Raw genomic sequence first — 53,963 nt, 5'->3', positions numbered from 1 at the left:
ATCATCTTTGTCTTTTTTAGATCCAAGGACTCCAGGCCCCATAAAATCAGGAGAGGCATCAGGGGGCAAAACAAAAGGCGGCTCGCATCACAACAAGAACACTCGTTACTCTACCACTCAAGGGGAACGGAGGCAATTGCCACAGAGATCAGCACGGCAGGACAATTACAGACCACGTTAGTATATAATATATCTAAGTCTATACTTACTGTCCAACAAATGTCTGTTTTGCAAAAGGGACTGTCATTTTGCCCCACTTTCTTATGTGATACTTTCAATCTTGATATTGATTTGCACAGGTTTTTTCGTAACTTAAGGTTGAAGAGCTATTTTTCTAAGATGCCTGTTACAATACAACCAGGAACACAGAGCAATATGGGGCTAGACCATTCCCAATTATCCTTAAAACCAACAGGATTGCGTAATAAAAGTACTTTCGTTCCCCCAGCCACGGATAATGTGGTTGAAGCTTATGTGAAGTTGGTCACTAATGACATTGAAAAACTTAAACGTACATTTTTACGCAATCCTTTGTTGGGACATAAATCTAATTTGAATCACCAGGAAAGAGCATGTATAGTAGATTTGGTGCAGAATAAAAACATCATCATTAAGCCAGCTGACAAGGGAGGGGCGCTGGTGGTTATGGACAAACAATACTACATTGATGAGATTTACTCCCAGTTGTCACAGGTTGATGTATATAAAAAGGTTGATGTGAACCCCTTAACTTCCATCCAGCAGTGTGTAATGGCCAGAGTATTTAAAGCCTTTGATGATGGTGTTATTGATGGTGATCTCAGGGATTTCTTAATCAAAGGTGATCCAGTTACCCCTGTGTTGTATACTTTGCCGAAGATACACAAGAATTTACAAAATCCCCCAGGACGACCTATAGTGGCAGGTACTGATTCAGTGTTAAGTCCACTAGCCATTTATCTTGATACTTTGTTGCAGCCATTGGTGCAGCACACTAAATCATATGTGAAAGATACAACATATCTCCTCAATATACTAGACAACATTGTTCTCCCTGATCATGATATACTCCTTGTAAGCTTTGATGTGGCTAGTTTGTATACATCTATCTCACACGAGTCAGGCCTTGATGCCACTCGCTATTTTTTGGACACCACAGAGTATACTATGCCACAGAAAACCTTTTTGCTAGATTTGTTAGAGGTTGTGCTGCATCAGAATTACTTTTTATTTGAGGATACTTTTTATATGCAACAAAGGGGGACCGCGATGGGCAGCAATGTCGCTCCGACTTATGCGAATTTATATATGGCACATCTTGAGGAGACTGTAATATATGCGCATACATTGTTTCAACAGCATTGCAAGCTTTTTTTGCGCTATATAGATGATCTTTTGATCATCTGGGATGGCGCACAAGAGAGCTTGGATGAGTTTCATAAGTTCCTTAATTCCATTGAGTCAACATTGAAGTTTACCTGTGTGTCAGATAAAACGACTCTGAGTTTTTTAGATGTCCAAATAATTCGTAAAGGTGTTAACCTTGAGACAAATCTTTTTAGAAAAGAAACAGACAGGAACAATCTCCTACATTACAGTAGTTTCCATCCGGATTCACTTAAAACCTCATTACCACTGTCGCAATTTACGAGATTGAAGCGTATTGTCAGTAATGAAGTTGAGTATCAAAGTACAGCAGGGGAGATGAGGGAGAGATTCAGGCAGAGGGGTTACCCGGAAGGGGTTATTGAAATGAACATGGATAAGACGCAAAATAAAAATAGGAGTGAGCTACTAGCCCCAGCCAGGAGAGATACTAGGAAGGGTGAGAGATTGGCCTTTGTGACTACTTACACCACAGCGAGTAGGCGAGTGGGCAACATCATTCGTAAGCATTGGCATTTATTAAGATCGTGCCATCCAGATGTGGCAGCGTTTCGTGAGGCACCCCTTTTGGCATACAAGCGAGGAAGAAGTTTGAAGGATCAGTTGGTAAAGGCAGATGTTGGAAGTAAAAAAGGCCCAAGGCAAAAATTTTTGCAAAATCCGAAATTTGGAACCTTCCCTTGTTTGAATTGCACACAATGCAATTCAGTTACTAAGGGTTGTTGTTTCTTTCATCCGCATTCGGGCAAAAAGTACATGATAAATAACTATTACACCTGTGAGTCTACATTTGTGGTTTATGTGTTGAAATGCCCATGCGGTTTGTTGTATGTGGGAGAGACCACTCAAAAGATTCGGGATCGGATATCCAAACATAAATCTACTATACGAAGAGGCCTAACGGCATTGCCAGTCCCGTCACACTTCCATACAGCCAGACACTCTATAAGTCAGTTGAAGTTTCAAGTAATTGATTCAGTGGAAGAACCAAGAAGGGGTGGTAGTAGATTACTTAGACTCAAGAAACTTGAGATGATGTGGATTCACAAGTTGGATACCATTTGGCCTCGGGGCCTTAACAGAGAATACACACCTGCCATGTTTATTTCTTAGGTAGAGATATATGTCCTGTATTTAATATGAGACTGTCATTGTATACTAGTAAAATGTTTCCCCCTTCTTTTCAAAGGTTACTGATAGCAGATACCCTGAGTGCCGACATCATTTCCAGGCATATCATTATGTATCTCGGGTGTGTACTGAGTGCGGTATGCGGAATGGATATGGAGTGTGCCTCAGGTGACAAAGATTATACTGCTCGAATGTATTATGTATTTTGGGGTGTATTTCGCGAAATGGGATGTTATTCATTTATATATGTGCCTTTTATGCAAAGCAACAACTTTTCTCTTTTTATCAAATTTTGTAATGTTCACTATTAGAATTTATCACAATTGGTCCTCTTTATGTCTTTTTTAATTCTTATACACAAATTTTAAACACAACTTTTTATCACTACAATTTTATGTGTGTGCAACACTAGGTGGAAGATGGACATTTTATGGAGTTCACTGAAATGGACTAGAGTCTTTTTATAAAAAAATTTTTTAAAAATTTTTTTGATCATCATGGGTTAAGTAATTAACACTGATTTTGTATGATGTCACAGGAAGAGGGAGTGGCCTTCTTTACCACACCCCCTCCTCATGCTTTAAATATGGATGTGGGAATTGTAACACTAGGCTTTATAAAGGGCCCGGGCGGCCCGAAACGTTGCCCTGTTTGAAATGATTTGATGCAATAAAATTCACGTTTATTCATATCCACGGTGTGCTGCTGATATCTGCTCTGATTGGATAATTTGGCCCTGTAACAGGCGTGGGTCCTTCAGTACAGCACCTGGTACCGCAAAGGTATGTGTTCGAGGTTTTAAGCTCTCTACCTTGGTTTCTGCTTTTTCAAAAGTAGGGTGATGTCTGCAAAAACTAACAATCTAGCCGAACTTTGGAGCAAGAGTCAGAGTACCCATTTATCTGGAAATTCCTCTTACTAGCACAAAGAACGTTGCGTGTAATACCAAAACCAAATCTACCACCTAGAGATGTAAAGAAATTTCACTATTTTCAGACCAAAGAGGCCATTCTGAAGTATCCCAAACAACCCAGGTGAAACTAGGTGGGATTTTTCCAAAAGTATATGCCGACCTAAACGGGAAAAAAAAACTTCCATGTAGATGGGGCTTCCCCCTCAAGTAGACAGAATCGTAGTCAGATAAGGCCGGGTCGGGGCAGGCAGAGAACGAACAAAGTCAGGCAGGCAAGGGTCAAAACCAGGAGATCAATCAGAGGGATTAAGCTGAAGAAGTAGTCGGATTTCAGGCAAGGGTCAGGATACAAGAGTTCAGAATCGTCAATAGCCAGGCAGGGTCACAACAAGGAATCAGGATCAGAATCAGAATACAAGCTCAAAGCACCACAGGATAAACCTATAATGGGCAAGGTCCCACAGCCCTAATGTGCCTTAAATAGTGTTCAAATTTCACGCCAGCGCACCTGCACCTTTAAATTGTGAAGAGGCACGCCACACGCGCCCTAAGGAACCGGCGCTGAAGTAGCAGGATGGCGCGGCCTAACATAGCAATGTGGCAGGCATCCCCGCCGAGGGGGCAGCAGGCGTCCCTGCCGTCCCCCCACTAGACCACCAGGTAAGATTGTTACAGTCAGTAGAAGTACAAGACCAAGCAGCTTAAATTGACAATAGAAACTACAGACGGAGACCCCAAGGACCCTGAGAACATAAGATAAAGGACAATACAACCAACCAAACAAAGAAGATGATCGACAGGCTGTCACTTGGACAATTTGATACCAAGATGCAACTCATTCGACATTAAGCTGCATGATGACTGCCAGACAATATTTGCAATTCAAAAGATCCAAAAGAGTTATTGTAGGAGGGGACTTTAACACAACACTGAACAACATTATAGACAGATCACATGTCATACTAGATCAACAAATAGACCTCCACCAAAGTGACCGGCACACCAAACACCTTATCAAATATCTGACAGTGGGGGTGCTAGTAGATATATAGAGAGAAAAACATCCCACAGACACAGGGCCGCTCCTGCCATGAGGCAAGGTGAGTGGCCAGTTACAAGGGGCACAAAAAGCCACCTCTTGTAACTTTTAGAGATGAATTTTTGGGTTTTAACCCAGAAATTGGGCTCTGCTAGTACAGCCTGCCCTTGCACTGCGTGCTGCTCGTTTGTAGTCATGTGATCTTCACTTGTCTAATCAGCCTCACTCCTCGCGATATCTCAGTCTTCAGCTTTTTGAAGAAGGAGCTGGAGGACTCGTGCACTTGGTGTGGAGAAAGGAATTCCTATGTCACATGATGTGGCGCAATGCGCTATGACATTACACGCGCATGAAGCATTAAGGGCAGAAGCACTTAGATGCACAAAAAGCATTTGATAGGTTGGACTGGAACTATATGTTCATGGTCCTGGAAATACCGCTACCAATTTTTGGGGACTCCAATTATATACTGTACCCTCAGCAATGTTGCTTAATATGGGACTCCAATACAAATGCATAGAGATAAAGGGAGGGACGTGCCAGGGATGCCCCCCATCAACGTTAATTTTTGCTTTATTTTTAGAACCCCTGGCCCACACAATCAGGCACAGCCCTGACATTAAAGGCCTTTTAGGGGGAGATAATGAACATAAAAGTAATCTTTTCGCAGATGATATTCTCCTCACACTTATGTCCCCTCAAACTACTCTACCAATCTACTCCAGAACCTAGAGCGGTTCCAACTAGTTTCCAGGTATAAAATCAATCCTACAAAGTCACACGCACTTCCACTGAAAATGTCCAATCCAGAACTGAAGTTACTTCAGCTCAACTTTGACTATAAATGATAAAAAGAAGCCCTAAAATATCTTGGAATTTACCTAACCCCATCCTATGACACCCTGTATAAAGCAAATTACCCAAAATGTATTAACAAACTCAAAAAAGATTTAGCCACCTGGCACACATATAATCTTTCCTGGACAGGCAGAATAGCAGCTGTCAAGATGACGCTATTACCAAGACTTTTATACTATATCTATTCAGGACACTTCCAATACATTTCTCTGAAAAAACAGCCTTCTCTCTACAAAATGCCATAATGAACTTTATTTGGGGGGGAAAGAGACCTAGAATCAAAGTGTCAGTCATGACCAAGACAAAACCACTGGGAGAAATGGGGGTCCCACACATCTACAGATATTACGTGGCAAGCAGATTTGAGGCGATGGTCCATATGCCTCCATATGCCCCCATCTCAGCAAGCCCTGGAACTATGGGATTCAATAGCTGTCAAGATGAAACTAAGCACAACCAACAATAAGTATAAAATGATCTTCTACAACAAGGGCTTTCCACCAGGTAGCAACAAAATACACTTTAAACCATGGATAGATGCAAACATGCTAACCCTTACAGCCTTTGCCCAGACCAGACCACTATATCATTCCAACAAGGAGAAACATGACATCCCACAAACACAATTTTTTTGATACCTACAAATTAGACATTACATGGAAGCTGAGACTAAAACACAAACGACTCAGACTCTGACTTTTTTTGAAACCATTTGTTTCAAACGCTCTAACCCGACATATTTGAACTTGCTGCTATTTAGCCGCCTGACATCAGATAACACTGACATGCATCAGCCCTATATGGCAAAATTGGAAGACAATATATCCGAAAAGTCCTGGACATACGTGTGGAAGATGGCCAAAAAATCCTTGGTGTTTGCAGTTTCCAGCGAATGAGCATATAAAATCATATTTCAATGGTACTACACTCCTACACGTATAAGCAGGCTTAGCCGTAACCCAGACCACTCCAACTGCTTTAGAGGGTGTGGGGAATGAGGGACCTGCACAGTAGCTCTGGAATTCTGGAAGATGGTAGCGACTCTGCTCTCTGAGGTTCTCTGATGTACTATTCAGGCAGCCCCCCCCACACACACATTTCTTTTAGGCAATCTAAATCAGAACCATAGGCTCTAATCAATCACAAAAATTAGCCACACACATCCTAACAGCAGCAAGATCTCTACTAACAGCAAACTGGAAACAATCACAAATTCCAGGATGACAGGTATCCAAGGTGAACTGGATCAGGCCGATGGAATCAATCCGAAACAAACTCCTGGACAGGAGCTATGAGGGGGTGCTGAAGTGGTATCCATGGGCCCAATACCTGGAAGGCCATCAACCTGTGACTAATACCAACACAAGTGGTACTATATAGGAAGCGAGGCATACGCTGATCACAGAAGTACAGTAGAAGGAAACACATTTTTTTTTTCGTAATTCCCCTTCTTCTTCCTCCTCTTCCCCCCCTTGGCTATTTTTTCCACCCCATCCAAGCACAAAGATACATAGAGTTACCTATCAATGACACTCAAGCCACTCATGTTATGTAACATTGTACTTTATTAAAACTTTAATTGTTACAATGAAAATCAATAAAATAATAAATAATAAAAACTTTTTTTGTGCCAAGAGTAAATGTGGTTGTTGAAAGATATACATTTTGCCAATGTGGACAGTGTAATGGCGGCGCCACAGAACAAATAGTAGCAGCTTTGTGAGAGCTGATTGTTACCTGGGAATCTAACAGATGATATGCTAAGAGACTAAGGAGTTTATCAAATGTCAAATTTTAGAGTAATGTGATTTTTTTTAAAACTCTAATAAATTTGATTTTATTCACAATTCTAATGGTATGTTATTTATGAAAAACTTCAACATCTAAAATTTGATCGAATAGTCTAGAAAACTAGAATCGAATTTTGAATAGAATAGAATTTTCCTCTGACAAATAACTTGACTTTTGCAAATCAAATTTTTTTTTGACATGCATTTTTGATGCGCGTCCAATTTTTTTGATGCGCAACATTTCTTTCTCCCTTTGGAGTCTATGGGCGTTACAAAAGTTATTACAATTGCTAACCAAATTGAAACAGTAGTGGCAGAGGCTAAAACAGTAGTAAGGGAACTGCTGGGAATGTACAGACTATATGAATCCAGCACCAGAGTGTAATAAAACCCATTCACATGCAAAGTACAATGCTAAGAAAAAGCACTGAAAAGAGAAGGAACTTTATTTTGGAATCAAACAACTGAATAAGGACTTATGACATCATGATGGCGCCAAAATTCACTGTAGGGGGAGGGTATTTGAACTGTTGCACATTCAGAACACACCATCCTCGATAAAGGTCCCCAGGTGGGACTGAAACGTTGGACAATGCTGTGTTACAAATAAAAACCCTTGATTCAATTTTACAAGAGTGTGCTAATCCCTTCATCATTTATATATATATATATATATATATATATATATATATATATATATATATATATATATATATATATATATATATATATATATATATATATATATATATATATATATATATATAAATGATGCAAACTGTCATTCCATTGTTCCACTATCGGGTCACATTATAATCAGATACTGTATAAACTCTTCCTATGGAACAAAAAGTACAGGTCAGTTTCTGTTGTTGTTAACTTAAAAGAGCTTCAGCTTAGAAAACAATTTAATTGCAGTTGCCCGTTAAGTCCCCTGGGCATGTATCGAAAAAGCTTCTTCTATATATATAATTTTTTATTTTTTACTATTTAACAGTGAATGTAATGCTGGATAGAAGACTACTCACAAAGGTCATCCAGGCAGAAGTGTATGTCAATATAACTTGTTTATGTTGCCTCGGTGTGATCTCCTGTCACCCGAACTCAGAGGAAACTGTTTAATTATGCAAATTTAATTAGTCTTATTTTTGTGGAAGGATTGGAATCCTTGGTAGTTCCCTCAGGTATTCTTAACATCTCTTTGATGAATTTTGTTGCGTCATGCTTGATTGTGTATATGACATACTCATGCAATTGGACACAGCCCAACAAATATGCCCGAAGTGTCTTAGTAAAGCCATTTATTACTATTGTCTATTTTGTAGCAATGACAAGTAGTTGCTACTAGTAGTTCTGTATGTCTTCACCCTAAAGGTGTGGCCTATCATTCTTTGTTCTATTGTTACTGTATGTCTTCTATTGTATTTAAAGAGTAATCATGCCTCCTGGGAAGGACAGGCCTGAACTGAAAACAATGTGTCTGATAAGTTCTTTGCAGTTACAGCTTTTCCCTCTGCACTTATAGTTTTGTATGTAATGAATTGTATGTAGTAAATTGCAATTGTTTTAGACAATTTTCAGAAATGTCACGAAAACAGCTACATTTAAGAACACTTTGCAGTTTGGTATCTTGGCGTTGTAAGATATACTTACCCATTCATCAGAATGTGTACTTTCCAAAAATATTTGTTTTTTTGTTGTCAGTGTACTCTTATTTTGCATCTTTACTCCTCATAATACAGCGTTGGGGCTCATTTATTAACACTGGGCAAATTTGCCTGTGGGCAGTAACCCATAGCAACCAATCAGTGCTTTGCTTTTTCAAAGCAGCTGCAAGTAGAACAATGAATGCAACAATTTGGTTGGTTGCCATGGGTAACAGCCCACGGGCAAATTTGCCCAGTGTTAATAAATGACCCCCAAATGACCCCCAATGTGTTTCTGAATTAGTTGAATTGTAAGACATGAAATTAGTATGCACATCATATTTTTGAGTTCTCCACATGCCTCGTACAAAGATAAACTTATACACAACTGGCATCAATTTTCAACAGACCCCTGGCATTTGGATTTTCAAGAAGTTTCATCAAATTTTCCACTATTAGGAAAGCTTTGCTGTTTAGTATGTCAGAGTAGAATAAAGCTACCTGGACCTGAAGGATTAAAGACTGACATGACTACGAAGGCAGGGAGGAAGACGAGTTCAGACAAGGGTCGTAGTTAGAAAGGGTGGGGGAGTAGGCTTCTCCTGGTGGGTTTTTTTCAGGTTAGAGGTTACATAGTTACATAGTTAAATTGGGTTGAAAAAAGACAAAGTCCATCAAGTTCAACCCCTCCAAATGAAAACCCAGCATCCATACACACACCCCTCCCTACTTTTAATTAAATTCTATATACCCATACCTATACTAACTATAGAGCTTAGTATCACAATAGCCTTTGATATTATGTCTGTCCAAAAAATCATCCAAGCTATTCTTAAAGGCATTAACTGAATCAGCCATCACAACATCACCCGGCAGTGCATTCCACAACCTCACTGTCCTGACTGTGAAGAACCCCCTAGGGGGGCATGCATGCAGGGGAATGCATGCCAGAGTGGCAAGGGAATAGTTGACTCCTTCCTTAGTTAATGGTCCCGGGATGTAGGGGTTTGGATGAAGGTTGCCACCTTTTCAATTCAGCGAAAACCGGCTGGGGGGCGAGGCAGATAATGTTGGGGGGTGGAAGATGTTGGGGATAGGCCAGTGACAGGGGTGAGGCTGATGATATTTGAGGCGGGGCTGATGATCAGAAAATCAGCAATTGGCTAATGACCATGTCATAAACTTCAATGTCCTGTCCGGATTTCCTAATTTTTCACCCAGACAGCCCTTCCAAAAACTGGGCTGTCTGGGTGAAATCCAGACAGGTGGCAACCCTAGTTCTGATTAAGGCCTACCTATACCTTCACTTGCTCAATACAGCTGGGTGGCAGATGACCTGTTCACTCCGGTGGAGTAACCAAGCATTCCTGGGAAGTATTCATCATTTAGAGCATTGTCTCATTAAATAGTTTGTAAGCTACCAATTTGATTACTGTGTGAAAGCTGTGGCCTTCAACACCCATCCTGGATTTCCATGTATGCTTCCTTGGGACAACAGGGAATTGATAAGTGGCAGCTGTACTCTAGGAGCTCTAATTACCAAGTGCCTTGATGCTGCCCTGATCAAGACATTTTAACCCATTCTGTGTCTGCATGTTTTGAGGCACACAGTGGATACTAACCTAATACTGACCTATAGGATTGGTGTTTATTTAATCATTTAAAGAATAAAGAGAGGATAAAGTCATATTATTTCTAAGTATGCATTTCGGAGCTGAAATCCATAACATGCGTCTGCATGTGAGCAGACTCGGTGCCTCTGGATGCATTCACAGGATTAGTCTGCTTCAAGTGTTCTTGGCCTTCGTCTATACACAGACTGAGAATCAACCTGTTGTGGCATTAGTCATATAATATCATTAATACATACCAAATAATAACGTACATTTTAAATGGCAACTACAATGCAACTAGCTTTCTGAGGAAGGCTAAAAAATGCTGTTACACTAGACTAGTCAAGACTATAAATTATGTCAGACTTACCCATATATTTAATGACTGTTTAGTACTTTGCTGACGCTTTGGAGTGGGGAACTATTGTACATATATGACAACACCTGCTCTTACCTGTTGTCTTTGTGTGCATAAAACCCCTAGTCAACAATCCGGTCATCAATAATGTCATAGGCTCAGCAAAAAGTGCTGACAGGACAGCAGGACAGGAAATACAACAAGATTTATAAAGGAACACACCAGTATATTAAGCATGCAGTGCACGCAGATTAGGCATACAGGGATAGCTTACTTGGATGGGAATATGATACAATATAAATGGGTCCACACAAGAGATAAGTGAATCCACACAGGAGATAAGTCCACACAGAGTTCTGTTCCACACAGCAGATAAGTGAATCCAAACAGAAAATAAGTCCATACAGGAAATATGACCACACACAAGACAAAAGTCCACACAAGAGTTAAGCCCACAAAGAGTTCTGTTCCACACAGGATGCAGTCCACACAGTTTACAGCCCCAGGCAGTGTCAGTAATAGGCAGACACAAGTCCCTCCATATTGGCCAAGGGATGAGGTTATATATTCCCACAGCTGAATGGAACCAAAGCTCTAGTCCAGTACATGGAAGATTCGGAAACCTTTGTTCCCCCAGGCAGTGTTTTTTTTTTATAATTTCCCTCCAGCAGAATGGTTGGTGGGAAAGGAGCAAAGTCTGCTCTGATTGGCTGAGTTTCATGAAACCTTGTCTTCTCTCATGTGCACAGAGGAGCTAAGGTGTGAGCCTTTTGTTCAGCTCAGGTACATGGCTCTCCTTTGGAGGGAATTTCAGGAACAAAGGGCCAGAGCTGCAATATAAACTGGGAGGGAACACGGGGCCTGCCCTGGGCAATACTTTTGATACAGGTAAGGAGTTCTGTATTGCAACACATAATAACAGTGTGGTCACTTAAATGACAGTTAAGGATGTGTTCTCAACAGGCTTTTCCACTTTTGTACCCGTCCCTGGACATTTAGTATAGTTGTAGATCCCTCCTAGAAATCTGTCTGGAGAAAGGTGACAAATTAAACATTCTGATCTGTTTCCAGAATCATGACTCTACACTTAACATCTCTGCTGCTCTCAGCCATCTTACTGGGTAAGTCATTCTCACATAAACACCTCACCAGTCATACTAGCTTTTTATTAGTATGTATTCACTCTACAATTGGCTACTACATATCAAGCAAGTTATGGCTATTTTGTTATTGCTGTGATCCAGCTCAATGGGTCATTTTCCAAGTCCCCAGTCAAATAGTAATGGCTGTTATGTCTCTTAGTTGCAGGTATGTCTGTCATTTTAAAATAGTTCATTTTTCAAATATAGCTACTGCTATGTGCTGTCACATTACACAGACATCTTCAGTATGTGTCCTACTTATCAATATTTTTTATTGTTAACAAATGTGGTTTATGATAGATTATGTATTGTGAACTGTCGCAGAAGAAGAATCTCTATCAATTCTGGAGTGTTAGAAAAATGTTTCCTCTTATTTGCATTATCTCCATATACATGATAACAATAAATCCCAGTTTATCTAGTTTAATAGTATAGGACAGTAAGAAGGAAAAATGAAAAAGAACCAAAATATGCAGCCCTCACCATGCCCACTAAACTGTCATTGAATATTTGTCAGACTGTCAAAATACAGCTATGGGGGCCATATACAGATCTATCCAAGGCCTCCAAAGCCAGCAAAATAGATTTTGTTTATCTCCCAAGAATTTGTATTACATTTTCTTATTTCTCATGAAACAGATAGACCTTTACATAACCTTGTCTACTGGAATTGGATGTCTTCACCATGCCTCATCAAGGGTTTGTGTAGGAAGATAAATTGCTTATAATTAATTATAATTTGAATTGTAGCAACTTCCTTCACATTCAGTAATAGGACAAAGACAATGAACTCTTGGTTCCAAGGAAGCTGAAACAATTTGGTTCTGCTCTATGTGCCAGCAGAGAATCAGTTTATATTCAAGTAATGATATCATAGCTGAGATCTGGTCCCTATTGGGGACCTTATTGCTTATTTGGTGCTAGTGCTTCCCAAATAAGCAATAAGGGGCACACTCTTGCTGAATTTGGCCAGCTGAAATAAGTGCTATACAGCCATTATTTACACATAGAAAAAAACTGAAAAAACACACCTATATATCAATAATTATATACAGAACAAAATACTACAAAAAGTTGGTAATAGTCCACACTATGGCCAGTATAATATATTGCAAAAATTTGGAAAACTCCACACTATTGGCAGTTATTTTATTTTCTTACACTCAACACATCAACTGATATCCTTAGAGTCCTCAAACAGGTAAGGTACTGTTGTGCAGTTGCTAATATCCTTGTGACACGTATGCCCACCTGACTTGCTTATATGGTTCACTGGCAAGTGCTTGGGTCCCCCATTCAGGGCCACAATCAGGGGGTACTGCATGCAGACACCCTGTGATAGAGAGGGGGTCCAGATATGGAAAAGCATGATTCATGAGTCACAATGAGGGTGATGTTGCATGGCAGTTGGAGAGGGTTGGGTGGATCATTGGTGGATATGTGTTTGCTTTCAGTTTCCATGGTAGCCTAATACTTAATTTCTTTTTATGAGAAGGTAAGCAGGGACCTCGATTCTGGGATGGCAGTGGATATGATTTACTTAGACTTTGCTAAAGCATTTGATACAGTGCCACACAAAAGGTTACTGGTTAAATGAAGGAATGTTGGCCTGGAACATAGTATTTGTACCTGGATAGAGAACTGGCTAAAAGATAGACTACAAAGAGTGGTGGTAAATGGAACATTTTCTTATTGGACCAGTGTTGTTAGTGGAGTACCGCAGGGCTCTGTACTAGGTCCCTTGCTTTTCAACTTGTTTATTAATGACCTGGAGGTTGGCATTGAAAGTACTGTTTCTATTTTTGCAGCTGATACTAAATTGTGCAGAACTATAGGTTCCAGGATGCTGCCACTTTGCAGAGTGATTTGTCTAAGTTGGGAAACTGGGCAGCAAACTGGAAAATGAGGTTCAATGTTGATAAATGCAAGGTGATGAACTTTGACAAAAATAATATAAATGCAAGTTATACACTAAATGGCAGTGTGTTGGGAGTTTCCTTAAATCTTGGGATCTTTTGGTAGATAACAAGTTGCCTACTTCTGGGCAGTGTCATTCTGTGGCTACTAAAGCAAATAAAGTTCTGTCTTGTATAAAAAAGGGCATTAACTCAAGGGATGAAAACATAAGTATGCCTCTTTATAGGTCCCTGGTGAGGCCTCATCTGGAGTATGCAGTGCAGTTTTGGACTCCAGTCCTTGAAAGGAATATAAATGAGCTGGAGAAAGTGCAGAGACGTGAAACTGGTTAGAGGGATGGAAGACTTAAATTATGAGGGTAGATTGGGATTGTTTTCTCTGGAAAAAAGGTGCTTGCAAAGGGACATGATAATACTTTACAAGTATATTAGAGGACATTATAGACAAATAGCAGGGGGACCTTTTTACCCATAAAGTGGATCACCGTACCAGAGGCCACCCCTTTAGACTAGAAGAAAAGAACTTTCATTTGAAGCAACGTAGGGGGTTCTTCACAGTCAGGACAGTGAGGTTGTGGAATGAACTGCCGAGTGATGTTGTCATGGCTGATTCAGTTAAGGCTTTTAGGAATGGCTTGGATGATTTCTTGGACAGACATAATATCGAAGGCTATTGTGATACTAAGCTCTATAGTTAGTATAGGTATGGATATATAGAATTTAATTAAAAGTAGAGAGGGGTGTGGGTTTTCATTTGGAGGGATTGAACTTGATGGACTTTGTCTTTTTTCAACCCGGTTTAACTATGTAACTATGATGAGACATTGTGGTATATTTTTATTGGGGTTTACTCCTCCATAAGGCCTTAGCTATCAGAGAAGCTATTAAAGGAGAACTAATCCCTAAAAGTGGATATGTCTAAACATACCATGATTTATATAGTGAACTTAATGCACCAGCCTAAAGTTTCCGCTTCTCATTAGCAGCAATGATCCAGGACTTCAGATTTGTCACAGGGGGTCACCATCTTGGAAAGTGTCTGCAACACTCACAAGCTCAGTGGGCTCTAAGCAGCTGTTGAGAAGCTAAGGTTAGGGGTTGTCGCAAATTTTCCAGCAAAAAATTAGGTCTGTAATATAAGCTGATGCTGCAGGGCTGATTATTAAATTCTGATACTAGTTGTACTGGTTTCTGTGCTGCCATGTAGTAATTATCTGTATCAATTATTAATCAGTCTTATATTTATATGCTATGTGTAATGTATATTGTGAGTGGGTCCCTAATGTCAATAAGGGACAGTAGCATGGAGCAGAATCAGCAGAAAAGAAGATGGGGAGCTACTGGGGCATCTTCAGAGGCACTGATCTTCCCTGCTAAAGGGCTGTGGTTGCCTTGGGCTGGTACAGAAGCATAATGTACAACATTACTTCTTTAGTTAGGCTTTAGTTCTACTTTTAGTAGCTTTTCTCTGACTATCACCTCAGCAACTTGCTTGTCTGGATTATTTGAGCATTTCTGTATGGGAAACAAGATAGTGTTCCTTTTATGGGTCAAAAGCTTGTTCCCTTTGTTAGTGAGAAAATATATCACTTTTTACTTCCTGGTATCTTTAGCATCTGAGTCATGTTTTTTTCTTTTATTTGTTTTCCCCTGTTTTTAGAGTATTCAAGATGCAGGGCATTTTGGCACAGCAAGTTGAAAGCATTGTTTTTCTTATGTATTATCCGCTAGGTTCTGTATTAGGTTTTTGATACTGTGCTAGCAAAATCTTGGTGTCAGATTCTTCCCTTTAAAGGCTCTCATCTATTGTGTGTAGTTCATGAGCATGAAAACAAAGAATCAGCAAGCCAGATTGTTTTACGTTCAATTTGAATCACTTTCATGGTGAGAGTGTCAGTCTATTGTTATATTAATTGATATTATTGTGTGTGTCTTGCCTCTGACAAGGTTTCAGTTTTTCCTGCAATGGCTGTTCACACTTTCTGTTGCTCTCTATACTATCCTTCAGTTCTTGTTCTCTCTGACAGAGTTCCAATATTTCACTAGGTTCTGCATCTGGAGTTATGTGAACTGCTTACAATATTCTATTCTTTATTTATATTCTTCCTAATTCTAACTTGCTATGTCTCAATAAATGGAGTACTTGCTAAAAATTTTCTTCCTTGGAAAAACTCTTTGTAAGCAGACTTCCCATCTCTCCTCCACTTGTTTTCTAGAAGCTTGTTATTGATAAGGGGGTAAGGGGTGCCTTTTAAAGCTTTTTGGATGGGAGTAGGAACTAACCCATTCAGTGCTGACTAGTGATGTGCGGGTGGACAAATTTTCAACCCGCACATAGCCCTAACCCGCCACTCTGTACCCACATCCAACCCTAACCCGCCACTCTGCTTCTCCTTATATACCAGCACCCGGAAGAGGCAGGCAGGAGTGGGTCTATAAATAGATGCCGCCGGAAACGGTGTATGCTTCGGTCGCAGGTGGGATGAGCAGCAGGTAGAGCTTGACCTGAACCCACCCACGGCTCGAATTCACTGTGCGTGTGTCGGCCTGAACCAGACCAACCCACGGGTATCAGGCTGGCCGCACATCACTAGTAAGTTATTTCCAAGAAAGTAAATTCATGGTTAGTATTTTCCCCTTTTCTCTGTGGAAGGTCATTCCTGCATCTATATGAAACTTCCAGAATTCTGATACTATTTTTGCCAGAATACTCAGAATTTCTCCTTCAGCCATGTTCCCTCTAAACTTGTGCATACACAAATTTTGGGGCCAACTCACAAAAGAATGTGTGGTGCACACAAAGAATTTTGTGTGAAAACACAAAGGGGCAGATTTACTAAGGGTCGAATATCGAGGGTTAATTAACCCTCGATATTCGACCAGGAACTAAAATCGTTCGACTTCGAATATCGAAGTCGAACGATTTAGCGCAAATCCTGCGATCGAACGATCGAAGGATTATTCGTTCGATCGAACGATTAAATCCTTCGAATCGAACGATTCGAAGGATTTTAATCCAACGATCGAAGGAATATCCTTCGATCAAAAAAACGCAGGCAAGCCTATGGGGACCTTCCCCATAGGCTAACATTGAGTTCGGTAGCTTTTAGCTGCCGAACTAGGGGGTTGAAGTTTTTCTTAAAGAGACAGTACTTCGATTATCGAATGGTCGAATAGTCGAACGATTTTTAGTTCGAATCGTTCGATTCATAGTCGAAGTCGTAGACGAAGGTCGAACTAGCCCATTCGATGGTCGAAGTAGCCAAAAAAACACTTCGAAATTCGAAGTTTTTTTAATTCGAATCTTTCACTCGAGCTTTGTAAATGTGCCCCAAAATGTTGTGTAGATTCTGACCTGGGAACATGTCTTTTAAAAATGTATGCACAAGGTTAAAATGTTGCACAAGGTTAAAATGTGCAAAAACAATAATATTTTTTTCGCACATAGCTGAGAAGGAATTAGAGGGGAAATTGCCCCCCATGTGTCTTTATATGAAGTAATATTTGGGTCTTAATAATACCACAATGACACACACTTCTTTATTCAACACATCACTAAACACAGTCTAAACGTCGTTGACCTTGTAGGCATTGTTTGCCCAGTTTTTTTGGCCGCAGCCACTGAAGCACAGAGGCCAGAAAAAATATGCCATATAAATGCTGAAAATAGTCATTTTTTTGGTCGCAGCCACTGAAGCACAGTTGCCAGAAAAATTATGCCATATAAATGCTGAAAATATAAATTTTTTTGGTTGCAGCCACTGAAGCACAGAGGCCAGAAAAATTATGCCATATAAATGCTGAAAATATAAATTTTTTTGGTTGCAGCCACTGAAGCACAGAGGCCAGAAAAATTATGCCATATAAATGCTGAAAATATGCATTTTTTTGGTTGCAGCCACTGAAGCACAGAGGCCAGAAAAATTATGCCATATAAATGCAGAAAATATGCATTTTTTTGGTCGCAGCCACTGAAGCACAGTTGCCAGAAAAATTATGCCATATAAATGCTGAAAATATAAATTTTTTTGGTTGCAGCCACTGAAGCACAGAGGCCAGAAAAATTATGCCATATAAATGCTGAAAATATAAATTTTTTTGGTTGCAGCCACTGAAGCACAGAGGCCAGAAAAATTATGCCATATAAATGCTGAAAATATGCATTTTTTTGGTTGCAGCCACTGAAGCACAGAGGCCAGAAAAATTATGCCATATAAATGCAGAAAATATGCATTTTTTTGGACGCAGCCACTGAAGCACAGTTGCCAGAAAAAATATGCCATATAAATGCTGAAAATAGTCATTTTTTGCCATACGTTGACCTTGTAGACATTGTTTGCCCAGTTTTTTTGGTTGCAGCCACTGAAGCACAGAGGCCAGAAAAAATTAAACCAGTAGGGTTTGCACCCTAGTTTGTAACGGTGGCGGAGGGAGGAGGACGCTAAAGGACAGCTGTGTGTGGAGTCATGAGGCTTGAAGAGAAGGACAGCTGCATAGAAGTCAGAACAAGTCTTCCGGCGTGCAGTAACCCTCCGAGATCCACCCCTCATTCATTTTAATAAAGGTCAGGTAATCGACACTTTTGTGACCTAGGCGAGTTCTCTTCTCAGTTACAATCCCTCCTGCTGCACTGAAGGTCCTTTCTGAGAGCACACTTGAGGCTGGGCAAGACAAGAGGTTCATGGCAAATTGTGACAGCTCTGGCCACAGATCAAGCCTGCACACCCAGTAGTCCAGGGGTTCATCGCTCCTCAGAGTGTCGATATCTGCAGTTAATGCCAGGTAGTCCGCTACCTGCCGGTCGAGGCGTTCTTTGAGGGTGGATCCAGAAGGGTTGTGGCGCTGCCTTGGACAGAAAAACATTTGCATGTCTGACGTTACAGACTGGCCAAAGGGCTTTGTCCTTGCAGGTGTGCTCGTGGCAGGATTACTGGCACCTCTGCCCCTGGAATGTTGATGAGTTCCTGAAGTGACATCACCCTTAAAAGCATTGTACAACATGTTTTGCAGGCTGGTTTGTAAATGCCGCATCTTTTCGGACTTGTGGTATGTTGGTAACATTTCTGACACTTTATGCTTGTACCGAGGGTCTAGTAGCGTTGCGACCCAGTACAGGTCCTTCTCCTTAAGCCTCTTGATACGGGGGTCCTTCAACAGGCATGACAGCATGAAAGACCCCATTCTCACAAGGTTGGATGCAGAGCTATCCATCTCCGCTTCCTCATTATCAAGGACTGCATCATCCACGGTCTCCTCCCCCCAGCCACGTACAAGACCAGGGGTCCCCAAAAGGTCACCACTAGCCCCCTGGGAAGCCTGCTCCTGTTGGTCCTCCTCCTCCTCCTCCACAAAGCCACCTTCCTCCTCTGACTCCACTTCTGGCACCTCTCCCTGCGTTGCAGCAGGTGCCTGGGTTCGTTCTGGTGATTCCGACCAGAAATCGCGCGCTTCCAGCTCCTCGTCACGCTGGTCTACAGCCTCATCTGTCACTCGTCGCACGGCACGCTCCAGGAAGAAAGCGAAGGGTATTAGGTCGCTGATGGTGCCTTCGGTGCGACTGACCATATTTGTCACCTCTTCAAAAGGTCGCATGAGCCTGCAGGCATCGCGCATAAGCACCCAGTAACGGGGAAAAAAAATCCCCAGCTCTGCAGATCCAGTCCTACCACCCAGTTCAAAAAGGTACTCGTTGACGGCCCTTTGTTGTTGCAGCAGACGTTCCAACATAAGGAGCGTTGAATTCCAGCGAGTCTGGCTGTCAGAAATCAAACGCCTGACTGGCATGTTGTAGCGCTGCTGAATGTCAGCAAGGCTATGGCTGTGTAGGAACGTCTGAAATGGGCCGACACCTTTCTGGACTGGGTGAGAACGTCCTGGAATCCTGGGTACTTGGAGACAAAACGTTGGACTATTAAATTTAACACATGTGCCATGCAGGGCACATGTGTTAAATTGCCCAGTCTCAACGCTGCCAACAGATTGCTTCCATTGTCACACACCACTTTTCCGATCTGCAGTTGGTGTGGGGTCAGCCACCGATCGGCCTGTGACTGCAGAGATGACAGGAGTACAGATCCGGTATGGTTTTTGCTTTCCAGGCACGTCATCCCCAAGACAGCGTGACAACGGCGTACCTGGCACGTCGAATAGCCTAGGGGGAGCAGGGGGTGCACAGGTGTGGAGGAGGAGAAGGAGGACCCAGCAGCAGAGTAAGAAGAAGAAGAGGAAGAAGACGAGGTAGAGAGCGATGGAGGAGTAGAGGTGGTGGCAGAACCGCGTGCAATCCGTGGCGGTGACACCAACTCCACTGTTGTTGTTGAGCTACCCATTCCCTGCTTCCCAGCCATTACCAAGTTCACCCAGTGGGCAGTGTAGGTGACATACCTGCCCTGACCATGCTTGGAGGACCATGCGTCAGTAGTCATATGGACCTTTGGCCCAACACTAAGTGACAGAGATGCGGTAACTTGGCTCTGCACATGTTGGTTCAGGTGTGGTATTCCCTTTTTAGAAAAAAAATTGCGGCTGGGTACCTTCCACTGCGGTGTCCCAATTGCTACAAATTTGCAGAAGGCCTCAGAGTCCACCAGCTGGTATGGTAAAAGCTGGCGGGCTAAGAGTGCAGACAAGCCAGCTGTCAGACGCCGGGCAAGGGGGTGACAGTCAGACATTGGCTTCTTACGCTCAAACATGGCCTTCACAGAAACTTGGCTGGTGGCAGATGACTGGGAATGGGAACAGGTGGTCAAGGTGGAAGGCGGAGTGGAGGGTGGTTCAGACGGGTCAAGGAGAGCAGAGGTAGAGCAGTAAGATGCTGGACCAGAAGGAGTGTGGCTTTTAGTTTGCCTGTTGCCTTTGAGGTGTTGCTCCCAAAGTGCTTTGTGCTTGCCGCTCATGTGCCTTCGCATAGAAGTTGTACCTATGTGGCTGTTGGGCTTACCAAGGCTCAGTTTCTGACTGCACTCATTGCAAATTACAATGCTTTTGTCAGAGGCATACACATTAAAAAAATCCCACACTGCTGACTTTTTGGAAGTGTGCGATCTGGCGGTAACAGTAGAAGTTGGCGGCATTGGCGGCAATGGCGGGTGCGTTGGCCGGCTGAACACAGGTGCCGATACATGTTGTTGCCCTACTGATCCCTGTGGGCTGTCCTCCCTGCTTCTTCTAAGTCTTATTCTCCTACTGCCTCTCTGACTCTCCGTCTCTCCATCTGAACTACCCTCCTCTTGCTCTCTTCTACTAGGCACCCACAAAACATCAATCTCCTCATCATCATTCTCCTCAGATGCATCAATTTCTTCTGACACATCACAGAAGGAAGCAGCAGCGGGGACCTCCTCCTCATCACTCATTATGTCCATCTCTATCGTGTTCTCTGCCAGAATTAAATCTGGTGTAACGTCCTCATCTCCTTCATCTTCTTCTGGCAATAATGGTTGCGCATTACTCAGTTCAAGAAACTCATGGGAAAATAACTCCTCTGACTCCAGTGAAGAAGGGGCACCGGTGGTGGAGGAAGTGTTACGTGGGGTGGCCATAGCAGTGGAGGATGAGGAGGATGTTGTGGTAAAGTTAGAAACGGTAGAGGATGGGGTGTGCTGTGTAAGCCAGTCAACTACCTCTTCAGCATTTTGGGAGTTCAGGGTCATTGGCTTTTTAAAACTGGGCAATTTGCTAGGGCCACAGGATTGCATAGCAGCACGGCCCCTAGCACGGCCTCTGCGTGGCGGCCTGCCTTTGCCTGGCATTATTTTTAAAAAAACAACAACAACAAAAACTGGTTTTTCTGGAAACGATAATACACACAGCTAGATGGCAGTTTGAAGAAAACAGTGTGCAAATAATGCCTACAAGATCAACGTATACACTACTACAGCGGTGGATACGGATTACGTAAAATATATGAATGCTGCTTGAAAAAAAGTAACTCAAGTGGTTTTTCTAGAGACGATAATATTATCAATATTTAGACAAAATGTGAACAAGCTCACACAGCTAGATGGCGGTTTGAAGAAAACACTGTGCAAATAATGCCTACAAGGTCAACGTATACACTACTACAGCGGTGGATACGGATTACGTAAAATATATGAATGCTGCTTGAAAAAAAGTAACTCAAGTGGTTTTTCTAGAGACGATAATATTATCAATATTTAGACAAAATGTGAACAAGCTCACACAGCTAGATGGCGGTTTGAAGAAAACACTGTGCAAATAATGCCTACAAGGTCAACGTATACACTACTACAGCGGTGGATACGGATTACGTAAAATATATGAATGCTGCTTGAAAAAAAGTAACTCAAGTGGTTTTTCTAGAGACGATAATATTATCAATATTTAGACAAAATGTGAACAAGCTCACACAGCTAGATGGCGGTTTGAAGAAAACACTGTGCAAATAATGCCTACAAGGTCAACGTATACACTACTACAGCGGTGGATACGGATTACGTAAAATATATGAATGCTGCTTGAAAAAAAGTAACTCAAGTGGTTTTTCTAGAGACGATAATATTATCAATATTTAGACAAAATGTGAACAAGCTCACACAGCTAGATGGCGGTTTGAAGAAAACACTGTGCAAATAATGCCTACAAGGTCAACGTATACACTACTACAGCGGTGGATACGGATTACGTAAAATATATGAATGCTGCTTGAAAAAAAGTAACTCAAGTGGTTTTTCTAGAGACGATAATATTATCAATATTTAGACAAAATGTGAACAAGCTCACACAGCTAGATGGCGGTTTGAAGAAAACACTGTGCAAATACTGCCCACAAGATCAACGTATACACTACTACAGCGGTGGATACGGATTACGTAAAATATATGAATGCTGCTTGAAAAAAGTCACTCCGGTGTTTTTTCTGGAGACGGTAATATTATGGATATTTAGACAGAATGTGAACAAGGTCACACAGCTAGATGGCAGTTGGTTGAATAACACACTGGGCAAAAAATGCCTACAGGGCAAATAATGCCTAAAAGGTCAATTTATACACTAATACAGCGATGGATACGGATTACGTAAAATATATTATGGCTGCTTGAAAAAAGTCACTCCGGTGTTTTTTCTGGAGACGGTAATATTATGGATATTTAGACAGAATGTGAACAAGGTCACACAGCTAGATGGCAGTTGGTTGAATAACACACTGGGCAAAAAATGCCTACAGGGCAAATAATGCCTAAAAGGTCAATTTATACACTAATACAGCGATGGATACGGATTACGTAAAATATATTATGGCTGCTTGAAAAAAGTCACTCCGGTGTTTTTTCTGGAGACGGTAATATTATGGATATTTAGACAGAATGTGAACAAGGTCACACAGCTAGATGGCAGTTGGTTGAATAACACACTGGGCAAAAAATGCCTACAGGGCAAATAATGCCTAAAAGGTCAACTTATACACTACTACAGCGATGGATACGGATTACGTAAAATATATTATGGCTGCTTGAAAAAAGTCACTCCGGTGTTTTTTCTGGAGACGGTAATATTATGGATATTTAGACAGAATGTGAACAAGGTCACACAGCTAGATGGCAGTTGGTTGAATAACACACTGGGCAAAAAATGCCTACAGGGCAAATAATGCCTAAAAGGTCAACTTATACACTACTACAGCGGTAGTAAAATAAAAAAAAGTAAAATAAAAAAAAAATGAATATTAAAAAAATAAAATTAAAGTTGGTGCTGCTGAACTACTAGGAGCAGCAGATTAGCACACCAGTCCCACTCCCCAACACTGCTAGACTAATAGCACTGGGCTCTTATAGTAGTAGTAGTAGTAGTAGTAAAACAACAAAAAAATAAATAAAAGCAGTCCTTACAAGGACTACTGTTATTGCAGCAGTCAGCAGATGAGATCAGAAGCAGGACAGCTGCCCACTGCAGCTACATACAGAGCACTGCAGTAGAAGGTAGATTACTAGCCAGCAAAGCTACCTAAGCTTAAATGTCCCTCAAACCCCTGCAGACTTCTGTCCCTCCAATAACAGAGCAGTATCAAAACGATTACTAGCCAGCAAACTTTCAACTGTCCCTGAAATCACTAACAGGCAGCAGCTCTCTCCCTACACTATCTCTTCAGCACACACAGGCAGAGTGAAAAAACGCTGCAGGGCTTCGGTTTTTATAGGGAAGGGGAGTGGTCCAGGGGAGAGCTTCCTGATTGGCTGCCATGTACCTGCTGGTCTGGGGTGAGAGGGCAAAAAAAAGCGCCAACAATGGCGAACCCAAAATGGCGAACATCGCGCGACGTTCGCGAACTTCCGGCGAGCGCGAACACCCGATGTTCGCGCGAACAAGTTCGCCGGCGAACAGTTCGCGCCATCTCTAACCATCACACGTCTATATAGACATAACACTGTACACCATTGCCAACTTGGTGAGACCAGCATCCTTGTTGTTTATGAAACATCTTTGTTGTAGCTTGTCATCATATTATTATTATAACTTATCTTCATTAATGAGAAGCAACATTCAGAAGCTTTCCTGTATGATTCTGCCCTGCTGGTTAACCCAAAAGTTTATGAAAGAGGGTTACATTCTATGTTAGGGAGGCAGCCAGAGTATAGTAGCACAGATGGCTCAGTTCACAAAAACTGTTTGTTGTAGCTGATTTCAATATAAGCCACAAAAAGAAGATCAATTACAATTCCTATATGTACCAAAAAGATTCTACCAATAAGCAGAACCAACAAAAATGAGAAAACCTAACGTTATAAAACAAAGTACATTATCAAAGGGGATTCTATATCATTCCCCAACATGTCTGTTTTTGCTTGTTCTGCTTTTAGGTGCATAATTTTGTTATGCATATGATTTATAATTGATCTTTTTGTGGCTTATATTGAAAAAAACTATTTTTGCAAATATACCAAATAGCTTTTTGATTGCATTTATTTTATTATGGTGTACATGGAATTAAATACAGTTTGCACATTGTTAACGATGTTTACCTTTCTTTGGTTGGGAAACACTTGGGGCCCATTTACTAAGGGTCGAAGTGAATTTTCGAATTCAAAAACTTTTTTTGGGGTATTTCTACCATTGAATAGGCCAAAATTCGATTCAAATTGCAAATACTTCACAAATTTGACCATTTGAAAATCGAAGTACTGTCTCTTTAAAAAACTTCGAATTCGAAACTTTGCCACCTTAAACGTGCCGAATTGCTGTTTAGCCTATGGAGGACCTCCTATAAACTTTCTGAGTGTTTGGCTAAGTGTTGAGCAGCCAAAGTATTTTTTTGTAAAATCGTTCGAATCGTTTGATTCGAACGATTTAATTGATCGATCAAACGATTTTTATTTTGATCAAAAACGCCCGTTTTCGATCGAAAAAATACTTAGACTATCGAAGTATCAAATTCGAATTCGAATTTGAAGTTTTTTAATTTCGAAATTCGAACCTTAGTAAATGTACCCTTGATATAATTTAACCCTTTAAGTGCCACATAACATAAAAACTACGTTCTGTGGATAAAAGTACCTAAGTGCCACAGAATGTCGATTCTACATTCTGCAGCACATCCAGATGGGGGAGTGGAAGAGAGGCTCAGAAGCCCCTGGAAAACAGTGATTGCCCAGGGGCTCCATAGGTGCAACAGACACATGTGACATCTTCCCCCAGCGCTTCCAGTCCAACGGCTCTGAAGATGGATCTGCTGACTACACCACCCCAGGTTAGTGTAACACACACAAAATACACTTACACACTTCTTATGTTAATAAACAATTACATTTTACACATTCACACCACTCACACATACTTGCACATGTGCACATATACACATATGCATATGTGCACGCATACAACATTTATTTTGACAAGTGTACACACACTTTTACACACTTGTTACACAATTTATGGCTTTTTTTTACTGCATCCTGTGGTGCCTTTTTTGCCTGAAAAAACAAATAGCGTATTTACTAATCACACTGTGCAATACCTGTTGTATGTTATTAAGGTGATTATATAAAAATTTTGGTGATTTTGGTGCATTTATATCCGTTTATTGCATTTTTAGCCATTTTATTGCATTTTTAGCCATTTTATTGCATTTTCAGACATTTTATTGCATTCTCAGCCATTTTATTACATTTTCAATTCTGCATAGGCATGGCTCACTTGTTTCTGTCCGTAAAACTTATTTGGCAAAGCTAAATTATTAAAACTGTGATTCTGATGGCTGATTATACTAAGCAAAAAAAAACATTGATTTTAGTGGTTTTATTGCATTCTGCATCTCTTTGTTACTTGTTTTTTATGTGCTGTATATCCATTTGGGCGTCTCTGCACACCACATAGTTTGGTAAATCAATGCATTTTGGGAATCAAACTGTTCAGTTGTCCCCTGGCATTCATATTTATGATGTTTTATGCTGGTACATGAAATGTGGAGCATATATGGGGTACAATGCAAGCTTTGCGACCGTTTGCAGTTTGATAGTTTGCAGTAGAAAGACATATACTTTCAGAAAATATATGGTTTACTAGGGTCTGCCTACTGTTTGGGGGTCTTATGGCACATAATACACATACCGGCTGCATATATTGCAGCAGCCAGAATGTCAGCTGTGAAAATTCATATGAGCTGTTTTCATTTGGGGGTCTCTGTATGCCACAAAATTTGGTAAATCTATGCATATTGGGCATCAAACTGGTATTTATATTTAGGATGTTTTATGCTGGTACGTTACGAAATATGGAGAGTATAATTGGGGCAAATTTCAAGTTTTGTGACAATTTTTGGAAATTTCATAAAAATCTCAGTTTTGCATTTTACAGTAGAAAGGTGTATTTACCCAATTTGGATTCATCAGAATGTGTACTTTCAGAAAACAGGATCTCTAAACGTCAGATACTTTGGTAATGCTATGTACAATAGGCAACAATCTGTTCAGTGGACCCCTGGCATTTATATTTAGGATGTTTTTCTTTGTACCTAATGCTATGTGGGAGATAAGATTCCAGTAAGCTGAAGGTTTGAGGCGATTTGCAGCTATTTCATCGAACCCGACAATATTGGGAAAGTATTGCGACTCAATAGTTTGAAGAAGAAAGACATGGTTAGCCCTTTTAGATTCAGAGTGTGTATATAAAAATTTAAAGTTTTGGGGGTCAATGTCTTGTTTTGTTTTTTTACTCCACAAAAATGTTTTTGTATGTGCTAACTTCATTTTGGGGTCTCTATTGTTAGATACTTGTTTAATCCTATGCACAATGGGCATCAAACTGTTCACTGGACCCCTCACATTCATATTCAGTATGTTTTCACTTGGTACCCAATGCTATGTGGGAGATAAGACTCTAGAAAGTGGAAGTTTTGTGGCCATTTTCAGGTATTTCATCAAAACTGACAATTTTGGGAAAGCATTACCAGGCACGTTTCAGGGGCTGCTGCCGCCTCCTGCTCCACTCTTCTAACTTCCAGCGTCGGAGCAGGTGGAGGAGGGGCTGAATCGCTAGTGCAGTGAGCCCTATTACGCTCGCTGCACTAGAAGAGCCGAATTTCCGTTTTAAAAAAACGGAAATTCTGCTCTTAAAGTTACCAGAGGCGACTTTGTGCCGCCCATGGTAACTGGCCGCAAGATTCTCACCTTGCCTCATGGCCGGAGCAGCCCTGAGCATTACGACTCAAACGTAGTTTGGAGTAGAAAGACATGGTTACCCATTTTTGTCTGAATGTGTACATTCCAAATATATATGTTCTATGTTTTGACCATGCAAAAAATGCAGTAAAGGTGATAATAATTCAGTAGTTGAAGTGACTTCTGGGACAAGTTGTATGTACTACCTTAATTTTGGGGTCTCTAAACGCCAGATACTTTGGTAATCCTATGCATAATGGACATCAAACTGTTCAGTGGACCCCTGACTGGGGCCAACATATTTTTTGTTTTTTTACACTGCAAAAAATGTAGCACATGTGATGATCAATAAGTAGCTGAAGTGATTTCCGGGACAAGTTGTATGCATCAACTTTATTTTGGGGTCTCTAAATGCCAGATTAGAGTAATCCTATATACAATGGGCATCAAACTGTTCAGTAGATCCCTGGCATTCATATGTTTTTTCTTTGTACCTAATGCTATTTGGGAAATATGCACTTACAAAATTATTATTTTTATTATTATAACAATAATTGCTAAATATAAAAAAAAATATATATAAAAAATATTATTAAATAAATAATTAAATATTAAATAACATATTAAATAGATGTGGCAGAATGTTAATATATGGATTCCTGGGGTAAACCTACTGTTCCAGTATTTTTCAGCATTGTAATATAAAGCATAGCATATACTGGGTAGCAATTTTTAGGTTTTTGTTTGTATTTAGAGCTCTAATTCTTGTTCCAGAAGTGAAAATACACCAAGCTCAGGTTCTCCTGAAAAAAACGTTGTATAGTTTTCCTAGGGAAACTAAAAATCTTTCCCAGGAAATACCCCTAAAATGAGAGAGCACAACATTTTCAAAAAATGGCTGGCACTGAGTGCAAGAGAAATGGGAAATTATTACAATTATTGGTGTGGCCTCCATACATTTTTTTCTGATTACTTCATGCAGGACATATTGCAGCCATTTAAGTGAAGGAGAAGAAGCCTACAATAGGCAGCAGCTTTTAGAGCGTACTTTGCGTGCCACAAGCATCTTAAATACAGAATCTTTTGACTTATGGGCCACTTTCCCCTGACTGGGTTTGTTATGTATAAGTCATAGAAAGTTAAAATCTGGTGCCGAGATATTTAGGAACTAAATGAAATGTCACAATTAATCAAACCAATGATTAACTCCATGTTTTCTACGCAAGGCTCATGTGAGTATTAGGAGTAGCCCTTGCACCGCAGAATGATTTAACTAAGAAGCCTTGTTGTGGGGATCAAAATAGTACTACAGAGTAAGAAAATGAAAAGATTAAAAAAAAACAAAACAAAAACAACTCGGAGATATATAGAAAGTGCCTGGATTGTTAAAGGAACAGTAACACCAAAAACTGAAAGTGTTTTAAAGTAATGAACATATCATGTAGTGTTGCCCTGCACTGGTAAAACTGATGTGTTTGCTTCTGTTGAACTGGAAACAACTTTGACCCGTTTCGTTTCGCCAAAAAATTGCCGCCGGCGAAATGTGGCTGACGCCCATTAAAGTCTATGGGCGTCAAAAAAATTTTGTCGCGCGAGGAAATTGTTTTTGACGCACGACGCCATACAAGTCTATGGGCGTCATTTTTTCGGCGAAACAATGCGAAAAAATTCGCCCATCCCTACTATTAAACAGTGAGTCCTCGACAATTTCCACTTTGAGCGCAACAGCAACAATGGGCAGCACAGTTAAAATGTTACTAAATTCACTGCTTTCTAAAAAGAGATAACTAAAAACAGACACGACAACAGTGTCATTGCTCTCCATTTCACACAACATTTTCTGCTGTTTCTTTCAGGACACAAGTTCCCAAACACTTATATCATATGTCTGGTTAACTTTGGTAAGATCTCCTTTACATTTTTATATTAATTAGTCGTGTTCATAAACACATGATATTAGGCTAGATATTGTGACACCTGGATACCTCCTTATGGTAATTATAACTTGTCTTACTCTTGGCATTGGGATTGCCATTACAGTGCCACATATATTACCATTATATTATGTGTGTTGACATTGTGTCTGATCAAGTTTTATGTGGCCTGCAGTTTATATTGCTGTGATGCTGGTATAGCATTTTGTTTATAGAGAGTATAAGGCTAAATCTACACTGGCTGTGAAACAGCCCATCCACTCTTCTCAGTCCATTCTGGAGTCTGCACTAACAGGCATGCAGGATGGAGGTAGGTGCCGTTATACCCGTAAAGGTCTCTTTACTAGAACTAAGATAGCTTTTCAACTATTATTGCTTTTATAGACCATATATCAGGGCTGGAACTAAGGGTAGACAGAAGAGGCACATACATGGTGCAATGGTGGTGGTGAGCTAGGACTGCCTAGTGCCTACCCCAACTTCCGGCCCCTCTGTAATTGCACATTGGAGAATGTGGGGGAATTTATTAAGCAGATGCCACAATCGGGAAGTGTGTGGGCCTTGGTTCCTTTAACTTTTGGCCTGGTACTGCCATTTACTACATGATACATTTTAAAGTACATACAATTTTATATTTTATATAAGGCATGTGAGGGAATAAAATTGGAATAAAAATGATTCTTATTTAGGACAAACAAGTGTAATAAGTAGACACTAACGGGTATATTTATCAAAGAGTGAAGTTAATGATCACCACAGTCCACTAGTGTGAATTTCCATCACTCTCCATTCATTTCTACGGGGTTTTTGCAGACGTATTTATCAAAGCGTGAACTTTCACTTTCACCCATTGATAAATACTCTTTTTTAAGAATCCCATAGAAATGAATGAAAAGTGGTGGAATATCACACTAGTGGACTGTGGTGATCTCTAACTTCACTCTTTGATAAATATACCCCTATGTACGATAAAGATGATAAGAAATTACTTTTATTCTAGGAATGGACCAATGAATACATATCCTGGAACCCAAATGACTTCTGTGACATGAAGGAATTTAACACTCTGGGAGAATCACTTTGGAAACCAGACCTATACATTTATGAAATGTGAGACTGATATAACATAGTGTGTTGTGTCCTACTGCGGTACTGCTTGGAGATTAAGGAATGCTATGATTGCATGAAAATGTTGGCTTAAAAATTTGTTGTGTATAGTGGCTAATCATTTCATGGATGCTTCAAATCCTAGTGATGCATGTATGCTTTATAGTGATGGGCAAATTTATTCGGCAGGCGCGAATTCGCGGCGAATTTGCGCGATTCGCCACCAGCGAATAGATTCGCGAAACGCCAGCGAAAATTGCAGCAAAAATTCGCCGGCGTCCGAAAAAATGGGTGCCGGCGTCAAAAACGGGCGCCAGCGTCAAAAAAAGGGCGCCGGCGTCAAAAACGAGACCCCGGCGCCGTTTCGCGAATTCGCAAATTCGTCCATCACTAATGCTGTATTAACTGTTTTGGCTTGTATCCACATTATATGGTGATCAGCAAAGCACCATGTTTTCACCCCACTATTATAGTGATAGCTGCACCTCAAAGACCAGTCAATGTCGCTCTTTCATATACACTTTCAACATTTCACTTTGACAGGTAAACTTTTACCTTACTTTTAAATCTGTTTGGTGAAAATGTAGCTTGCAGGTCAGTGTGCTTTTCTGTTATTAGAGGGTGCCTATTTTATAAAAAATAAATGCACTGACTTAGCAGGCTGTTCTTCTGTGAAGCTCACTAGAAACGAATCACTTGGTTGAACAACCTCCTCACTCCAGAGATATAAATATACCGTATATAAGTGCAATTTTTTCATAAACAAACAAGCAGGCAAACAATATTCTTGTAAATATGTAATGTAAGGTCTTAAAGCAAAACCATATAGTAGCCCATATCAACAGTACTTTCCAAGTTTACACATAAAGTTCACATCAATTTTTATTCGTAAACTGCATATAGATTCATCACAATTGTTAGTTGCACACCATTTTTCTTACTTAATGATGGTCACTGTTATTAAAGGGGAAGGAAACCTAGTTGGCGCAAAAACCCTCCCCCCCTCCCATGTGTTGCCCACCCTAAATGCCCTTAACTTGTTACTTACCCTTCTGCGCAGGTCCAGTCTAGGGAGTTCACAGACGACATCTTCTTCCACGCGATCTTCTTCCTGCTTTGAACGGCGTTTTGGCACATGCGCAGTAGGAGCATTTCGCCGGTATGGATCTACTGCGCATGCACCAAAAGTCACAAAGTACTTTTGGCGCATGCGCAGTAGATCGTACCAGCGAAATGCGCCGTTCAAAGCAGGAAGAAGATCGCGTGGAAGAAGATGTCGTCTGTGAACTCCCTGGACTGGACCTGCGCAGAAGGGTAAGTAACAAGATAGGGGCATTTGCCCAGCGGGACGGGTAGGCCAGGGGGGAGGAGGGAGGGTGGGCAACACAAGGGAGGGGGGGAGGGTTTTTGCGCCAACTAGGTTTCCTTCCCCTTTAAGGCAAGTCTTGCATCATCTCAGAAACTTGTTTGTGCACCAGAATGGATGTCCATCCTCATGCCCTGACTACACAATTCAACGGTGAAGAGAACAGGGGAATGTGGGGAGAACAGTGATATCTAGGAAGTGCTGAATGGAAAGTGAAAGTAATTGTCTGCCCGCTTCTAGGCCCAAGGCATAGAGGAGGGGTAGGCAATATTTGATTGACAACTGATATTTTTAAATTAGTTTAATAAAATGTAGAAATTGGATTTCATGCCTAATTTGAAAAGGACTTTTATTATACACTTTTTGAAAAGTAAACATAATTTCAAGCAACTTTGCAATATACATCATTTAAAAAATATGAAGACTTTTGATGATTTTGTGATGGTTTCTGACAGTTCCCTAAGCCTATCCCCTTGCTCTGCTGCTGATCTGACTACTTTTCTGAGCTGGCTGACTACTACTTTGTATCAACAGCCAGGCTGTTGGATTTCAGCATAGAAAATAGCATTTATTTATACTTTTTGAAGAAACGGGTAACTATGGTGGATATTTTAGGGGTTTCTGTGTTATGTGGGCCTCTTTATCAAATTTTGGTTTGGAAGCTGGAGTTCCCCTTTGAGTAAGAAAAATGGTGTGAATCTATAAGCACTTTATGAATAAAAATGTATGTGAATTTTATGGGTAAACTTGGAGAGTGCTGTTTATATGGACTATTATATGGTTTTGCTTTAAGACCATAAAATACATATTTACAAGTCTCTCTTTAGCCCAGGCACCATCCTAATTAAACATTTTCCAAGCATGTGGATGTAAGTGGTACCCAGAGTTGCTGTACTTGTATTTAAACAATATTCTTGCCACCAGGCCTTTTAAACTGGTGATGCCCCACTAAAAGTTTCTAAAATAACCTCTGTGAAACAATATATGTTTTATTATACAGAACAGAAGTAGATGATAAATCCCCAATGATTCCTTACTGCACTATACAATATGATGGTAAAATCACTTTATCCAAGCCTTTAAGGATCATCAGTTCCTGCAACGTTAATATCTACAAGTTCCCATTTGACACACAGACTTGTTACCTGACCGTGGGTTCTTACATTTACACCGGTACGTAACAACCTGACAACAAATTCCATCTACATCCTTTAACTGTTTTAGAACTTTCTTCTTTATTTGGAACTCACCCTAATCCATTTAAATGTTGTTAAAGGAACAGTACAGTGTAAAAATAAAAACTGGATAAATAGTCTTTGCAAAATTAAAAATTGTTCTAATATAGTTATTTATAGCAAAAATTGAATCTATAAAGGCTGGAGTGACTGGATGTCTAACATAACAGACAGGGCCGGATTTACATAATGTGCTCCCCTAGGCCTCCTGTCGTTTGTCACCCTCATTCCCTCCCCTTTATTTGGAGCAATGGGGATTGGCGCACAGGAAGTTTAAAAAACTATTGTATCTCCTGTGCATCCTCAGTGTTTCGAAACCAATGTGTGTGTGTGGTTGCCGCCCTAGGCCAGGGCCTTGGTGGCCTTTCCACAAATCCGTGCCTGATAACAGAATCCAACTTCTTGCTTTTCAGCTCTCTTACTCTGAGTTAGTCAGCGACTTGAAGGGGGACTACATGGGACATAACTGTTCAGTGAGTTTGCAATTGATCCTCAGCTTTCAGCTCAGATTCTAAAGCAACAGTTATGACCCATGTGGCCCTCCCTCAAGTCACTGATTACTGCTTGGTTATCAGGGTAACCAGTCAGTGGAAACCAAGAGAGCTGAAAAGCAGGAAGTAGTGTTCTGTTATGTTAGACATCCAGTCACTCCAGCCTTTAGACATTACAATATTTTGCACTGCCTATCCATGTATCCAGTTTTTATTTTTATACTGAACAATTCCTTTAAGCTGTAGCAGTTCTGCTAGTTAGATGTTGCCAATAAAAATATTACATAACTCCAGATTTTGAGTATAATCTTTTAAAACCCATGTTTTCTAATAATTTAATGTGGACCTGAGATTAAAAAAAGGGGCAATCCGAATAAACTGTAGAATGGATTTCTGAACATTTTATCTGCAGGATACAGTTATTCTTGAGAAATGAAGTTGTGGTCACTTCCCATTGACTAGAATGGAAAAGACCACAATTATTGCAGAAAACTGTTCTTCCTATCGCTTTAAAGATATAATACTTGACTGTAGTTTCCATTGTAGTAAGTGAGAAGTGTTCAGACATGATTTGATCCACATACATTCCTAGGAAAAGATAACTTGGCAAATTCAAAGAAAATGGTTGTTTTTGTTCATACTTAACAGAAAATTGATGTTTATAAAACCTGTTCTGATGAAGACACATAGGGTCTCATGAATACCATAGATCTAACTGGATGTTGCCTTACACACAAGCAGGCCTATAATAACCATAGTTTCAGGGACTTGACAGAAACAACATTTTTTTCACTTAATGATTTTTTTCATGTCATGAGAAATTTGTTTTTGTTTTGTTTTTCAGTGAAAGATGTTGTCATGCATCCAAAATTCAATTCCTCTGATGTCAATGCAAACTCCTTGATCGCTTTTGCTGGCAAAGGAGACTGGACTTTGTTGAATGTCGACGTGATAGAACATGACTTAATTTATGGGGACGTATATAGCAAAGTTTCTTATATGGTAAGGGGGTATGAAAAACAATACATATTACATACAAACATAAGCATATTTATAGGCAACAAAATACAACTAACATTTTAAATAATGTGAGTACTATAGGAAATTGCTGTTTTACAGCAAATTCTTTCAGGTTTGTGTCCATGTTAGATCTCAAAGAGCACTATTAACCTAACAATTAACCATGGTTAACAGTATAACTTCTGCAGGTCTCCAACCTTTTTTCACTGTGAGCCACATTCAATTGTGGACAGCATATGGGAGTCTCTGTTTGGCAGTACACCTGGTTTTTATGCAACCAAAACTTGCCTCCAAGCCAACAGTTCATAAATAAGCACCTGCTTTGAGGCCACTGGGAGCAGCATCTAAGAAGTAGGCGAGCAACATGCTGCTCACAAGCCGCTGGTTGGGGATAACTGATCTAGTTACTAACAGCTAAGGTTACAGATTTAAATACAACACTGGATGAATATGGAATGATATGTGGCATTTGGGGAAGAATGGTGTCAACATCAGGGTTTCATAAGGTAACACTCCAGGCAGCTAAGAATATCTTATTTATGTGCCAAGAGATGTATTTTACTTTCCATTAATGGAATCGAATGGAAAACGTATGCTTACTTATGGTTTTTCTAGAGAGTGCATAGTACCCTCCCTTCACCTGGCAATCTTCTGGTTAAATATATTGATTTAAACTATACAGCCTATCATTTAGACTTTGTGTAACTTTGCACATATAAAACAGTGAGAACCTCATGAAAAGGTCTATATTAACAAACCCTATATTTATGTAGAAAGAAACCCCAAGTTCTTATGTAGCCTTACATTAAACTTCTACTTTTCTGCTTGTCTTGCTCCCCTCTTTCCTGGTTCTTTTCTTTCAGTTTTTAATGTGTTACCTTCTTTTCCCATTTTTATTCTCATTCTTCCTCATCCTTGTCCTCTGTATATTTTGGGTCTCCATTTTTCTTTGTAATATGGGGTTTTCCATTGCAACTTTCAGGTGCTGTGCCAGCTGGCTATCAGATGGTTGAATGAATGATTCAGGCATGCCAGCAACTTTGCATAGTTCTCACGCTCTCTCATTTAGTCAGGGACAGAACCACAGAGATACCACCTCCCTCTGTCTTTTAATTGTAAGAGGAAGTCTTAGGTATTAACAAATAATCAGGTGTTAAAAACAGGACATATAGCATGCCACATTGCACCTCAATTTATATTAGTTGCTAGTGCAATTTATATAGACACAAAATGTGTACTTTGAACCACAAGGCACCTTTATTTAAGAAACCCAGCCCCTTGAAGATGATAAATTGTGTGACCTGTGTTGCTTGATTTCAAAATCAGAAATAGAGGAGTGAGCAGAGGTGAAAAAGAAAGGATACAGTAACAGTATGGAAATGGTTTATTGGAATCATCATTTGGGGGACAGTTTTGAGGGCCTTAAAACTTTTCATGAGGGTTCAGTTCCCTTTAGGCTTATTCAGTTAAAAAAACGGAAAATCTTCAGCATTTATTGTGTCAAATACAACATTTCTGGGGTGTATTTATTCATCAGCTATACACGAAATGTTGCATTTGACACAATAAATGCAGTAGGCCGCTTGGTATTACCCTTGTGTGCTGGTTGCTTTTTCTTTCCAGTTTATTGGTGGAGTGCCGGTCTCCCTGACAGTGCACCATATTGAACATTAAGGAGGTTTATTACTGCAATGCAAGGCTTTTTGATTATGCACTTTGATTGAGTATTGGTGTGATCAAAGTGCTAAAGTATTCACTGCATCACCAGATCCAATTCTCTCAGTAATAAATAGAGTAATCAAAAAGCCTTTCATTGTACAGGTATGGGACCTGTTATCCAGAATGCCCATAGTTTGAATATTTGTACCTTATGGGGCAAATTTACTAAAGGGCGAAGTGACTAATGCTAGCGAAAATTCGCCAGCGTGATGGGACCTACTCTAGTGCTACTTCACACCCTTACCCCAGACGAAGTTGCGCTATGGCGAAGGGACGTAACTGTGCTAATTCACTAACTTGCGCATTTTACTGAACATTACCTCTTGTGCCAGACTTGCCTTCGCCACCTCAGACCAGGCAATGTGCAATAGAGTAGATAGGGCTTGCTTCAAAAAAAGATAACATTTTTTCTAAGTCCCAAAAAACACTGGCGTCTTTTACTTTTTTAAGGGTGATAGGCTGAAAAAGATTGTAAATTTTCTTTTGGGGTACCCTCCTTCCCCTCTACATTTCCTAACATATGGCACCTAAACTATACAGTGGGCACATGTGTAGGGCAAAATAACAACTCTATTTTATTTTATGAAGCTTTCCCAGGCTTGTGTAGTGTAATGTATTTGCTGCTACATATACGTCCATTGTACTTTAACTTGGCGCCGTATGCAAATTAGGCTTTGTTCTTTTTTAATTCAAATTAATTAATTTTTTCGGCGTATTATTTTTGCAGCAGTTTCGTGAAACAATTGACAGATGCAGAAATGCGGAAATTCGCCTGGAAATCCATGCCTGGTATAAATTTGCCCATCACTAGTCTTAATATCTTTTGACTTTTCCTCTTCCTAGATAACAATTAAACGGGCCCCTGTTGTTTATGTGATTAATATCATCATACCAGCTTGTTTCATGGTTCTCCTGGATATTGCCAGTATGTTCATACCGGTGGGCTCTGGAGAAAGGCTCGGATTCAAAATAACTTTAATTCTGGGGTTCTCTGTGCTCTTGCTGATCTTAAATGGTATGGTGCCTAGTTCTGACAGCCCCCCAATTTTAGGTGAGTAACATGACTGAAATCACCTTATGTCCTATGTCATTATTGTTCCATCATATTTATCATATCAAATCATAAAAATTATGAATACTCCAAAAAACTGGTTTTGATATGAGCAGATCAAAATGAATGACCTCTTTGTCCCCTTGTGATCGCAATGAAGCTTGAATTTTGGGGGGAAGAACACTGAATTGGGAGAAAAAACATGGTGATTGTGCTCAAATTTGCACTTTGCTCAATGCACTCATGGTTAAGTGACCCCTATAGAGTTCATCTGGTTCTTAATAAATGTGGTTTGTATGTCAATCAACATTTCATTATATATGTTATATAATATATGTCATATAAAATTCTCAGTGACAAATGGAATTGTAATTGGAATATTTGGCATGTGCTATAGTGAGGGATTCTGATACACAAAAATAATTTACAAATAAATACAATAAATAATGGGGGTGTCAAGGAAGTCCCAGGCAACAGCATAATCAGCTATGGGCACAATCTATGGCCTAAAGATTAAAATCAAGTTCCAGCCAAAACAGTACAAACCAATAGGTTGCTTGAGGCAAAGTTACCCAGCTGGACCCACACCTTGGGTGTTGGCAGGTAGCACAGCGGTCCCTCTATGACAGATGTTTTAAAGTTCTTACTGAATTTTACAATGGCTCCTAAAATGTGGCTTTTATAGTGTCCTGCACCTTATAGGAGTGCATTTTCTGTTTGTTTTTTTTTTGAGAATGTGACATTGGAAGTATAGTGTGCACATCCTAAAGCTATTTTCTATCAAATAAGGTCTTGTACCTTATTGAGATCATTAAACGACTCCAACTGAAAACTTGTCAAGAATCAGTGTTCTTTAATGAAAACATGGTAAAGTAAACATTGTAAAGTTCATGCCCTTCAATTACCTACTCCCCTTATCACCTGACCTTACTTTATCCTACCCTTCTGTGCCTGGCCGCTTTCTTGAAACAGTTCTTCTTCTTACTGTCTTACTGTTTTTAAGGCAGCCTGTATACATTTTATATCTCTTCATATTTCATTGTCTGTTTCACCATTTTTCTGTTTTGCTCACACATTTTTTAAGCATTAAACCATTCTTAATCCATTGCATACTAATTAGATGTATGTTTGTTGACACAGGTATATTCTGCGTTGTCTGTCTGTCTGTTATGGTGTTCAGCATAATTGGTTCCATTTTAACCAACTACATGATGGCATTGTCAGACACGCGGCCAAATGTCCCTAACTGGGTAAAGACTTGGATCCTAAAATGTTTATCGCGTGTCCTGCTTTTTAAATTGTACAAAGATGAGAAAGATCTTGTAGTCTCAATAGACACAGGTGAGTATGAAGAGAGATATGATCTTGGCAGAGTGAAAGAATACACTCAATATATGGCCCTTTGTTTATACTAGTTATATCTCTGTCAGATCCGAATGTTATGAACACAGATAACCAGCCTGACATGGAGCTTCAAAAGAAAACGGAAGACTCGGACAAAGAGATTAAAGTAACTCTAGAAGTGAGTTTTTTAAAAAGATTGTTGTCTGCGGTTCTGAAGATACACAAAGACCTGAATTTGTCCAAGAACAAGCAGGATGCCAAATCAGAGTGGTACCTGGCTGCTCTTGTTGTGGATAGGCTGATTCTAATTTGTCATTTAATTATTGTCATCATAATATTCTCTATTCTTATTATTGTCTGGGCAACAGAAACTATATATGTATAAACAAAATGAGTGTGCTGTCACTATTTTGCATTAAAATCAAATGGCATTCAGGGATTTTTTTTCCAAGCATTGTTTATTTCTGAATTTGTGTGATTTTGCCTTATGTATGGGATTTTGCCTTATGTATGGGATGTAAAGAGTTAAATTTTAACACCATGTAAAAGGCTAATTTTTGCTACCATGAGCCTAAATATTTACTCTGTTACTAGAGACTGATAACTGTTATTTCTGAAAGGGCATGGAGAGGATGCAGGAATCATCCTATTTCCAAATGGTAGATGCAGTATATGCTATTGCTGCCATCAGAAAAGTAGTCAGTAAATTCAATATATATATTAATGGCACGGTATTGAGCAAGTATCCTACATATAAATGTATTAATTGTATCCTATTTCTCCCAGCAAACTTTTTCTATCTGATCATTCATTTTTGAAAGCTTAAAGAGGCAAGAGGTCTTACAGAAAGCCTGACAGAAAATATTCTCCTGAGAGAAAGAGTAAAGCTATTTGCGGATGTATGTGAGACCATGTTTCATATTTTATTGTGATATCTTCTGAACATGGTTTGTACTTCAGCCATCTTTTTTTGCTCTCATGGTTAAATAATTATGACAAATAAGCCCCCTACTACTACTAATAGCCTGGATATATATTTTTTCCCTTTCCTCTCAAAGGACACTATGTAATTCATGATACTTTTTATACTTGGGATAAACTTTTATATCATAATTGGTCTCTTTGTTTAATTAGTAGTAATTGTTTTATTTTATTGGCCATCCAGAGAAATTGTATTTTTAAAAGGACATTGACCCGTTAAAATGGTGATCAATTCCTTCGGAATCTTGATGTAATGTCATTTATTTGCACTTGTTTGATATTAAGGCATTTTATCACACAACTTACTGTGTTTAGCCTGGCTGTATATTTATTGAGGACTGTATGAAGCTGTTAGAGAAGCAAACAAATTAAAAAATGGATCATCGCTTTGTTCAGATTAAATTTCTAAAGAAACGGATCATATTCATGTCCAATAATAATCATTAAAAATGGATTGATAATTTGATTAATCTGTCAGGTTCAAGTAAATAGCAAGTTGTGTCATCAATATGGACCATTTATGAGGATATTATATTATAGGATATGGTATAGTACACTGAGAAATACCCAGACTGTAGTCTATATTATGAATAATATACCCCAAGCTGTAATATATAAAGATATTATGAGTTATCGAAGATTTCCATGAACATATAAAGGCACAAGGCAGAAGACCTGACCTTAATAAGCACTCTTTGTAAGGATATCATTTACAGGATATTCATGGGTTTTGTTTATAATAAAACAATACCTGAATTTCTATATTATTAGAGCCTTTCTTCTTCACTTTCTAAAATGTTTCACCTTTAATTTGTGTTTCCTAATGTTTGTGTTGCCTATTTGGTAATATTATGTATAATAGCTTTGTGTAGCAAAAGTGTGATCATTTCTGAAATAAACAATAAGGCTGTGTTTAAATCATATATATGCTAAGGGCCTGTGCCTGGGCAGAAACTTTTGGGGGGTGGCTTTGAGAGCCTATATGTAAAAACAGTTGAAATTTCACTTACCCTTCTTTCACGTTCTTTCAAAAGTAATAAACACACCAAGACTGAATGTATAGGGTCAAAATAAATTGCTAACAATTGGACTAAAAAGGAAAGAGAAATTACAGTAAGTGAAATTTCCTTAGTATCTAATTGCAGCACACGTATGGGACATAGCAGGAGAAGCGGAAATCAGGAGCTGTTCCTCACCGACTGCAAAATGGTTCTACCAAAAGCTGCCTCCCCTGGAAGCCTCAAAGATTAGTTTATAATGGTTTGAAAATGTGTGAAGGTTATAAACATCTCTACATATCTGATCCTTCGGAACAAGATTTTTTTTCCCCCAAGGATGTAGCAATAACAGGGGTAATATGTGCTCTGACAAATATTAGAGGTGAACAGTCATCTGCAATGTAACAATTTTGAATAGTGACTGGCCATCTGGCCAGAGAACATTTTGAAGCTGCTTTCCCTTTGTTCTGCCAAAAACATGTTCTGTTGATATATTCTTAGAGAATCAATCCAACAACCAGAGAATGTAAATGAACTTCCTCCGGAGTAGAGGGAACTGGTAGAAAAGTAAGCAGACAGATCTGATTTATATTAGACCAAGATGCCACATTTGATCTGAAGTGAGGAGTTGTCCTCAGAAGAGCATAGTCCTGAAAAGATCTAATGTAGGGCTCCTTAAACAACAAGGCCTGAAGCTCAGTCATCCACTTGGCTGATGTGATTGCAGTGAGGAACAATGCCTTGAAAGATAAGTGCTGGGTGACTGACTTTTCCAAAGGTTCAAAGGGGAAATGACACAGTTTTTTTAAAAAATAATGTTCAAGTCTTTTCCACCTCTTCTGTCTCATTTTGCAAAATAGACTTATTTAATTCAGAAAGGGAATGATTCAGAAAATCTTTAAAGGAGAAGGAAAGGCTGTATTTACTTGGGTATGATAGTCAGCTATTTTTTCTAATAAAACTTGGTAATTATAAATGTTAGCTGATGTTACATGTTTGCTTCTTTGTTTGTTACTTTGAATGATGATGTTGTGAACTTTTATAATAGTACATTTAGTGGATGCACTATTGTTTCTAACAGGGTTAATAGTGGGAGGGAATACTTCAGTTGTGACACTAGCTCCCAATGCTTTTTAATGAAGTCTTTTGTAATACATACTTAAGCCTATGAGTACGCGAGGGATCACACGAAAGGCGTTAGGAGGGTTGTTCGGAAATTAAAGTTGCTTTTTAATATTCACCGATGTCTGATGTCTGACGGAGTGTGCACTAATTTGGAAGTGCATCGGTTTGTTGGCTACTTCCAGATGCTCTTTGAGGTGGAATTGTGGCTAGTATCTGGACATTTGACTAGATCCTTGAAACAGTAATCCTTAAAGGAAGTTGCCAAACCTTTCAGTAAGTTTAATGGTTGAAATAAGGCAAGACTTGGAAATAAGGTAAGTTCTCTTTCTGCCCTTTGCCCATAAGAGACTGGTGCAACCTAATTAGTATCCTATTAAAGGAATTGTACAGTGTGAAAATAAAAACTGGGTAAATAGATAGGCTGTGCAAAATAAAAAAAAATTCTAATATAGTTAGTTAGCCAAAAATGTAATGTATAAAGGCTGGTGTGATTTTATATATAACATGTCAGTCAGAACACTACTTCCTGCTTTTCAGCTCTCTTGGTTTACACTGACTGGTTACCCTGGTTACCAGGCAGTAACCAATCAGAGACTTGAGGGGGGCCACATGGGTCATATCTATTGCTTTTGAATCTGAGCTGAATGCTGAGGATCAGTTACAAACTCACTGAACAGAAATGTACCATGTGGCCCCCCTTAAAGTCGCTGACTAACTCAGAGTAAGAGAGCTGAAAAGCAGGAAGTTGGATTCTGGCTGTTTTATTAGACATCTGTTCACTCCAGCCTTTATATATGAAATTTTTGGCTAACTAACTATATTAGAAATTTTTTATTTTGCACAGCCTATCTATTTACACAGTTTTTATTTTCACACAGAACTATTCCTTTAAGACTGAATTCACCTGCAGCTTGCAAGGTTCTGTGGCTTAAACCTTTGTGGCATGAAAGGTAATGAATGCAGGACTCCTGTCGCTTCACAGCCAACACTCCAACTAATTTGTACAAGCACCTTTGCTGTATTACTGTGCAGTGCTGTTGAAGGCGTATTATGTCTATTTACTATGATTTATTGTAAAACTTCAACACCACTAAAAAGGAATTATAATCTGAAGTCACTGCCATTCAGCATTAACACTGTGTGCATCTCTGCAATCTATTGATGTTGCAGCTACTCAGCATATACTATACCATATGCACACGTAACATTATCCTTGCTACTATGTTATAATTATTTGGTATACCCTGCACACCTTAACAGTTTATCTAAATTGCAGCTTCACTGTACGTTATACTGTGTACGCCTCTTTAGTTAATCATGATTATGCTGCAGCTTCATAACATTTATCTTTGTGTGCGCCTCTGCAACTGATCATTGCTATTTTGTTGCATTTACACTATGCACTATGCTTCCATGAGCATTGCATCTGCTCAATACATTGATACAATGTTCACTTCTGCAATTTATAATTCCTTCTGTGTTGTTGTTGCTCAGTAATACTCAGTGCACCTTTGCGGTTCATTAGCATTATATTTACTCAGTATATAGATACTGTGTTCACTTCTGCATTTTATCATTGTTACTATGCTAGTTACTCAGTAGTCTTCTGCACTTTGCAGTACTTCAGGGTTACAGCTGCTCATTATATTCATACTGTGTTCAATCCTGCAGTTTATCGTTGCAGTTATTAAGTAATACTCTGGACATTTACAGTTTATCAGCAAGGCAGATACGTATACAGTATATTGATACTGTCAATTCTGCAGTTACTAAGTAATACTTTGCGTGTTGAAGTTATCAGAATTATAGATATTCAGAACTGTCAATGTAGCAGTTACTAAGAAGTTCTCTGCATATTGCATGTTATCATTTATTAGCATTGTAAAAACTCAGTATATTGATACTGTCAATTCTGCAGTTATTATCATTATTGCAGTTACTTTGCACACATTGCTGTTTATAGTTCATTAATGTTGCAGCTAAGTATATCCATAATGGAAAATCCATAATGGAAAAGGACCTTGGAGTCCTTGTAGATGATGATAAACTTGGTTGTTGCAAGCAATGCCAGTCAGCAGCATCAAGGGCAAAAAAAAGTTTTGAGCTGTATTAAAAGGGGCATTGATTCATGGCAGGAAGGGGTCATTCTTCCACTTTATAGAGCACTAGTAAGGCCCCATCTAGAATATGCCGTACAGTTTTGGTCTCCATCACTCAAACAGGACATTATTGTATTAGAGAGGGTCCAGAGAAGGGCAACTAATCTGGTAAAAGGTATGGAAAATCTTAGCTATGAGGAAAGACTGGCCAAATTGGGGATGTTCATGCTGGAGAAGAGGCGCTTAAGGTGTGATATGATAACAATGTATAAATATATAAGAAGATCATATAATAATCTCTCTAATGCTTTATTAACCAGTAGGTCTTTCCAGCTGATGCAAGGTCACCATCGCCAGGTTTGAAAGGGATTTTTTACAGTGAGAGCTGTGAAGATGTGGAATTCTCTTGCTGAATCAGTTGTACAGGCTGATACATTATATAGGGGTTGGATGGCTTTTTAGCAAGTGAAGGAATAAAGGGTTATGGAAGATAGGTCATAGTACAAGTAGGTCCAGGTACTATTCAGATTGCCATTTTGGAGTTAGGAAGGAATTTTTCACCCTCTGAGGCTTCAGATGGGTTTTTTTTTTGCCTTCCTCAGGATCAACTAGCAGTTAGGCAGGTTAAAAAGTTGAACTTGTGTATTTTTTCAACCTAACTTACTATGTTACTATATGGATAATGTCATCCATACTACTATCATTGTTACAAGGTTGTTTTTACATAGTGCACCTCTATGGTGAAGCTACAAGGTACACTAATATTATGTACATCTCTGCATTTAATCATTAATCTGTTGTATTTTCTCAGCATTTTCTCAGCAGTTTAGTACTGTGTGCACTTATGCAGTTCAGCATTGCTGTTTGGTTGCAGAAATTTTGTATAGTAATATTGTAGGTACTGCTGTTTATCATTACTACTATAGTGCAGCTACTCAGTAATACTCTGTATATGCATGCAGGCTAACTATGGTGCAGTGAACTTATTAATATAGTGTGCACTTCTGCAGTGCAATTATGTTTCATCTATTCAGTATTTTGATACATTTGCACGCCTGCATTTAATTCTTGTCATTTCTGTAAAAAATTCTTGTAAAAAAAGAATATAGTAAATAACCCCCCTAATATGATCTCTATATTTTATATTCCTTCTAATTTCTTTTTTGTGTTGGCTAAAAAAAAAAATGTGGTGCATCCCAGGAATTGCTGAGTACACCTGCCTTTACATTTGTCTTTGTTCACATGAAAACATGTCTTAGAGAGAACATTGATACTATGTTGTCAGTTATTAATATAATACAGCAATGCTGTGTGTATTCTTGCTACATTAATGCGATATATATGTGAGCCTTTAAGGAATCATTATCATACTTTGTTTATGAAATGTGGCATGATATTTTTTGAATATCACCATGGTTGAGAATTATTTATGTGAGCATTTCATGTTACAGTGCATATAAGTTCCTTGTTAACTTTTACATACTATATATTTCAACAGGATGATCCAGTACTGCTTATTGTTACAAATGTTGCTATCTGACTGCTTCGTAATATACGCAATAATTATGTAGCCCACCCTGAGGTGTGCCTTAGAATTTGTGCTAATGGATATGCTCCTGCAATACACCTTGGTGACACCCCAGATATCCAGTAATTCGGCACACGAGAATATGCAGTGCAACAGGCACAGCCTTGCTTTATTAAACAGCTAAAGCTGTAACAAAGAAATGGTTATATAAAGACAACAATCACAGGTCAATTTGTAGTTCATAGCTTGATACTATAATAATAATAACAATTCACTAAGAATAGCCCCAGCATAACCCTAATGTGCACACCCAAAACCCCTGACACATTGCCAGCTGGATATAGTGTGCAATCCTTCCATAGGCTAATTACAAATGAAAACAGGACTCCAGCCTATGTAAGGATTGCGCTGCCCCCAGCCTAGCATTTCTAAAACTACCGCAGAACATCCATTAGCAGTGTTGGAGGGTCAGCTTCACAAAGGGTTTGGGCGGCTTTGGGGGCTTTTAGATGTAAATATATAGCGTGCAACACCTCTTTGATACAAAACCATTCCTAGGATTTTTATAGGAATATGTCAGTATCACTTTAAAGTTTATTCAGGAGGCTGCAATCCAGGAAGAAAAGTGACATGAGTCCAATAGAAAAATGGCAGCATTTTAAAAAATTTATAGTGTTAATAATACTAGGTGCTGGTAGTATAATGCCTCATAGATAAATACCTAAAGGGTCAGTAGTAAACTCCCCCCAAAACACTGTCATTCAAATGTTCCCTCCAGTTGTGCTAACTCTTTACATTGTGCCAGGAGGAGCAGCCAGGACTCAAGAATGCCTACAATGAAACAGAAAAATGCAACTACTAGAAAGTATTCCACTCACATACTGCAGGTAAGACAAAAAACACTGGTAATGGGTTGGGTTAACTCCTACTTATAGGAAGGGAATATGTTTTTTTTTTTGGACATAGAGAAGCCCATATCTTGTTACAGAAGTGATATTACACAAAAATGTTATCATATTTGTAAGGCTTAGGTTGTTTTTAAATAAATATATTTAGATTACCTAGATAAACTAAAAGCCCCCCCCCCAAGAAAGAGCCCTGAAACGAATGAGCACAACATTTTTAATAACTATAAACATAGTAACATAGTAAGTCCATCAAGTTCAACTTTTTAAATATATATAAAACCTGCTTAACTGCTAGTTGATCCAGAGGAAGGCAAAAACCCCATCGGAAGCCTCTCCAATTTGCCTCAGAGGGGGAAAGAATTCCTTCCTGACACCAAGATGACAATTAGACTAGGACTAGGCCAACCTTGTTCGCATGAATTTTAGGTAAAGCTTTATGTACCATTTCTTGAGTCAGCCACAGACTAGTTTATAGAACTGCTTTAGAACATTTGCCTTTTCATTATCTGTTACAACCATACTGGGACAGTTATTAAAAGGAGCCACACTTTCACCCTGCTTCTTTTTTACTATTAATACACTTAAAAGAAGGGTGGGACCATTGTTGTCAGAGGGGGGTCAGTTTATTGATGAGAACAGAGATAAAACAGAGATTCTGAACTGTTATTTTTCATCTGCCTGCACAAATGAGGAATCAAGTAATGAAGGTTTCCTTCTAAATAGTCTCATTTCTATTAATTCAACAAATGATGCATGGTTCATGCAAAGGGACATTTAAAAGAGACTAGAACATGTAAAGATAAACAGGTCCAGGACCAGATGGTATTCATCCCAGGGTACTAAACGAGCTTAGCTCTGTGATTGCCAAACCTCTTTAATTAATTTTTCAGGATCCATTGAGGTCTGGCATGGTGCTGGGAGACTGGCAAATTTCTAATGTAATGCTGCTATTCAAAAAGCAGTGGTAGGAAAGCTTTTCGAAGGGGTATTAAGGGTTAAATTACTTGACTTCATTGCAAATCATAATACTATGAGTTTGTGTCAGCATACTTTTATGTGTAACCAATGTAGATATTTAAGATTATCTGAAAAGTAACTTGTTGATTATTTGTTTTCCCTTAAAATTTCTATTGTAGTAAATTAATTGTAACACAAATTATTGGCTATACATATATGAGCAAAATTAGATATAAGCATTATACAATATAATTCATACATACCAAAAAATTTTGTATGTTTTAAGCAGCAACTAAGATACAACTCCCTTTTAAAGGAAAATGGGGAAAATGCAGTTACAAAACTATATAATGGTAATGTCAGACATACAAAGCAAAAGGAGCAATCGGCACACAGGCACATATGCAATATGGGGTAACCCCTATGTGTTTATTGCGTCAAATGATGCACAACGTTTCGGGGGCACGCCCCCTTCATCAGGTGATGTTGCAGACAATCTATACAACCCTTAAATAGCCTGCTTGGCCCTCCCACCATGTAGAAAAAATACAAAAGTATCAAAAAGTATAAAATTACACAAAAGTCCAAAATTAATCAAAAATTAGTCAAAAAAAAGTCCAATAAGGTGAACCATAAAAGGTAATTTACATTAGGAAATTTAACAATCGTATAAAATATTACAGATTTTAACAGGGTACAAATTATAGGCTATTACCTACTGCAGAAAATTCAATTCAGCTGTTATCTGCAAAGTAGAGAGATACATAGTTACATATCAGGACTACCATGGCATGTACATGGCAACAAGTTACTATATTATAAATAGCAAGTTAAATTGAAGTCTTCATTTAGTCCCCTTGGCACTTGCGTTTGAAGTAGCCAAATCCAGTAACTTTCACACTGTAACAATTTTTGTTTTACATTCTGTCCACTCTTAACTTCCACTCTCTCTAAAATTTGCCAACGTAATTGTGATGTTTTGTGTTTATTTTCATAAAAATGTTTGGCTAATGTAGTTTCATATTTTTTAGATTTACTGGATGAATTTTTATCCTCAGCTGCTGGCTGGAAGTTCCGAATCATGGATTTATGTTCGTTCAAGCGTGTTTTGGTCTGTCTACTTGTTTGGCCTATGTAGGCTAATCCGCATGGACATTTAATGCAATAAATTACATTAAAAGAGTTACAAGTATGAAAACCTTTTGTGTGATGTTTTGTTCCATTACAGGGGTGAGTGACAGTATCCCCTTTAGTAATGCCATTACAATGCCCACAGTTATGGCAAGGGTAAGTATCTGGGGTTACTTTAGCATAGAGGGGTTTCTTGTGGGCATTTCTGATCATATCCCCTATATTTCTACCCCTTCTATAAGAAAAAATAGGTGGGACAGAAAACAGTTTCCCCAATTTAGGGTCATTTCTCAGTATCATCCAGTTTTTTAGTGTAATTTTTTTAATAGCTGTAGAATTAGTATCATAGGTAGACACAAATGGTACTCTTTCAGATTTTTCTTTGAGATTTGTATTTTTTGTTAGTAATTTCTCCCTGGGAATCTTTCCAACTTCATTTTTAGTTTTAAGTAGATCGTCATAATTATATCCTTTGGTGTGAAATTTTTCAATCATTTTAACAGATTCCTGGGAGTATAGCTCATCAGTGGATTCTCCTGACTCGGAGCAGTTGACTTCTAGGTAGCCCTTTAAATAGACTGGGTGGGTGAAAACTATTCGGCTTTAATAAATTATTTCGATCTGTGGGTTTGGTGTAGAGTGATTGTGAAGTGGTGAAACCCATGTTCTCATATTGTATATTCACATCCAAAAAATGGATATTATTTGAATGACACTCTAAAGTGAACTTAATAGATGGGTGCACATTATTCAGATAATAAAGGAAACCCTCATCATAGTGCCTGTCCAAATAAAAAACGTGTCATCGACAAATCTCATATACGACTGAATATGTTTAGAAAAATCTGTGTTGTTAAAAATGAAAGCGTGAAAGTTACTGGATTTGGCTACTTCAAACACAAGTGCCAAGGGGACTAAATGAAGACTTCAATTTAACTTGCTATTTATAATATAGTAACTTGTTGCCATGTACCTAAGCTGTGAACAAATATGATACATTGTTTATGGTAGTCCTGATATGTAACTATGTATCTCTCTACTTTGCAGATAACAGTTGATTTGAATTTTCTGCAGTAGGTAATAGCCTATAATTTGTACCCTGTTAAAATCTGTAATATTTTATACGATTGTTAAATTTCCTAATGTAAATTACCTTTTTTGGTTCACCTTATTGGACTTTTTTTGACTAATTTTTGATTAATTTTGGACTTTTGTGTAATTTTCTACTTTTTGATACTTTTGTATTTTTTCTACATGGTGGGAGGGCCAAGCAGGCTATTTAAGGGTTGTATAGATTGTCCGCAACATCACCTGACGAAGGGGCGTGCCCCCGAAACCTTGTGCATCATTTGACGCAATAAACACATAGGAGTTTACCCCATATTGCAAAATTCAGCCCCTTATTTAACACTTTAAGTTCACAGTCTGACAATGTATAAGATGATAAATTAAATACATTGTTTACCTCCTCCGATTGTCCTTGTAATGAGTTTTCCCTTTGTGGAATCGCTTTAGATCTTTTGCCTGTCCTGGTTTTTCTTTGTGTGGAAGGCTTCTTCCTAAAAAAACGGTGAAGCTTGAAAGGAAGATGAGGCAGATGAATCCAATTCGGAGGATTGTTGTGAAAAAGTGCGATCTGTTGAAGTTGGAAACTTTCTTGGCCGTATCCGTTGCTGGTTCTTTCCATCCTTCCATGGATAAACCTCCTCTTTTTTGTAGTCCCTTGTGTCCCGTCTGAATTTTCGTAGTTTGTTCTGTAAGATCTCTTGTTGTAGTTTGTCGATCTCTGTCTGTAGTTCCCTCAGTTTCTGGTCGCATAGATCGCTGACATCCTTCAGCTTGATACTCTCCTCTGCCACGTGGATCTGCTGGCGTACCTCCTTTAGGCCCACATTTAGCTGTTGGATGGTGAGTGTTATGAGGTCTTTGTTTCATTGGAAATTGGGGGAGTGACGTCTCCCTAGAGGATTGTGCACCAGGCAATCGAGTGGGAAGGCTAGTGTGTGCGCTCACACTGTTTCTACGAATAGTGCCTATGGTATTGTGTGCAGCACCCTGAGAGCCTCCAAGTGACATGTCATTCACAGACATCACAGCTACGACGGATCTAAGAGCCGATACATTCGGCTACACGGAAGCGGAAAGGAATAGCATCTTAAACGCTTCACACGCGCTACCTGCTTTCATTCCACCTGAGGACACAGACTACATACGGGAACTGGAAAAGCTAAAAAGAAGAGAGGTAACATGGCTACTACACTCTTCTACTCTTACCGAATATGCCAAAGTTCAGCGCATTCCGCTTGGTCTCCGTGTCTACCTGAAGCCGGTCCTATTCAGAGAAGACCGAGAGTTTTTGAGCAAATGGCGCGGAATACTAAACCGCTGCAGTTTAGACCTCATAACACTCACCATCCAACAGCTAAATGTGGGCCTAAAGGAGGTACGCCAGCAGATCCACGTGGCAGAGGAGAGTATCAAGCTGAAGGATGTCAGCGATCTATGCGACCAGAAACTGAGGGAACTACAGACAGAGATCGACAAACTACAACAAGAGATCTTACAGAACAAACTACGAAAATTCAGACGGGACACAAGGGACTACAAAAAAGAGGAGGTTTATACATGGAAGGATGGAAAGAACCAGCAACGGATACGGCCAAGAAAGTTTCCAACTTCAACAGATCGCACTTTTTCACAACAATCCTCCGAATTGGATTCATCTGCCTCATCTTCCTTTCAAGCTTCACCGTTTTTTTAGGAAGAAGCCTTCCACACAAAGAAAAACCAGGACAGGCAAAAGATCTAAAGCGATTCCACAAAGGGAAAACTCATTACAAGGACAATCGGAGGAGGTAAACAATGTATTTAATTTATCATCTTATACATTGTCAGACTGTGAACTTAAAGTGTTAAATAAGGGGCTGAATTTTGTACCCACTCATACTAACCCTCCTTTTAAGTTCATGAGATCGCTTAAATTAAAAGCTTATTTCTCTGACAAAGATAAGGGTGTGAAAAAGGACGAAACCAAATTAAAATTAATTAGTAAATTACAGAAAAAAAGTAAGTTTATGCCACCAGGTTCCTTTCCATCTATAGATGCATTTGAAACAATAGTTAAGCTTGAAGTAGACACCCACTTACACAAACAAACATATACCAAACGTACTAATATTTCCGCTATTGAAAAAAATTGTGTAAAAAATCTCCAGGATAATGAATGAATTACCATCTGCAGAGCAGATAAGGAAGGAGGTATTGTAGTCCTTGATAAAAGTTATTATGATAAGGAAGCCCATAGACAATTACAGAATGACACACATTATAAAAAAATTGAAAGTGACCCTAAATCTAAGTTAAAGGATGAAGTTAACAAACTGCTGTATTCTGCTATGATTGAAGGTGTCATACCTGAGGATATATATGAATTATTATTACAAAAGGAAGCAAAAATTCCGTACATCGATTTTCTTCCTAAAATTCATAAAACCCTGATAGATCCACAAAGACGCCCTATAGTGTCCAATGTAGGATCCCTATTACAACCAGCGCAATATTTGTTGATGTGGCCTTACAAGAGATCCTCCCCTCTCTAAAACCCTGCCTTAGAGATACTACGGAATTCCTGACACGACTAAAAGCCATTCCTGAACCAGTCCCAAAAGGTATTTTATGCTCATTAGATGTACGTGACCTTTACACCTCAATACCACACGAGGAAGGTGTTGAATGTATACGTACTTATTTAAGTCGTACACCTCTACCTACACCCGAAATAAATTTTTTATGCACTTTACTCGAGTTTGTTCTTACTAAAAATGTTTTCACTTTTAATGATGGGTACTATTTACAAATACAGGGCTGCGCCATGAGTGCCAACATGGCACCGGCTTACGCTAACATCTACATGGACTACTTTGAGCAAACTTTCATTTTTAACAACACAGATTTTTCTAAACATATACAGTCGTATATGAGATTTGTCGATGACACATTTTTTATTTGGATGGGCACTATGATTGAATTAGAGGGTTTCCTTTATTATCTGAATAATGTGCACCCATCTATTAAGTTCACTTTAGAGTGTCATTCAAATAATATCCATTTTTTGGATGTGAATATACAATATGAGAACATGGGTTTCACCACTTCACTCTACACCAAACCCACAGATCGAAATAATTTATTAAAGCCGAATAGTTTTCACCCACCCAGTCTATTTAAAGGGCTACCTAGAAGTCAACTGCTCCGAGTCAGGAGAATCACTTCCACTGATGAGCTATACTCCCAGGAATCTGTTAAAATGATTGAAAAATTTCACACCAAAGGATATAATTATGACAATCTACTTAAAACTAAAAATGAAGTTGGAAAGATTCCCAGGGAGAAATTACTAACAAAAAATAAAAATCTCAAAGAAAAATCTGAAAGAGTACCATTTGTGTCTACCTATGATACTAATTCTACAGCTATTAAAAAAATTATACTAAAAAACTGGATGATACTGAAAAATGACACTAAATTGGGGAAACTGTTTTCTGTCCCACCTATTTTTTCTTATAGAAGGGGTAGAAATATAGGGGATATGATCAGAAATGCCCACAAGAAACCCCTCTACGCTAAAGCTACCCCAGGTATTTACCCTTGCCATAACTGTGGGCATTGTTATGGCATTACTAAAGGGGATACTGTCACTCACCCCTGTAAAGGAACAAAACATCACACAAAAGGTTTTCATACTTGTAACTCTTTTAATGTAATTTATTGCATTAAATGTCCATATGTTTCTGTGTGCTGATTCCTCCTTTCGCTTTGTGGGGGAGTGCCGTCTCCCTAGAGGATTGTGCACCAGGCAATCGAGTGGGAAGGCTAGTGTGTGCGCTCACACTGTTTCTAAGAATAATGTCAGACATACCCAGATATTTAATAACTGGTTAGTACTTTGCTGAAGCTCTGGAGTGGGGAGCTATGGTACATAGATGACAGAACCTGCTCTTTTCTGTTGTCTTTGTGTGCACAAAACTACCTGATTTCTTCTTTCTGATTTCTATAGAAAAGGAATCTGGTCCCTCATAATAACAATGTGGTCACTGAAATGACAGGTAAAGAAAGCCCCTCAACAGGTATTTCCACTTATGTACTTGGACTATTTAGCATAGTTGTAAATCCCTCCTACAAATGTATATCTGCCAGAAGAAATATGACAAATCAAACATTCTGTTTCCAGAATGACTCTACACTTAACATCTCTGCTACTCTCAGCCATCTTACTGGGTAAGTCATTCTCATATAATCCCTTCACTTGTCATACTATCTTTTTATTAGTATGCATACATTCAATAACTGTTCCACCATCTATGGGTAATAATGACAGAGCACACTAAAACTAATTGCTCAATTCTAATTGTAATGTAACTCTATTATGTCTGTTTTGTCATTGCTGTGACCCACTAAATTTCCAGCTCAATGATAGCGTAATTGTCCAACTCCCTAGTCCAAGAGTAATATCAAAGCCAAAGTATTTTTCACCGAATTTGGCCATCGAAGATTGAAGTAAAATCGATTTTAGTGTACGATCGAAC

The 53,963-nt window shown here is 39.1% G+C and overlaps 1 protein-coding gene across 1 annotated transcript; it reads left to right on the top strand.

The window, feature by feature from the left end:
* The first annotated feature begins 339 nt into the window (after positions 1-339).
* LOC108713502 (5-hydroxytryptamine receptor 3A) lies at positions 340-39,042 on the top strand. Its single transcript, XM_041591033.1, has 10 exons — positions 340-1,182; positions 2,555-2,664; positions 24,134-24,176; positions 29,241-29,285; positions 30,319-30,428; positions 32,792-32,964; positions 34,362-34,519; positions 37,100-37,307; positions 38,448-38,648; positions 38,738-39,042. Exons 1-10 carry the CDS (start codon positions 340-342, stop codon positions 39,034-39,036), a joined length of 2,190 nt encoding a protein of 729 aa, XP_041446967.1. The 3' UTR covers positions 39,037-39,042.
* The last annotated feature ends 14,921 nt before the right edge of the window (positions 39,043-53,963 follow it).

This window comes from Xenopus laevis, chromosome 4L, assembly GCF_017654675.1.
Source record: "Xenopus laevis strain J_2021 chromosome 4L, Xenopus_laevis_v10.1, whole genome shotgun sequence".
In the NCBI taxonomy this organism is placed as follows: Eukaryota; Metazoa; Chordata; class Amphibia; order Anura; family Pipidae; genus Xenopus; species Xenopus laevis.
The sequence above is the reverse complement of the archived record's forward strand: the minus strand, read 5'-3'. Positions and strand labels throughout refer to the sequence as shown.

Bases quoted from the DNA above. Each gene is read 5' to 3' on its own strand.
- LOC108713502 (XM_041591033.1), top strand. From the start codon at position 340: ATGCCTGTTACAATACAACCAGGAACACAGAGCAATATGGGGCTAGAC. The intron at 1,183-2,554 runs GTTGTGCTGCAT...TTCTTTTCAAAG, and splicing joins TTTTGCTAGATTTGTTAGAG to GTTACTGATAGCAGATACCC. The intron at 32,965-34,361 runs GTACGTAACAAC...TTTGTTTTTCAG, and splicing joins GGGTTCTTACATTTACACCG to TGAAAGATGTTGTCATGCAT.